The following is a 72,089-nucleotide window of genomic DNA, read 5'->3' as shown; positions in this document are numbered from 1 at the left end:
GTCATAGGGTTTTTATCCCTTTTTCATTGTACAGTCCCCTAAAATTTAATTGGTTGGGGTTGGCACCCCACTATCTCCCTCCAACAGGGTTTCAATGACTTCATTAAAATTGTCACCCCATAACAGTTCTCATGTAGTTTATTGGTCCTTATGATTGATGTCTCCAGTGGGTAGAATGTCCGGTATGATTTCATACTCTCATGGTCCTCTTTGCATCTTTAGTCAGTGGTTCCATTGTCTGTACCGGTTCAGGCGACCTTGTACCTGCGAGTGGTCTACACTGTTGCATTCAGCAAGAATGTTTCACTAAGCAAGTCGAATTTCATGAGAACGGATCTACTACAGTTACATTAATCTTCTAGCTTTGGAAAAATACGAGTTCATGTCCTTCAGCAAGTCATTACACTGTACGTTAGAAAAACACATTTAATATGAAACCGGGCAGCTAGGCCTCGACTCATGTTAACTAAGGCCTAATGATTTATTAGCAGAGCTTTAGCATACAACCTTTTAATATTAGTGCAAAATCATATTTTAACATAACATTTCATCATTATTAGTCAATTTCATTAGTCCCCGTATATATTGGTGGCCACTCCCCGTGGTCACATTTCAAGCGCACGTTTAGCAAAAATATATGAATACATTTTCTATGCAGCATTATTACGCATTAGTTCACATACATTTCAGGTTAATTTCTAAGTATGTAAGCTCCGCTCTCTCAGTCCCTCCTCTGATGACACTTGTCATCACACAAAACCTTTCCCTTCACAACCTTTCATTTTTCTTAATATGTGCATTTCGACTTCTTCCCCCCGTGAGATCTTTCCCAAATTTCTTTAAACATTTTCTCCTTTTCCTTTTTTTCTTTTCTTTTCTTGCGTTTTGCCAAATCTCTTTTAATTCTTTTATTAATTTTGCATGATAACCATAGTCCGAATAGACAAGTTAGAACAATCAATATACCTCCTAATATTTTTGCAAGCACCCCATTCCAAATACTACTAAACCAATTCCCTACTTTAGTAATTCCTCTTCCAACCTTTTCTCAGACTCCAGGTTCCTTCAGCTCCTTCAAATCCGCACTCGTGTTAGGTTATTAAGCATACCTCTAATCTTTTTACTATTATCAGGAATGAATGCACAACAATGGCGCTCATTAAGCCTCTTACAGACTCTGCCACTCTTTGCTAAAAGAATGTCTAAAGCAAGCCGGTTTTGAAGAGTCATAGCTCTTTCCGCCGCAAGTTCAGTATCCATCAGGAGTATAGCCCCTGTGAAGTTTGTCAGCATGTTATCCACAATAGTAGACAACTTTCGAATCTTGATGGAGTTTAAGATAACCCCTACTGAAGGAATTATGGCTCCAAATATGTCACCTACGACAGCAGCCGCTGCCTCTCTCTTTTGTCTAGTAAGATGTAATTCAGACATTTTAGCAATTTGCTTTAAGTCATCAATTTGATAGATCTTTGGGAAAATTATTCCCAAATAGCATGTCCCATACCATCCCTTTGGAAGACGGTAATAAGCATTAAGCCCACATATATATTAGATCCCAGGGATCGCTGGATCCTGTCCATTTAACATGAATGTCCACTTACTCTGAAACAAAAACACATGCCTGCATTCACTCGTTCCCACAAATAAAGTGTCATGCTCAGATTTCGGCCTATATATACAAAGCCTTCCTACGTGTAATGCATCTATAGCTAATTTGCCCTGTGCCTTTATTGCAGTGTAAGCATAATCATTTGCAAGCGTGCGTTTTTCTAATCCCTTTTCTAGCCTTTCCTTTAATGCCTTTTGTCTATCATCACCGTGATCTAAGAAGCTCTTCTCTACAGGCGTTAGTAAGCAGGTTAGATTATTGCGGTGTGCATAAGCTGTTCCAAATGTCAGGTCGGTTCAAAGAAACCCCTAACTAATTTTATGCTGTGTTATTTAGCTAATTTGTTTAGAAACTCAATCACAGGCACAAAGAAAACACTACATCTAAGTTAGAATAGAAGTATTGAACATGTTCTTGATCATAAAATCTTGTTAACAGCAAACTACAGCTTATCCCGTAGGTAAGTGCAGACTATGGTAAGTAATCCCTTCTTGTACCGATGAAGGAATCTTTGTGCACACATAGCAATTCTTCGCATCCATTGTGTCAACATACTCATTCAACAAGCGATAGAAGACATTATTAGTAGATAGTTCCCCTTTTGAATTAGTTCCCTCATGCAAGTATTTTGTATCCTGCTCAAACTTCTCCCATGGTGTTAGTGTAGCAGTCTCAGGATTTGAAGCATTATTAGTCGCATTTTAATCCACCAATGGCATTCCCACAATCACACCTATAATTATTATTGCACACACAATACCCAGAATAGCACTCAACCAACCACACATCCTACCCCTATCATTATCTCTAGTGTTACCCATGATCTATAATGAATCAGAGAGCAGAATAGGATAAAACAACAATCGACTTTGAAGTAGACAAAAAGCTTTTTTTTTTTTCTCTGTGCAAAGTCTCTCTCTGCGAGTATTTACAGCGTTTCACTCACTCCAGGACCCCTTTGTCAAATCAGGTTAGCAGCTTGTCATAATCGGTTTAACAGAGTCAATTCAGGTTATCAGTGTCACATCCAGTAATTTATCAGTCTCTTTCTCAGCTTTTCAGCTTTCAATTTCAATTTCAATTTAACACAGTCTCTTTCTAAAGTTTAATTCAGGTGCTGTAGTATTGACCTGGAACCTCTCGATCAAAACAGAATGCCAAGAATTCTTGTTGCCATTCAGCTGATGTTGCATGCGCCCATTCAGGACCTGCGTACCTTCTGTTTGCGACTCTCTTTCTTTTCAGTTTGCGATCACCCTGCAACTCTCCTTCACTAAGATCTTCTTTCCTGGTTGTATCAACTTCTTCCTCTATTGTTTCATTAGGGATCACTTTCTCTCCTGCAGCTTGTGGCTCCGGCCAGTTATCTCCTTTACGTGTTTTCTTTCTGCTTGGCTTTTCAGGACGTTGAACAGCGCCCTCCTCTTGTGCTATGGTGTTTTCTCTTGATGGCTCTGCAAGAGGCTCAGGAGGAGTCAGAACACTTTGACCCCCTGCCACCTCACCTTCTTCGCCTTCAGGGTCTGTTATGGGCTCAACTTCAAACCTGTATCCGTCTGCTTCTGGGAGAACCTCTCTTTGTGTCGGTTCCCCTGTTACCTCAGCTGAGATAGGCTCACCGTCACCCCTCTGGAACTCGTTTTGAGTGACTAAGCCGTCCTCAGCGGGCTCTCCTTCAGTCTCAGTTCCCCTTTGAATACTCTCCGGCCCTGAGACTTCCTTCTCTGCAGCTGTTGTTTTGGACACTTCAAGTTCCTCATCAGTTGGACACGTCACCTTCTTTGTGTGACTGGCATGTATCCAATTTGGAAGACTTGCACATTTCACAACAGTAGTGGTTGTCAGTATTACTTGATATGGCCCCTTCCAACGTGGCTCCAAACACGACTTCCTCACGTGTTTCTTGACAACAACCCAGTCACCGGCTTTCAGGGTGTGACCTGGATCACTTATTGGTGGCAATGTGGTAGCCTCCTCCTGGTGAAAGAAAGAGCGGACCACGTCAGCCAGACACTTGCAGTAGTCCAACACCATATCATCCGTGATATTCACAAGAGCATTTGCAGGCACTGCGGCAATCTCATAGCTCGGCCCATTAGAATTTCATGAGGAGACAGTCCTGTTTTCTTGTCAGGTGTGTTTCTCATTGACATCAGCACTAAGGGCAATGCATCTGGCCACTTCAAATTGGTAGCTGCGCACATCTTTGCCATTCTCGACTTCAAGGTACCATTCATCTGTTCCACTAGTCCTGATGCTTCAGGGCAATAACTACAATGCAACTTCTGCTCAATGTTTAATGCAGCACACAAGAGCTTAATCACCTCATTGTCGAAGTGTCTTCCCGTATCTGATTCTAAAGAGATCGGAAACCTGAAACGTGGTATCAACTCCCTAAGCAGCAGCTTTGCTTCTGTGAGACTGTAATTTCTATGTGTAGGGTAAGCTTCAATCCAATGACTGAAAATGCACACAATCACCAACACGCATCTCAGACCTCCACACACAGGCATCTCAATGAAATCCATCTGCATCCGGCTAAATGGACCTCCTGCTCTCCCAACGTGGCTCAAATTCACCACTGTCCCTTTTCCTACAGCTTGCCTGAATTTCGGATTGAACCAATCGATTTTGAACAACTTGATCATTGCGTCTCTGCCAACATGTGCTTGACCATGGTAAAACCTTGCAAACTGTGACAAAAGACTGTTTTGCAAAACCATTTTCCCCTCCTCTGAGACCCATAAGTCATCAGATCTCTGTACGCATTGCATTCTCTGCCAGGAACTTTTCTCCTCTTTGCTAGCACATCCCGGCAAGGATTTTAGCTTATCTAATGTCTCAACCACCCTTAATGCATACCCTGTGCATGTTTCATTTTTAGTTCAGGTAACAATTCCCACTGATCTCAAAACGACATACAGTTCATGCACAAAACCTTGTGACTTGATCTGCATATCCATTTCCCATTGACACAAAATCTTGTGACTTAACATGAGCATTGCATTTTACCACGGCAATTTCAAGAGGTAACTGAATCGCGCGCAACAATCCTTAATCTTTTCGCCATTTTTCACTGGAGAACCAGAAGAGGTCATGAAACCCCTCTGTGACCATAGTTGGCCAAAATCATGTACAATTCCAAATCCGTATCTGCTGTCAGTATAAATAGTGACTTTTTTCAGCTGCGTGGCATGCCCTAGTAGGAGCAATCAATTCAGCCACTTGAGCAAAGTATACTCTTTCGAGCCAGGAAGCTCCTAGACTACCAGTGATTGTACACACGGCATATCCAGCTCTCAGTACTCCTACTGCGTCTCTCAAGCATGAACCATCAACAAAAATAATGTAATCATTTTCTTCCAGTTGGGTATCTTTAATATCGGGTCTTGGTGTGGTGCACAGATCTGTTACCTCAAGACAATCATGTTCTACCTCCTCGGCATCATCAATGTCTGCATTTTCAATAGGAAGTAACGTTGCCGGGTTCAATACAGTACATCTTTTAAGGGATACATTAGGTGACCCCAGTATAATTGTTTCATATTTTGTTAATCTCACATTTGTCATGTGCTGCGTTTTGGTTCAGGTCAACAGGATTTCAACTGAATGTGGGACCATTACTGTTAAAGGATGTCCCATCACTATACCTTCACACTGTGTGAGGCTTTGACCAACTGCTGCAACTGCACGCAAACAACCCGGGAAGGCTGCTGCGACTGGGTCCAAAGTAGCTGAAAAATATGCTACTGTGCAGTTTGCACCTCCATGGACCTGTGTCAGGACAGACAAAGAACAAGCATCACGTTCATGACAAAACAGTACAAAAGGCTTCGTGTAATCAGGCGTACCTAAAGCTGGTGCCCTGCACATTCTTTCCTACAATTCCATGAATGCCTTCATCTCTTTCTCGGACATGGTTATGGCACCCGGGCCATCCTGAACTTCTTTAACAGTCAATCTCACCAAAGGTTTAGAGATAATCGAGAAGTTGGGAATCCACTGGCGACAGTAGCCCACCATTCACAAAAACATCCTGACATCTCTCTTTGTTGTTGGGGATTCATCTGCAGTATGGCTGTCACTCTTTCCTTGGATATTTTTCTCGACCCTTTCTCAATCAGGTGACCTAAGTATTTCACCTCTTTCTGACAATATTTCAGCTTCTTTGGGGACACTTTGGCCCTCATTCTGACCTTGGCGGGCGGCGGAGGCCGCCCGCCAAAGTCCCGCCGTCAGGTTACCGTTCGGCGGTCGAAAGACCGCGGCGGTAATTCTGACTTTCCCGCTGGGCTGGCGGGCGGTCGCCTTCAGGCCGCCCGCCAGCCCAGCGGGAAAGAGGCTTCCACGATGAAGCCGGCTCGGAATCGAGCCGGCGGAGTGGAAGCTGTGCGACGGGTGCAGTTGCACCCGTCGCGTATTTCACTGTCTGCGCAGCAGACAGTGAAATACATTTAGGGGCCCTCTTACGGGGGCCCCTGCAATGCCCATGCCAGTGGCATGGGCACTGCAGGGGCCCCCAGGGGCCCGCGACCCCCCCTACCGCCATCCGGATCCCGGCGGTCGGACCGCCGGGATCTGGATGGCGGTAGGGGGGGTCGGAATCCCCTCGGCGGCGCAGCAAGCTGCGCCGCCTTGGAGGATTCAATGGGGCGGCGGTACACTGGCGGGAGCCCGCCAGTGTTGCCGGTCCGACCGCGGCTTTACCGCCGCGGTCGGAATCCCCATTGGAGCACCGCCGGCCTGTCGGCAGAGCTCCCGCGGTCCTCCGCCCTGGCGGTCTTTGACCGCCAGGGTCAGAATGACCGCCTTTATGTCCATTCTTTCCCAAATGGTTCAGTAAGGCAATTGTGTCATACCTGCAGTCATCTTTTGTTCTAGACGCAATTAACAAATCATTAATGTACTGTACTAAAGTAGAACTGAAAGGCAGTTCTTATGACTCCAAGTCCTTTTTCAATATCTGATTGAAGATGGAAGGTGACTCAGAAAACCCTTGAGGAATTCTGCACCAACTGTAAACCTTATCCAGGAATTTGAAACTGAAGAGAAATTGGCTATCCTCATGAAGAGGCACGGAAAAGAATGCTTGAGACAGTTCCACAACTGTGAACCACTCTGCATCACACGGAACTTGAAACATAATCACAGCTGGATTTGGCACTATGGGGCAGCATTTTACCACAATCTCATTTAGTTTCCTCAAGTCTTGAACAATTCGAGCCTTCCCAAAAGGCTTTTTCAGACCCATTATCGGTGAATTACACGGGCTACTTAGCACTTCTTTCAAAACCCCTTCCTTCACAAAGTCCGCAATTATCTGTGCCACCTGTATGAGGACATCTTGTGCCATGTGGTACTGCGGTACCTGGGGAAACACTGCATTCGGTTTTACCTCTACTTTAACTGGTTCTACTCCTTTTATTAGTCCCACTTCTTTTCCTGTCAGGCCCCACACTTTCTCTGTCACTGTTCCCTGCAACTCAGTTGGTAAGTCACTCACTGTAAGCATCGGGAATAGGGTTATCAAAGGGTATTCCTCATTTGCAGTCTCCGTCTCTAACTCTGGAAACTGACCATCATCCCCCTCATCATCACTGTTTGTCTGCACCTCAACCCCTTCATTGGAACAGGTAATTGAACACCTCGTTTTGCACAATAAGTCTCTTCCCAGTAGGGATACGGGACTTGAGTCACAGACTACAAATTTATGTAATCCCTGGAAGTTACCAATCTCAACTTGGACCGGATCTGTAATCGGATTTGTCAGGAACTATTTTGCTACTCCAACCACCCTTATGGTACGCCCCGAAAGTGGTAATTTCGGAACGTCTGCACTTCTGACTGTAGAGCGTGGAGCTCCTGTATCAACTAGGAACGATACCTTATGACCCATCACCTTTCCCTCTACATAGGGTCCCCTCTGGTCTACTTCTAGGGATGCTGCAAGCCTACACTCCTCACTATCTGAACAATCATCCGACCATTCATCGTTTATTCCATCCTCACCACGCAATGGGAACTGCTGTACTGTGTTATTTTGACTCATTGCTTGACCTGTGACCTGTTGAGGAAGCATCACCTGTTGCTGTCCCATTGGAGCTAATGGTATTTGCATTTGCTGTCTAGGTACCATGGGAATCTGCTGTTGTGCCTGCTGCATTTGTGCTGGTTGAACACGTGGCATTTGCATCTGTTGCATAGGTTGGAGACCCTGCATCTGAACCATGTTATTCTGGAAATTCAGATTTTGGCCCCTCACTTTTGGACCCCTCACATTTTGAAATGTACCAACATCATTGCTTTGCTGAACAACACCATCCTGCACCACCATTGGGCATTCCCGCTTCCAATGCCCCACGCTCCCGCACGCGTAACATGGCGACACCTTTTTCATCCCCTGCACATCATTTTGAACCACAACAGTATTCAAGTCTGGACCACGGTTCGCAAAACCTCCTCATCCTCGACCTCTTGGTTGTGCCTGAAACATTCCATTCCCCTGCGGTTGCTGTTGTACCACCTGCTGTATTCCGTTCCCCTGCATCCCTGCTTGCGCTACCATCTCGTCACTACAATATTTCGCATTCTGCAACACCTCATCAATCGGCTTCGCTTGCCAACAGATCAAATGATTCTTAATCATCTGGCTAATTTCTGGTCTCAGCTCTTCAACAAACCTAAACACAAGATGATTCATGTCTTTCGGCTCAATGACCTCAGTGCCACTGTAGTGTTTGAATGCTTTCAACAATCTCTCATAGTAAGCATGTATCGACTCTTTGGCCTCCTGTGATGTTCGATCAATTTTCTGCCAATCAGTTCCTTTCGGCGACACTTTCTGCTTCAAAAACTCAATCACTTTGTGATAATACCTCATCACTTCTGCAGACGGTGCTCCAGTAACCTTATCCCTTGCCGGCTCCTCTGTCGGCCAATCTACGCCCCTCTTGCACTCAAGCCATAAGTCAGGTGGAACTCTAATTTCAAACAGGGTATTCAAGTCCTCCCAGAGACATTTCGCAAGCTTCACAAATCTGTCTGTCTGCTGGTACCATTCTATTGGCTTTTCCCTCAACCTGGGATAATCATTTGTGAATGACAGAATGTCACCCCTAGACCACGGTACATGGACTAAAACTCCTCCGGCTGTTTCTCTCATTAGTGACATTTTTATTGTCCCTGTGTCCGGTGCAGCTTTAGCCTGCTTTGGTTCCGGACCATCACCTTTCTCTTTATCTCTCTTCTTTGCCCATCTGCCTTCCCATTTCTTTAAGGCTCCCCAAATTTGAGCACTCTGCAGTATTTCTTTAAGATGTGCTTTCATTCCTGTAGATCTCATGTGATCAAAATCTTTAGGCACAAAGGGGGTTATTCTAACTTTGGAGGAGGTGTTAATCCGTCCCAAAAGTGACGGAAAAGTGACGGATTTACCATCAGCCGTATTACGAGTCCATTATATCCTATGGAACTCGTAATACGGCTGGTGGTATATCCGTCACTTTACCGTCACTTTTGGGACGGATTAACACTCCTCCAAAGTTAGAATAACCCCCAAAGTCTAATCTGTAGCTTCTCTTCAAATGTTTAGTACTTTCAATGTCTATGCTGTATTTATCCGCCAGGTTTGCCAACCTCTGATGCACCTTGCTCACCTCTTTAGTTATTTTGGGGCACAATTACCTCAATTCTGCTTCCGTGTATGACTCTAGTCTGTTCACCCCCATTGTTCCTTCCACTAGTTCCATGGCTTCTACACCCAGTCTCACAAAATTCAGGTATTCTTCCCTTTCTGACCTCTCTGCGGTCACTGTATTAGTCTGCGGAGTGTTGAGCTTATCTAACCACTCATTCAATTGTTGCGCTGTTAAGCCTTACAACTAAATATTTCCAGACTACACCATTGGTGTCTGTGTCGTATTTGTACTCATTACCTGTGGGGTTAGTGTTCCCAACCCTGCTTGCCTCATTGTCTCCTAAGGAACCCCAATCGGACTAAAGTCTAACAAGGATCTAGACCTTTCGGCTGCCTGTTCTCCCTGCAAGTGTCCTGTAGAACCTCCTCTTATTGCCTCTTGGGTCATTACTCCCTGATCACATATGCCAGGCTTACCTTGCGCATACAGCGGTACTGGTGGACCAACAGTAATTGGCAATGATATAGCAGCTGGTGACTGTCCAGTTCCCAAACCCTATGGAGCATTAACTCCCATAGCTTGATTCATCATTGGTGCTGTAGCTACTGACTGCGGCCCTGCAACTGAATTGTAACTCGGAACCAGCTGTTGCTGCGGCTGGGGCAGCAATTGCGGAGTTGGCTCAATCTGCACTAACTTTTATCTTGTGTATACCAGATCAGGCGGCACCATCAGACTCGTAGTCGTCTCTAACACTGGAACATCAGGATAAAGCCTCTGAATCTGTGGTGGCTGCAACTGTATCTGCGTGTCTGGCGCAGTGGGTACCCTGACACCATTCTGTATCAAAACTGTATCACTTGTCTACACTGTATTTGAGATTCCCTTATTTTGTGCTGGGTCTTCAGAACTCACACTAGTGCTCTGTACGTTATCATTTATGGCATATGGTGGCGGGCTATCATGTAACAACTGATTAAGAAACTCTTCATCATCTGAATCATCTGCATCTACCCAAGACCTCTGAGTCTCCTTTGGCTTACTAGAGCCGTTGTCTGTCTTACAAGTGGCTTTCTTTCCCTGTGTTTCATCTTCGTGTGTTATTGCCGGAAACATCTTAAGTTCGTCAACTATTCCCCTTCTCCACATCTTGCTCTCATTATCCCATCTAGCCTCAGCTAAAGTCTTTTATGCTCTTTTCATTCTCCTTTCAAATTTTTGCTGTCTCTGTCATATGGCCATCAAATCCCACATTGATAATGCCTCATACTGAGCTGGTCTCGGAGGCGGTTTTTGCCCACTTAGCATCATTCGCAAATTTTCCAAAATTCTTACATTAAACGTTCTGTATTCCGGAAACGCTAAACACCCCTCCTTCTCTGTCAGTTTGCATCACTGCTTTAACCAAAGACATGGCGCGACTCCCTTCTCCTCGATTACAATATAGGCTGGAGTACCCTCAGGCAGTGTAGGCTCCCCCACACTCGCTGTAATGTATGTATCTCCCCTCAAAGCACTCTTCAGAGCCTTGAAAAACTTTGTTTTTGCATCTTTTATTTTGTTTAGAATCTATTCAGGAAGTGATTTTAATTCCCAGAACACTCTTCACCCACCTTTCTCAACCAATTGCCTCTCACGGGCGGCTGCCAATCCGTGCGCGACCCCTCTCAGCAACTGACCAATCCCAGTGCGGCACCACTGACATCACACTCACACACACTCTGTGCTGACAAAGTCTTGCGGCTTGTCTTCCTCACACAAAATGAATGCAATATACTGCGAGCACCTTTAACTCAAAAACCCAAAATTTGCCGGTTTACTACAGGAAGGGTAACACAATCGCTTCAGAACGTTTCAGAGATTTCACTTGAAGCCTCGCCCGCTACTCTCTCCTTCGCAGCTCCCGCGCTCGAAAGCAGAATTCAACCCCTAAATCCTACTCTCGACTTGTCAATGGTTCGTTCTAGCGCACTTTAGAACTTGCCAAATCTCCATCAAAGGTTTCACTCACACAATTTGACTTAAACTCGACTTGTCAACCACGCCCGATTGACCTATTAAACCGCACAAATTACAACATAAACCCAAGTGTATCCTAAACTTGTCAATATACTCCGGAGTCTTAGACCACAATGGGTCCGTACATCACCAAGAACCACGTGGACAATTTCTGAGCACAAAGCGCCACACTCACATGAAGTTCGCCGACTTCCCTACTCTCATACTGCAGAGTACGCCCACTCCTACTAAAATAACATTACCTGACCTAAATCCACACATTCTTCACAAGTCACCTGCAATATGCATAGGCTGAGCAAGCGCAAATTCTTCACCACACATACTAGAATGCCGAGAACATACCCAACTCACTTAAGAAAGCTCTGAGATCCCGGGAAAAGTCATGGGGAATTTAGAAACGCATCATACCTTCAATTTGCATTATCTCAAAAGAACAATGGTCCTTCGTCCTAGGACCCCAAAGGGCCTAAACCGTCGCTCTCCTACCAGAACTGTTAACTCGTCCCTTTATGACTAATTTACTCACTCTGGGACTCGTTTTAGGCCAATGAATCTTTTGACCCTGATTGAAGACACCTTAGGACGAGATAACTAATCAACGTCAATCAGTATGTCAATATCGTTATCAATATTTACCATAATAAGACAATTCTGATAAGTCAAAGACATTAATAAGACTCAGAAACCACCATGACCTTTCAGTCATGAATAACCACACCAGTTCAGTGCGAGTTTGTGATATTTATTTCCTATTGATTACAATTCTACTAGTAAGTTTATTAATCTCAAAACCAAGAAACACATTAGCATAGTCACAATATGGCAACTCTGGTAAGATTTCATCAAAGCAAGAATCACGAATATTAGAACATAGTACGACGTCAACATAGGTTATCCTTAGCAGAGTATCATTATCACATTATTCAACAAAGCATAGATTCAGTCATTTGTCTATTTGCATCTGTTTAGTGAACCCCTCATCTAACCTTGAATTACCATTGGCATGTTGGGCTTCATGCAAAACAATTTAGTAATACCAATTTGGAAAACATCTAACTATGGTCTCTGTCAAAAGAAGAAGTTGGTACCTAGAAAGGAAAAGCAAACAGACAATTACAATTTCATGGTCATATAGTTACCCTCCGTATTAGGTCAGCATACAGGTATAGTCTTTGTCCTCAGGACATCAGTTGATTTGCCATCAGCCAGGAATTCAGCAACGTTCGGTTGGGCAGGGTAAAAGGTACTCCCCTCATAAGGAGGTAAAGTAAAACGGGCAAGGTAAGGACAAAGTTGATTTGACGAACCAAACAGCAAAGTCTCTATGCAGAGTGACAAAGTGTCTGGGTCATAGCAAAAGTTTGCAGCGGCATCTCCCCCTCCTCTATCTCCCTGGCTCCCCGTGTCATAGGGTTTTTATCCCTTTTTCATTGTACAGTCCCCTAATATTTAATTGGTTGGGGTTGGCACCCCACTATCTCCCTCCAATAGGGTTTCAATGACTTCATTAAAATTGTTACCCCATAACAGTTCTCATGTAGTTTATTGGTCCTTATGATTGACGTCTCCAGGGGGTAGAATGTCCGGTATGATTTCATACTCTCGTGGTCCTCTTTGCATCTTTAGTCAGTGGTTCCATTGTCTGTACCGGTTCAGGCGACCTTGTACCTGCGAGTAGTCTACACTGTGGAAGAATGTTTCACTAACAAGTCGAATTTCATGAGAACGGATCTACTACAGTTACATTCATCGTCTAGCTTTGGAAAAATACGAGTTCATGTCCTTCAGCAAGTCAGCACACTGTACGTTAGAAAAACACATTTAATATGAAACCGGGCAGCTAGGCCTCGACTCATGCTAACTAAGGCCTAATGATTTATTAGCAGAGCTTTAGCATACAACCTTTTAATATTAGTGCAAAATCATATTTTAACATAACATTTCATCATTATTAGTCAATTTCATTAGTCCCCGTATATATTGACGGCCACTCCCTGTGGGCACATTTCAAGCGCACGTTTAGCAAAAATATATTAATACATTTTCTTTGCAGCATTATTACGCATTAGTTCATATACATTTCAGGTTAATTTCTAAGTATGTAAGCTACGCTCTCTCATTATAATGTTTTACTTAATGCAGACTCCAGCATTCCTGAACAAGATGCATGCAAATGCCTTCATGCTACCTTGTTGTGACGATCCATAGAAGTATATCAGAATGCTGACAAGCTCCTCTAGTTATTTAAAAAAAACATTGATGCTAGTAATAATGTCACAAGGATTGCTAGTCATAAAAATAAATAGGCGGCACTTAGCATTTCCAGTTTTGATGAGGATGCATTTTAATAATCTAGAATTGTCTTGAATAAGGTATTGGGTGTACAAGGGTGGTTTTGCTCTCCCTGAAGCCAGGAACTAGTACTGGGCCTCAAAGCTAATATCAGTTACTGGCTGGGTGTTCTCTCCTCAGGAGGAGCCATTGGTCAGAAATGAGAGATATTAGATTGGCCCTAGGTTATACCCAGCAGCAGTAAATGGAAGACGGTGTAAAGGAAGCTAGCCGACATACATGTGTGTCACTGCAGATGTGGGAGAGGGTGATCATGTGTTTGGGGTGGCACAGTGAGTTAACAAAAAGACTCTGCTATGGAATTCAGTATGCCTGGGTGAAACAATCAAAATATCCGGCTTTGGCAGGTGTGATCCAATTGGCATAATAAAGTTTGGGGATGTGTGGGCCAAAGACACTATGAAGACCTTTCAAGTTCTCAAAGAAGACTATGGGATACTTGAGGGGGAGGTTTTTCGCTACTTTAGACTCAGACATGTCCTATGGGCAGATATCTCTAAGAAATCCTCACTGGAGGATAGCAATCCCCTTGAGGATAGGATTCTCAGAACATCTAATACCAAATGCAATACAACTTATTTAACAAAATAGTGAATAACTGGCCTTATACATCAGTGGAATTCTGTCAAAACTGAGAGCAAGACCTGAGGGGAGGGGGTTATCAGATGGCAACTGGAGTGAATCCGTGCAGGGACCTGGGAAAACTGCAATTAAGGCTGGCTTCTTGGGTTGGGTTGGGGGGGCGCTATTGAGCCAGGCCGCAAGATGGCTGTCGCATAGCAAGGCTCTGCCAAATCTGGCATGTATCAGACACATCAGGCAGTATCAGGACTGCACCAGCCTGCATTGGGTTCCTCACGGTGCACTGCACACTCTACACCCACAAGAGGGGGAACTGAGGAACATGGCTTGTAGTGTCAGGTGTAGTGCAGCCTGCCATCCCCCCGCAGATTACTGTGACTGCTCTCATTGGAGCCTCAGCACTGGGATGCTGGTGAGCGATCACTGGCAAAGGTGCCCGATCATGGGCTGAGTCTCGCCTGAGGGAGCTTCAGAGAAGTGGCCATTGTGCCTGGGACGGCCTGATAGGTGAGGTTGGATGTGCGTGCCACTGGGCCTCATGGAGGAAATTCATTTTGAGACATCCAGGCCTACTACCTGGGTCAGGGCCTCGAGGTGTGAGCCACCTGGATTCTATGGCCCTCTTCCCCACTCTTGGACTCACCTGCTGCACTTAGGGTCTGCTTGTGTCCCCCGCCCCTGTATTTTGCCCTAACTGCATGGGCCCAGAGTTGGGAACGCATTGGTGGGGACAGGCTGGTGTTGGTGGAGGCCACGCCGCTCTTGGTGGGGTGAGGGACATGGGACTAGGAGAGTTGGCATGCAGCAGCAGGCGCCACCGCCCAACTAAGATGCCCAGCCTGGGAAGGCAGTAGAGGACTGCTTAGCAGGGCCTGCTGCAACCCGAGGGCTTCACTTGTGTGCATAAATCTCCTAGCCTCACAGACACACCGTTTTGGGAGTCAAGGCCTCTCCCCTGGGGCGTCAGCTGCTTATATTGGGAGTATGGATCTCTGGCTTCTGGGCTAGATGAGGCTCCCTGGGCCTGCCTGTGGTCCTCCCGATTCCCCCACAATAGGACCCTAGGGTGTGGTGGGGCCCTAGGGTGGTGGCCTGAGTGAGAAGTGCCACCGGGTGCCTGAAGTCCAAGACACTGGTTACCTGGATTTGGATGTGAGCCCCTGCTTGCTTTGGTATCTTGAAGTAGTGCTGGTCAGTTGGTTCTGCTCTTGCTCCCCATAATTGGAGGTTCCAGGGAAGTGGTGGGACCCAGCTGGGACACACACGCTTTGTTTCCTAGATCTGGGGGGGGCCCTGGGGGAGCAGTGGGGCCCTGCTGAGATTAGCCTGCATCCCCATCAGTTATTATGAAGAAATCTGATACTAAGCAGTCCAAGCTGCATTTTGAGTCATACAGAACTACACACACTACTGATCAAAGTGTGCTAGGTCTCTTGGACACCCCCTGGGATTATTCCCTGCTTGACTTCTTTGACTGAATGCGGGATTCGGTCTGGTGCATGGGACAGGAGTTTATTAAGGCCAATTGGGATGCCAAAGTGGTAGGCGGGATGGGTTCTGTTTTCCTGTTGTTGTTTTATTTCTGTTTGATTCCCTGCAACTCTGTGCCTTTTGCTCCCTACATTGGTCGCCACTGCCTGATTGCTTGGGTGGCTTACTCCCTCCGGTGAAATGCATGACTTGGAATATTAGGGGGCTTGATGATAGGTGGAAAGGGAGATGTGCTTAGGCGCACTTGCAGAGGGATAACATTGACATCTGCCTGTTGCAGGAGCTGCATCTGACGGAGGCGACCCAAGCATGCCTGCGGTTGTGCTGGATCATGCAGTGTCATGTGGCATATTACTCTATTCCCAGGGGTTGCAGTGGTGATTCTAAAGAGCATTCAATGGCATATGCAGCATGTGCTATGTGACAGACAGAGTTGATATGTCATACTAGCAGGTACATTCCTAGGCCACTCTGTGGTATTCTATTGGAATCTTGGAGAGATTCCATGAAGAAACGTGAGGTGTTAAAGACGGGGGAGTTGAGAGGCGAGAACGACGTTGCTGTGAGTGCTGGTGGCTGGGGTCTTTTGCCGATTTTACCTGAATAAACATGTCGTTTGTCAATAGGATTACAGCCTTCTTGAAGCTTTATTAACCCCAATTACTACATATTGGCGACGAGTGATTCAAGAACCTTTCTAGTGACCAACACGTATTAAACCTGGACCCTAACACCAAAAGAAAATCTTCAACTTCATCTACAACGCTGTGAGTGACAACCTGTTAAGCCTTTTATTATTTTCAACTGGGAAGGAAAAGCAATCTCGCTCGTACCTCGGTAACGGCCGTTTTTCTCCTCGCGCTCACATTTCAAAGTGAGAAGCGGCACGAGGGAGCCTTGCGACATTCTTTTCTCGAGCCTTTCTCTTTCGAACCTGTGCTTTGTGCCGTCTGCAAAGGACTGTGGATTCCTGCCTAATGGAATAGAAATCGACAAAGGACTATTCCTTATTTCTCATTGTCTAGACCGCTAACTCTCTGATTAACAGGAACAATGTGGCTGCCATTATTTTTTTTTAAATAATCTTCAGAGAGGATTCATTCATCAACTATATCACCTTTAGAAAGGTTATACTGAGGCTATGAAAATCTAAATAATCTTACTGCTAGTTTCATTTTACATCACAAAAAAAAAAAAAAATCATTTCATTTTTGGGTTATTCTTCAAGATTTCACTATTTTTACTATTTTGGCACAGATACCTAGACTGCGTAATTCACATATAAAATGCAGAATGTACCTGCACCGGCGTTCTTTTTATCCTCTCCAGGTGATCCACCAATTTCATGGGTGAAATGGAAAAAGGTGTTCTCGCATTATGCAAGAGTGTGTGGAACATCTTTAAGTGCCGAAAGGAAAACCTCTCTTCTAATGCATTGTTTGGGGTCAGAGGGTCAGGAAATTTTTGAACATCTTCCAGACCTTCCAGATCTAGAAGCAACAGACCTTAATGAATTTGAAATTTGTATCAAGAAATTGGATTTACACTTTTTGCCAAAAGTTAGCACAGTTCTGGAGAGATTTCATTTTTGACGACGTATTCAACGCTCAGGGGAAACTGTTGAAAAGTACATTACTGAATTGCGTAAATTGGCCTCTACATGTAATTTTGGTCCGTCTTTAGAAGAAAGATTGAGAGATCAGTTGATGCTTGGTAGTAGTTCTGAAAAGGCCTGGGAAGGCATGTGGTATAAAGACAACCCATCTCTTCGAGAGGTGTTGACCACTGCAAAGAATTTCAAACATTCTAAAGCATGTACTGAATTTAAAAAAAAAGAAATGCCTTCAGTGTCTAATAATTTTGAGAATAGTAAAGGAGACTTTGTTCACACCATACAAAAGTCTAAATCCACTAACAAATACGCTGAGGCTAGTAAAGTTATTGGTGGTTCCCAGCAAGGAAAATGTTTCAGATGTGGCAATGAAGGCCATTTCGCAAACAATAAAGGATGTCCTGGATGGAAGGCTACATGTAGATCCTGCGGGAAGAAAGGACATTTTACCAGATGTTGCAGATCTGGAAAAGACAGGAAGAAAGTACAAGAAGTACAGTTAGGTGAAGATGAAGCGGATGAAGAATACAACATTTTTCAAGTCAAAGGATTTTCTCCTAATGGTCCAATGGAACATGTCAAAGTCAATGGATGTGTAGTTAAAATGCTGTTTGATTCAGGCGCCAAGATAACGTTAATTCCAAAGACATTTTATCAACAGGAATTGGCGGGACCAGTTAAAATGTTTAAACCAGACATCAAACCTAAAGGTTATGGTGGTGTTCCAATACGTCTTTTAGGTTATTTCTGGGGAACTATTGAATTTGGTGACATGATCATACCTGGAAAGATATATGTCTCTATGAAGGGTGATTCCTTGATAAGCTGGATACATCAACGTGATCTTAGCGTATACTTAGATCCAAATGCTGATTTCCCTGTGTGCATAAAGAAGAGAGTGGCTGAGTCTGTGTGTGTGGATTCTGTTAATGTACAGGAAGAAAACATATTGATGGTGGGACTAGAAAATGGTGTGAAGTGGACGAAAGAGTTTCCAGAAGTATTTTAAAAAACAATGGGCTGTCTTAAAAATGATTTACACTTAATAAAACTTAAACCTAATGCCAACCGAGAGTAGCTAAAGTTAGATGGGTACCGTTATCAGTAAGGGACAGCATGATAATGGAATTGGATAGGTTAGTGAGTGAAGAAATTATACAGGAGGTGGAAGCTACGGAATGGTTGTCCCCTTTGGTTTTGGCCCGTAAGGCCAATGGGGAGGTGAGATTGTGTGTAGATTTGAGGGAGTTGAACAAAATGGTAGTGGTAGATCACTATCCCCTCCCTAATATATCTGAATTGTTGTGTTTCCTGGATAATGCTAAACATTTCTCATCCCTAGATTTGATCTCTGCATACCATCAAATAAGACTACATCTGGATTGCCAAGATTTAACTGCATTTGTTATGCCATTTGGTACATTCAAGTATGTAAGAATGCCGTTTGGTCTGGTCTCCGCCGCTGCGATGTTTCAAAGAATCATGGAACATGTGCTCAGTGGTCTTGAAGGTGTAAGAGTATATCAAGATGACGTGTTGATTGTAGGTTTGAGTGTGAAAGAGCATGATGGTGGGTGAGAGAGGTATTATTGAGACTGAGAGACGGAGGATTAACCTTGAAGGTAGGAAAATGTAAGTTTAATGTAGAAGAAATAGAGTATTTGGGTCATGTAATAAGCAACACAGGTATTCGGCCAAAAGAAGATCTGGTTAACACTATTATTAGTCTGAGATCTCCACAGAGTAAGGAGGAAGTGTTGAAATTCCTGGGAATGATTGAGTTTTATAGCAAATTTATTTCCAATATGGCTCTAAGAACCACATCCATGAGAGAACTATTACGAAAGGGGAAGGAATTTCTCTGGACGGAAAAATGTGAAGAAGAATTTTGTTTTCTGAAAATAAGTTTGAATTCTGCTCCAAATTTGGGTAGTTTTGATAGTAAGGATGAGACCTGGGTAATTTCTGATGCAAGTTCAAAAGGTTTGGGAGCAGTTTTAATGCAAAAAAAGAATGGGGTGGAAAGGACAATTTTGCTCATCTCGCGTGCATTGAGAGGAGCAGAGTGTAACTATTCAGTTGTAGAAAAGGAGGCCCTCGCTGTTTATTGGTCAGTACGCAAATTGCGAAAACTTTTGTGGGGAAGACAATTTTTAGTTAAGACAGATCACAAACCACTGAAAGAAGTGTTCGGAAATAAAGGGATTGATTTAGTATCACATAGAATACGAAAATGGGTTGTGGCGTTACAGGAATACAATTTCAAGGTGGTGTACATTCCAGGTGTTAATAATATCTTGGCTGATTGTCTTTCGAGGATGGTGGAGTTTGATAGCAAATTGGGAGAGGATGGTGAGGACTCCGAAGATGAGATAAAAGTGTGTGAAATTTTGGAAGGAATTGTATCCGAAGAACAGTGGAAAGATGAAGTAAAAAAAGATGAGGTGTTGATGAAAGTCATTCACAATGTAGGAAATGTGTGGTGTGAGAAGAGCAAGCACGAAGATGGTATGAAAGGATTTTGGCAAGTCAGAGATGAATTATCAGTGATAGACGGAGTACTCATGAGAGGCACGAAATTGGTTCCACCTGTTGGTGTAAGGGACACTTTGATGAAGCACGCTCATGCTATTCATATGGACATAGCTAAAACTAAGGAGAGAGTGAGAGATGGTTATTGGTGGCCTGCTATGGACATAGAAATTGAAAGGTTAGTCAGGAACTGTTTCGAATGCTCACAGAGTGATAAGTCTTTGAAGTGTAGAACTCAACCGATGGTCTTAAGAGAGCAACCTATTGGTCCGTGGTCTGATGTAGCGGTTGATATCTTGGGACCCATAAAAATTAATTCCCTTGACAAATATGTGTTAGTTTGTGTCGACATGTACTCAAGGTGGCCAGAAGTAAAAATAGTTAATTCAGTGGAATCAAGAGTATTTATTAAATTTTTGGAAGGTCTGTTTGAAAAGGAAGGCTTTCCCACCTCAATTTTATCAGACAATGGAGTGCAATTTGTTTCAAGGGAAATGGAAACATTTCTTCAAGACAGGGGGATTAGACATAAAAGAGCTGCTTTATACCATCCCGAGAGTAATGGTGTTGTGGAGAGATTCATTAAGGTCTTGAAGGAAAGTATACAGTTGGCAGTGTCTTCAGGTACTGATTGGGAAATTGGCATAACTAAAAAGGTGAAAGAATATCGCTTCACTCCACATTCGTCTACTGGAGTTTCTCCATTTCAATTGTTTAGGGGTAGAAGACCCAATACCCATGTTATGCCCTCATGGGTTATTGAGAAAAGATTGGTAGTCGACAAACGGGTTGATGATACTGGGGAATGGAAAGAGAGAGAAAAAGAGAGGATGACACACAGGAAGGTGTTGTTTGATAAGAGAAATGCTGTCAAAGAGACAATAGTGAGGGTGGGAGACTGGGTGAAGATAAAATCACCTAAGAAGCTTGGTCCGTCCAAATTTAGTCATCCATTTAAGGTGGTCAAGGTTTTTAAGAATGCAGTGAAATTGGACAATCACAAGCTGTGGAACCTGAATAGAGTGGCAAAACTTATTTCAATGAATGAGAGTAATTTTTAAGGAAGAATGCCAAGCAGTAAGTGTTCGGAAGACAACTCTATTCCGGTGTGCAGGCCTCAACGTGTTCGCAAAAGACCTTCTTACATGAAGGATTATGTTTTGTAAAGATTATGGGCCTCATTCTGACCCTGGCGGTTGAAAACCGCCAGGGCAGAGTGCCGCGGAAGCACCGCCAACAGGCTGGCGGTGCTTCATGGGCAATTCTGACCGCGGCGGTAAAGCCGTGGTCAGAAAAGGGCAACCGGCGGTTTCCTGCCGGTTTACCCCTGCCCCAAAGAATCCTCCATGGCGGCGCTGCTCGCAGCACCGCCATGGGGATTCCGACCCCCTTCCCGCCATCCTGGTCCTGGCGGTAAAAACCGCCAGAAACAGGATGGCTGGAACGGGTGTCGTGGGGCCCCTGGGGGCCCCTGCACTGCCCATGCCTGTGCAGGGCCCCCTAACAGGGCCCCATAATGATTTTCAGTGTCTGCCTAGCAGACACTGAAAATCGCGACGGGTGCCACTGCACCCGTCGCACCCCTTCAACTCCGCCGGCTCCATTCGGAGCCGGCTTCATTGTTGAAGGGGCTTTCCCGCTGGGCCGGCGGGCGGCCTTCTGGCGGTCGCCCGCCGGCCCAGCGGGAAAGTCAGAATGACCGCCGCGGTCATTTGACCGCGGTACGGTCTTCTGGCGGTTCCCGCCAGGCGGGCGGCTTCCGCCGCCCGCCGGAGTCCGAATGAGGCCCTTAGTGTATTATGTGAAACTGTCTTCCTTTCTGTGTTTTCTTTCTTTTCTGAGTTTTGTTATTTTACAAGTTTTACAAGTTAGAATGGAAGTGTAAAAAAAAAAAAAAAAAACATGTAAATTCAAGTTATGTTATTGTGAAGGTAGGGAGGTGGTGTGGTATTCTATTGGAATCTTGGAGAGATTCCATGAAGGAACGTGAGGTGTTAAAGACGGGGGAGTTGAGAGGCGAGAGCGACGTTGCTGTGAGCGCTGGTGGCTGGGGTCTTTTGCCCATTTTACCTGAATAAACATGTTGTTTGTCAATTGGATTACAGCCTTCTTGAAGCTTTATTAACCCCAATTACTACACACTCCTTAATACCGATTTTGGTTTAAGGCCCCAATGTCAATTACCTCTCTTTTTATTTTTGCAGAGGTTTGGAGATCAGCTGAAACAGTGGGTGATCTTGTGGGGTCGAGATTTTAACGTGGTACTTGATGCGAGCACGAACAAGTAAAGTGACTCCCGATGATCGCACCCAAATCCTGCCACACAATTGTGCATCTTAATGACAAACAATAACCTCACTGATATTTTGCAATCCTGTCATACTAACAGGATGAAGGGCACATGCACAGCATCTACACATGATAACATGGTTGAGAATTGACTATTGGCTGGCCACTAGAGATGTGGATACATGGACAGCTAATGTCATGGACCTCCTGCGGACATTGTCCGGTCATGCCCCGGTCCTGCTGGAAATGTACCCCCCCCATCCAAGTGCATATCACACACCTTCTCCTGACGCTTACCATCTGGTGCTGTCCGGTGCCATGTGTTCCAAAGAGAGGTGCAGTCGGCCATACTGGAGTATTTTGAGCACAACACGCAATCAGTCTCCACCCTATTGATCATATAGGAGACTTTCAACTTAGTGATCCGTGGCGACTGTATAGCTAAGTAGGCTGGGGTACTTAGGCTGCTGTGGGGGTAAGCTGACACAACTAGAGGTGGAGATTCAAGACTTAGAAGTCCAATATTACGACACCTGCAGTGAATCCATCCTGGCATCTATCCGCAGCAAGCTCTCAAAATATGATGAAGTGCACATAGAGAGACTCATTATCTGGAGAGGGAGGCCCAGATGTGGCTTTACAGAGAGGGGACAGGGTAACCCGCTGTACAAACCCTGGGGGAGTGATTATACAGAATTACTAGCCGATCAGCAGATTACACATGCTGGGATGGAATCTATACAGCATGTAATGATTTTTTTTTCTGATTTATACACGTCCTCGCAGCCTCTGCTTCCTCCCGACTTCGTGTTATATTTGGACTCCATACAGCTTCTTTGGCTATAAAAGGGCCACTGGTGCTTCCTTGAGGAACCCTTCACAGTAGAAGAAGTTATCCAGGTCATTGATGTTCTGTCTGGTGATACGGTCCCAGGACTGGACGGCTTCACCACTGCCTTTCATAAAGAGTACGCCCAAATCCTATCCCTGCTTCTTCTAAATATGTATGAGAAATTCTTATCAAGTGGGGTACTCCCTCCTTCCCTTAGGGAGGCCCCGATTGGCATCATCTTAAAACTGGATAAATACCTCCCCAGAGATGTGAATCCTACAGACCCCTCTCCATGATAAACACAGATAATAAAATACTGGCAACATTGATTGCCTCATGGCTCCACCCTCTCAAGCTGAGCATAGCACTCCCCAACCAATCTGCCTTTTTTGCTCTCCTGCATACTATTGACCCCAGCCTCAGTTTTTTTTTGACACCACAAAGGTCTTCGATTCACTTGAATGCCCCTACCTTTTCAAGTTACTGACATGCCTTGGAATGAGCACCATGTTTACACGGCTGATTGTCCTTTTCTATGCCTAGACCGTTGTTCGCCTGGGAGTCAATGAAGCAATAACTCCCCCTTCAAGATATCTTGAGGAACCTGTCAGGGATGCCCCCTATCGCCTATGTGATTTGCAATTGCAATGGAACCTCTGCCTGCTAGACTGCAGCAGCATCACTCCCACCGCAGGCTGGCATTCACTTCCTGTAGAGTCCTGGTTTCCATCTATGCAGATGATGTCACCTTGTATATCAGAGACCCTCATGACAATTAGATCCACTCTTTAGGGAGCATGCTCAATTTGGTAGCATTGCGGGCATAAACATCAATTGGGCCAAATCTGTCATGTTCCCACTAACAGCTGCGAGCAGGTGTTCTGAGTCTGAGTTCCCCTTGACTTGGGCATGGAAATCAGTTTACTCTCTGGGGATCTGGCTCAGTCGGGACCTAGATGAGCTCTAGTGGGCTAATTATGGCAGAGCGATGACATGGCTTGAGGACCACGTGGAGGGGTGTATGAAGCTCCCGTTGTCCCTCACTGGTAGACTGCCTACTGCTAAAATGGTGGTCCTTCCCAAATTCTTGTATCTGTTCACTAATTTGCTGATTCCCCTTGTGGCATATTTCTGGAAGCGGCTCAGGTCTCTCCTCATAACACTGATGTGGGCAGGTAAACAATCCCAGGTGGCATGGAAAATATTGGCACTCCCCTTTGAGCAGGGTTGGCTGGGGGACAGATATGGACCTATACTTATTTAGTCCACAAGCGTAGTTTGTCCATTACTGGCTCTACCTTACACAGTTTCAACCACACACGGCACCTGTACGTGATCATGCTGCCCCTTGCCCGCTGCAGACTATATCTCCCTCCTAGGCAACCACAGACACTGATAGACATGGTGGCATCCACAGTCTGGGTGTGGGGCAAGTTGAGACAGAGGGCATGACTTGATTCTTTATTTTTCCCGTCTGTGCCGATTATTGGCCTTCCTTTAATACCTGTAACCAAGGACGCTGGCAATCGGCTTAGTTGACTGCATCTGACGTCCTTCGGGCAGTGTACCCAGAGGGAACCTTTGCCACCCCCACAGCGTGTGCTCTGAGATCCTGCAGTTTTGCTCCTAGGCACCTTCACCTACTACCAGCTGGGAGCGGCCCTGAAAGCAATTTATGGTACCTTTCCAGAGGCCCCTCCAACATTCAAAATGCTGGAAGCTACCCTCACAAACCCATTCCCATGCAGGCTTACCACACACCTCTATGCTAGAAAACAGGAAACTGCACTGCTCCATACACCCACAGCCCGCCAAACATAGTCCTCTGACACAAGCATTCTCATCAGCGATGAGCAACAGAAGTATTGCTGCAGTCAATCTAGAGCTCTCTCCCCCAAAATACAGGCTGTGGTTGGTCCATTTTAAATACCTACATAGAATACTTCGCACACCTAAGATAATGCACAGGATGGGTCTGGTGGCTGATGTGAGCTGTGCGCACTGTGCTGCAACTACTGGTGACTTCCTGCATTTAGCATAGGACTGTCCCAGAGTACGGCATTTCTGGTCATTAGTCTTTGATCACCGGATATGCACCTGGGTGCTCACTGAGATTTGCTTTACTTGGTTATGTTAAGGAGGTCCCACCAGAGATACGCAAGCTGACCATGAGTTTGATGCTGCTGGCCATGTGCAGGGTGGCGATTCACTGGGGTAGGTCCCAGTGCCCTGTAGGGACTGGTGGCTTTGGGATGTTGATTTTTGTCAAGAGCAGCTGAACGCTTACTGGAAGCCAACCATGGTCAGCTACCAGCCAAAGACATATGGTCCCCCCCTTGCGGCATTCCTTGGTACAGAAGAGGATACTAACAATGCCGCAGCAGCTCCTCGATCAGTGGATCTGGTTGAACATGAACTGAGGGCTCCCTCCCTGGCACAGAACCCTCTCTTCTAGCCCTTTCCGTGCAGTGAGACTACTTCTAAGATTGTTGCACAGAGAGATGTTGCAACAGTGGATGGCACCATATCTACAGGTTACAAACCCTGCTGAGTGGTTGGTTTGATTTCCCATTCCCTATTCCCCTTCTAATTTCCGGCTGCATGAAGCACATTATGACTGTGTATAATGTTGAAATCATTGAAATTCGCTTTCAGTCATTTCAGTTTCACCTGGTAGAATGTTTCTCATAGGGTGTATTATACCAGCGTAATATTAGCAATAATTGGAAGGACAAACTTGATGAGTGTCTCAGAGGTTTTACTTCGACTGGAACTTTCATACACATGGCTAGTGCAGCAGATTCTGGGGCGATTCTGGGATAAAAACACAGAACGCATCTCTAAGATAATTAGGACGCAGTAGATTTCCACAAAAAAAGTTATGTGTTCTGGGAATATTGGTGGATGAAGCGTGTATTATTATTTTTTAAGATGTGTCTTGCAGCGGCCTGTAGAAATACAGGTCCACAATGGGGAGAACAAACTGCCCTCACTTCCCCATTAAAAAAAATGGAATGAGGATCTGGATTGATGTATCGGTGCAGGAAAAACCAAAACATCCATTTTTTTTAATGGGGAAGTGAGGGCAGTTTGTTCTCCCCATTGTTGACCTGTATTTCTACAGGCCGCTGCAAGATGCGTTCTGTGTTTTTATCCCAGAAACATTCTACCAGGTGAAACTGAAATGACTGAAAGCGAATTTCAATGATTTCAACATTATACATAGTCATAATGTGCTTCATGCAGCCGGAAAGTAGAAGGGGAATGAGGGAATGGGAAATCAAACCAACCACTCAGCAGGGTTTGTAACCTGTAGATATGGTGCCATCCACTGTTGCAACATCTCTCTGTGCAACAATCTTAGAAGTAGTCTCACTGCACGGAAAGGGCTAGAAGAGTGGGTTCTGTGCCAGGGAGGGAGCCCCCAGTTCATGTTCAACCAGATCCACTGATCGAGGAGCTGCTGCGGCATTGTTAGTATTCTCTTCTGTACCAAGGAATGCCACAAGGGGGGGACCATAAGTCTTTGGGCTGGTAGCTGACCATGGTTGGCTTCCAGTAAGCGTTCAGCTGCTCTTGACAAAAATCAACATCCCAAAGCCACCAGTCCCTCCAGGGCACTGGGACCTACCCCAGTGAATCGCCATCCTGCACATGGCCAGCAGCATCAAACTCATGGTCAGCTTGCGTATCTCTGGTGGGACCTCCTTAACATAACCAAGTAAAGCAAATCTCAGTGAGCACCCAGGTGCATATCCGGTGATCAAAGACTAATGACCAGAAATGCCGTACTCTGGGACAGTCCCATGCTAAATGCAGGAAGTCACCAGTAGTTGCAGCACAGTGCGCACAGCTCACATCAGCCACCAGACCCATCCTGTGCATTATCTTAGGTGTGCGAAGTATTCTATGTAGGTATTTAAAACGGACCAACCACAGCCTGTATTTTGGGGGAGAGAGCTCTAGATTGACTGCAGCAATACTTCTGTTGCTCATCGCTGATGAGAATGCTTGTGTCAGAGGACCATGTTTGGCGGGCTGTGGGTGTATGGAGCAGTGCAGTTTCCTGCTTTCTAGCACAGAGGTGTGTGGTAAGCCTGCATGGGAATGGGTTTGTGAGGGTATCGTTTAAGTATTATAAACTAGCACACTATCCAATTTTGTTGCATAATCTGGGAGTGAAATCCAAGGCATATGATCCTTCAATACACAAAATTCTTTCTTAGACAAGTGTGGTGACAAAGTTTGTGAACTACTAGAACATCCTAAAATAGACAGCATTCATACTTACTGAAGCCAAACTCTGCATGGATCCGGAGTGTTTATTGAGTAATCCGCTATTTGCGCTTAAAGACTGAGATCCCCTCTCTTTGACTGAACTCAAAGAAAGTGTCAAATTTTGTCTGCTACTGGAACAACTAGAACCTACAGTAAACAAAAAAAGAAATTTCTGAAGATGGATGTTAGTGCATCAAATTCAGGTGTGGACAGACTGTTTTCTACATGCAGCGTGTGGTTTGTGATGTTTGTATATTTTTGCCGCAGGAAAGATACCAAGCTATCTGTGAAATCAAAAGCACTGCTGATGCTGTCAGTAGCTTATGCAAGTGTTGCAGAGGCTGCTACAATAGTAATTATCCCTTTTAACATTGTTAACATGCAAGATGATCAGTACACTAAAATAAATACACAAGATTCTAAAGATTATTGCCCTACCAGGACACAAGCATTTGTACGCAAGAACACATTGATCCTAGGCAATCGAAATTCAAATAGACTTTATTTTTAAATTCTTTATTAGTTTATATAGTAGTAACGTAGCAAGCACAAACCACACATTATGTAAAAGAGTATACAAAAGTATTCTCACATGTGCACATTTGTGGCGTGAAGCAAAAGATAAACAGTTAACACAATTAGCAATGCTTAAGTTACTGTCTATTTCTTTGGAAGTGTGTATTCAAGAGCTTGCGACCATAATAATCTACAATGAATTTAACCGAACTGTGGTATGTAGTCCCTCGTACTCGGCCGGGTGTCAGGTGGGGGAATAACAGAGGTGCAGAGAAGGAGAGAGAATCGCCGGTTGTTAGCCAATGAGGGTCCAGTGTCAATATGGAATTAAACGTGGGCAGCAGCCAGGGTGTTGCAGATAGCAATATTACAGCATCCATTTTAGGACATCCTCATTCCTCACTCCTCATCCCTACTTCTCATCCCTGCTTCTCATCCATCATCCCTACTTCTCTTCCATCATCCCTACTTCTCATCCATCATATATTATCCCTACTTCTCATCCATCATCCCTATTTCTCTTCCATCATCCCTACTTCTCATCCCTGCGTCTCATCCCTGCTTCTTATCCATCATCCCTACTTCTTATCCATCATCCCTACTTCTCTTCCATCATCCCCATTTCTCTTCCATCACCCCTACTTCTCATCCATCATCCCTACTTCTCATCCATCATATATCATCCTTACTTCTCATCCATCATCCCTACTTCTCATCCATCATACATCATCCCTACTTCTCATCCATCACCCCTACTTCTCATCCATCATCCCTGCTTCTCTTCCATCATCCCTACTTTTCATCCATCATATATCATCCCTACTTCACAGCCAGCTTTCACCCAGGCAAGTTGTGTATTGTATACTACAGCAATCCATTTAAGGAATTGGAGACCAACCCTAAATCTTGCAACAACTTCTTTCAGATACTCCGACTCCAGGGTGTCGATCGCCTTCTCTATGTTCAGAGATGCAACACAGGAGGCTACGCCAGATGACCGTGTCCAGTCCATAAGCATGACTAGGGGACAGGTGCAGAAACGTTTTCCTGTCAGATGTAAACCCGTTCTGATATGGGTGTACTACATGTTGTGCTATGGGGATCAGCCGGTTGGCCAGCACCTTACTGAGGATCTTATAGTCCGAATTTAATAAGGAGATGGGCAGATAAGACCCCATTAATAGGGTGTACCTATCAGGCTTAGGCAGGACAACCAGTACCACCTCCCAAAGTGAGGCTGGGAGTATTCCTGTGGAATAGGCAGACTTAAATACTTTCAACAAGTGGGGTTGAGTTGGGATTTAAACGCAGAGTAAAATTCAGCTGGCAAGCCGTCTGCTGTGGGAGTCTTGCCATTCGCCATTTGTTTGATTGCGTCTGAAATTTCAGTTTCTGATAGGGGTGCCGCAAGATCCACCCACTGGGATTTCTGTAGTTGTGATAAGGAACTAACCAATGAAGTTTGCATCTACCAGCCTCAAGGCTGTATACGGCTTGGCATAATAAGAATGAAAAGCGCAATTAATGGCCTCTTGAGTATTGAGCATTAGGCCCATCTTGCCACAAATAGCAGCAATTGGAACCCGGGGAGAGTGGAAGAGCCAGACCAAAAGCCTACCTGTCATGTCGCCCTCCGAGTGTTTTCTCATCAGGTAGCCACTGTGGTCCAATTTTCCCAACTGCTCTAGTGTCATCATGTGAGCAAGACCTGCTCGTGCAAGTGGGGTGGCTGCTGTCTGGTCCTCAGACACCATCCGTTCATATCTCCAGATGTTAATTTCCAAAGAATCGAGCTCCTTATGTAGCACTAATTTAGCACCTTATACCATCTTGATTGAGTGTCCACAAAGCACCACTGTAGGAAGCTGGCCTGGTGTGTGGTGGGTACCTATGGTACTTACATGTTATACCAGCTCCAGGGTTCCCCTATCAGTGAAATGTAGGCAGTGTCAAGAAGCCAGGCTCTCTAGAAGTAGCTGTGGATGAGCAGCCAAGGCTTATCTAGGAGACATGCAAAGCTCATGCAATACCACTGTATTCACACATCACTTACACACATGAAAGAAAACACTCAGTGTACCAAAAAGTACTAGAGAGGCAACTCTCCAATAGAATGTAAGTAACACACTAGCTATGTACACTAGTAATCAGAAATAGGCATCAAAATCAATAGAAAACAGTGCAAATAGCAATAGTGACCATAGGGTGAGCCCAAACCATATACTAAAAAATGGAATGCGAATGCAGGACCCCCACCTGGGTAAGTGGATTGCGTAGAGGGGAGCTGAGGTTACTGGGAAATACCAAAGGTAAGTACCACAGTGCCCCCCAGTGACCAGGAAGAAAGGAGTAAGTTACTGGATTATCCCAAAACCACCCACAAGGAAGGAAAAGAAGAAAATGCAACACCCAGACAAGACTGGAAGAAATCAGCAGTGGATTCATGAAGAGGAAGACCTGTGGAAGAAGGGGACCAAGTCCAGAAGTCACAGAGGAGTCCAGAGGAAGCAGGAGCTACTACCCACCCATCTGTGGTTGCAGGAGTTGGTCGACGGTAGGACGAAGACGGTCAGGAATGCAGCCCTAAAGCGGGTGAAGAGTTCCTGGAGTATGCAGTCCACGTCCCACGCTGGATGGATCATTGCAGTTGGTCAGTGGTCTGGAAAAGCCACCAACAAGTCTTTGCAAAGGCAGAAGTTGCAGTGAAGCACAAGTAAAGCTGGAGACCAGCAAGGTCCAGGAGGACACAACCCACAGGGGCAGTCCTAGATGGACCCTCAACAAGGCAGAAAGTCCACAGAAGAAAAGACAGCCCCGACAGGAGACTCACTGGAAGAGGAACTAGAAGTTGCAGAGAAGCCCACGCAGCACACCTCGATAAGGGTCCCACACCGCAGGAGAAGCACACAGAGGGCTGTGCATCACAGGAAGGAGTGCTAAGAGCTAGGGCTACATGGAGCCTGAAGATCCCTTTGAGGAGATGCCAACAGGCCTTGGTAGCTGCAAAAAACTCGGTGCATCGGGGTACTGTCCTGCATAGAAAGGCAAGGGCTTACCAAAGTTGGACAGCTGGCAGAGATGACCAAGAGGACTACTCCAGACCACCACCCATGAAGCAGGATCCACACAGCTCAGGATGAGTGGCGATCCAAACAGCCGTTCATCGTTGCAGTCAGTGTCTGCGGATGCAGGAGAGTGACTCTTTCACTCCAAGTGAGATTCCTTCTTTCTTGTCATGCAGACTGAAGACTTGCCGCCCCCAGAGGACGCACAGCCAGGGAACTATTTCAGAAGCTGGAAGGAGCCATGAACACAATGTTGTCTTCATTGTGAATGCAGATTGTCGGTTCCTGGAAGGTCCAGTTGCAGTTCCAGTGGCTAGAACGCACAGTAGAGGTTGCAGAGGAGCCCTGCTGGAACCTTGCAAGCCTAATCAGAGGACCCACCCAAAAGACAGACCCTAAATAGCCATGAAAGGGGGACTGGTCATCTAGCCAGGTGCCCACCTATCAGGAGGGGGCTCCTGGCCACTCAGATGCTCCCAGAGGCCCCTGCCAACCTTGGAATCAAGATGGCAGAACCCAGGGACCCTCTGGAGGAGCTCTGGGCACAACTCCTGGGGTGGTGATGGACAGGGGAGTAGTCACTGGGCTGCCCAGAAATCCCCAGAATACTGGTAGGAGCAATGCTGGGGGTGCTCTAAGGAGCCCCCAGAGTGCATGGAATCATACGTCCAATACTGGTGACAGTATTGGGGTATGATTCTGACATGTTTGATACCAAACATGTCTCGGGTTCGGAGTTACCATTATGTAGCTGGACATAAGTAGTGACCTATGTCCAGGACACGCATAAAATGGCGTTCCCACACTCACGAAGTCCAGGAAAATGGAACTGGAGTTCGTAGGGGCACCGCTGCTAGCGCAGGGGTGCCTGCACACACAGGTACTTGCACCCTGCCCTCTGGGCTAGGAGGGCTTGCCATAGTTGACCTGGTGCAGTGACCTGTAGTGAAAAGGGTGCATGCACCTTTTCACGCAGGCTGCAATGACAGGCCTGCAGGTACACTTTGTATTGGCTCCCCGTGGGTGGCATACTACATGCTGCAGCCCATGGTGATCCTCTGGCAACCAAATGCCCTGGGTACCATATACTAGGGACTTACATTGGGGCACCAGTATGACAATTGTGGGGTGTAAGTGGTTCAAGTAACCATGTTTGAAGGGAGAGAGCATAATCACTGGGGTCCTGGTTAGCAGGATCCCAGTGAACACAGTCAAACACACTGACAACAGGCAGAAAATGGTGGTAAACATGCCAAGAAAGGGGGTACTTTCCTGCAACCACTTTGAATGCATCCCATTCTATTCTGGAGTCAGAGGCTGTGCCTTTGTTATCTTTGAAGTACGAGGTAATGTGGTTTGATATGAGTTTGCGAAATGCCCTGTCTTGCAGGGTGTCTAAGGGGAGTCACCATGTAGGTGACATGAGCATCCACGGCCCCATGATAGTTGGAGTTGCAAGGGGCAGTGGTCTGAGGAGGTCTGAGGAGGTGCATCCAAGATATTCAGCATGGGTAACCCTCAATAGTGCCTCTGGGCTGCCGAAAAATAGGTCAATTCTGGTGTGTAGGGCATGTAACCCCCGAATAAGGGGAGTATTCTTGAGATGTGGGATTTTGCTGTTCCTAGAGTCTAATATCGGAATATGTGGGAAACCCAGCTAATAAAGTGATGGGTAAGAGCAGTAGATTGAGCCCCTGGTATTGGTGAGTTACAGTAGTCTTGGTCTAAATCCGGAATGCAGTTAAAATCCTTGCCCTCAGTAGCAAGGCGCTAATGCATTGTGTACCAGAGCCGGGGTGAGAGATCACAAGAAAAGAGCTGGATTAGTGTTGGGAACATATAAAGAAACAAATGACACAGGGGGCATCTAGGATCCCTTCCAGTACTGCATATCTCCTCTCCAGATCTACCTTAGTGTGTGACACCTCCAGCAGTAACCTTGGCACCTCCCATATGAAGGCACCTTTAGCATATCGGGAATAGGTGATCTCCACCAATGTGCCTTGCCAGCACCTGCCCGCAAGCTCCAGGGCAGTAACATGGGTCTCCTGTAGAAGTGCAACATGTGTCTTGCACCTATGCAAATATTGATGCACACAATATAGTTTCACGTAACTATCTAGCCCTCTAACATTCCAGGTCAGAAACAAGTATTGTGTCACAGTCCTACCACACATGAAAGCAGCATTTCCACTACAGCCCCACAGACTTCTAGCGCCCTCAGACCCATCCAACCCCCGCAGCCCAGTGGACCACATCCCTGTTAAAACATGCGACAAAAAAGTAACACTTAACAATTAAAACAAGCACACAATTGTCAATGAACACACCCTTCCAGGCTAGTACACCAACGGGTGTCTGGCCAATAAGATTGTAATTCAACAAAGAACAAAGTAATACACCAGTCAATTTATGCATCACTGTCTAAAGTTGGGGTGGTGGCAATATACCTGTAACAATATCCATGGCTGTGGCACTCGCGACCCTCACCCACCACACAAGTATGACACCCCCCACCCTTTCAGCACTGTGTGATACTCACAAAAATGTAGTGTGGGCCATTTCAAACCAGATGAGTATATGCACCTTTATCACATCCTCAGCAGTTTGAGAAGTTACCACAGGACCCCCGCCCTAAGCAATGCATCCAACAGTGTTAAGGCATTGTCTGATGTCTCATCCTTGAACCTTTCCATCACTGATCCAGCAGGGGATGGGGTTGCTGCGTGCTGTTCCACTTCTGCAACTGCCCTTTCTTTGGTAGCCTGTTCCTTTGTTAGCCCAACCAGAGGGTGTTTATTGTGAGGTCTCCGACATATTTGCACCTCCACATGGTGGAGGAGCCCGAGTTCTCCGCAGGTGAGGCTGCAATGCTTCTGTATCCAAGCCAAGTCCAAGACTCCACAGAAGGTGGCACTGTCTCCATGCATTATCTGGAGTGTAGCAGGAAACTGTAGGGCATATCGGATATCTTGTTCACAGAAGCACTTTTTTAGAGCCAGAAAGGAAGACCTCCGGTGCTGGACCTCCATGGTATCGTCAGGGAAAATGTTAACTTGAGAGTTCTCTACCTTCCACGGGCCTCTTGTTCGGGTAGCTTGTAGTATGTGATCTCTGTTTCTATGGTTGAATAGAGGGGTGACCACTGAATGCATGGGGGTACTCGGGGGGGAGTAAGGCAGTCTGCTCAGTGCCCAGTGGGCATGCTCCACAGAGAAGAAGGTTGCATGCTTGCCTTGCAGGATAGTTGTTGAAAACCATCCCTTAAGGTACAGTTCCATACTGGGGCCCTCAACATGCTCTGGAAGGCCAACAATCCTCACGCTATTGCGCCAGGACCTTCCTTGTTGGTCATCCACTCTCATCCTGAGATATGTTACCTTGTCTTGCAGAGCCTTAATGTGTGCGCTAGAGTCAAAGATCATCGGTCTGAGGGAGGCTAGTGCAGATTTTGTGGTCTCGAAGTGCTTCTTTAACTTCTTGTAATCTTGTCTCATTAGAACCATATCAAGCGTCAATCTTTGGTTCTAAGGTGGGTTTTTGGTCCAACATGGCTGACAAGATCTCATCGAATCTGCGTGAGTGAGCAGCTAGTGTATTCTCAAGAGACCCTTCCACGGGGTACAGCTTGTATCCTTCTGCATCGCCATTCAGGGCGACAGGCGCCACCTGTCTTGTTTTGGGTGAACCATGAGGGGGAAATCATAGTGCCATTGAGTAATTCTGCAATGCAGTCCCTGGGGTCCTGTATTCACCAGGCGTGGGAGGTCTACACTTGTGTAGGACATGGAGTATGATAAAGCGTGGAGTTCAAAGGAACCATGGGGGACACTCAGGTACCCAGAACCCACAAGGTAGTTCAGAGCAATCACATCCTCCTCTCAGGTCAGCAATGGTGTCCTAAACAGTCAAGCAAGCAAGCGCAGTATGTAGAGTTAGAGGCGAATGGGGAAGGAATGCGCACAGGTTCACCTTGGCACTGGGTCCCCACCTCAAGATGTTATCTGTAACTGGTAATAACGACGCAGGGAGTTGGGGCCAGAAGTAGCAAAGGTTTTTACCCATTCTGTGTCTAGGGAAAAAGTGTTCGTACATATGGGCCTTGGTCCCTTTATAATCACTCTGATGCGCAAGGCTGTGTCACAGAGGCCTGGGCACCAGTGTGGGCCACTGTCATCAGCAGCCGGGGCAGCCAGCAGAACTGCTCCGGTCCTGGTAAGAAGAAGGCCCGCTGGGTGGGGCAACATTATGGTGGCCACCTAAATCTCTTCAGAGGGGGAGGTCTGTGAGTAGGCTTATGGGGCCCCATGTGGAACACTCGCCCGGGTTACTGCTGGGGGGACCAGTGTGTCAGTGTTCCAACAGCAACTTCTCACAGTGCTGAGGGGTAGTGGCATCCGCAGTGGCGCTTCTTCACACATTGCATGGCCGGGTGCAGCGCAAATTGTACTGTCTTGCTCCAGGGAGCTCCGGATTGAAGGGCTTCCCTTCTACATCCTCCCGAGTAGAAAGCCTGCAGTGTGGATGCAACAAATTTTATTCTGGGTGGTCTGTGCTCCTCGGGCTGATGCAATCCCGCAGGAGGTCACCTCGTCAGGCCGTCGGGCCTCCGGACTTCAGAGGCCTTAGCAATGGAGATAAGGGCTCATGTGACATGCTGTCAGTCGTCAGGGATAGCCTTCACATTACAGGTGTTGGGGAGCCTTGTGGTAGTTCAGGATGCTGTGTTTATGGCAAAAGGCAGCAGAGCTCCGCACTTTGCAACTTGCACAGTCATCATCTTGGCCATGCCCCCCAGTTCAAATAGACTTAACAAAAGACAGCAGAGGCGTGCAATTTCTATTTTTCAGTCATGAGGAATAAGTTATTTCCATTTATGAGGACGTATTGCCTTACCACGGGCAGCACAATAGTGAGTTCATTTGGATCACACATTTACAAGATTAATAAATGGAAGGGTCTCCGAGGCTAATTTACTTCTAATTGGGGGAGCATTTTGAACAATAATTTTCTAATCACTAACACCTAGGTTGGAGTGACTATCCCATTGAGAAACAATATAGGATTTATTAACCCGGTGCCCAGTGGCTACTGGCTCAGAAATAGTATCCTATTCAGACATGGCATGCTGCATGTGTAGCATGGCAAATATTGAGAAAACTTGGGCTAGACTGAACGTGAACAACTCAAACTGATATTTCCTTGTTTGCTTCATGTCAGGATTTATATGCTTATGGTGGGTTTTGTTCATAAAACACAAAGATGGAAGACACTCCCCTTCAAGCAAGAGTTCCCTCTCAGGTATTACAACTGAAGTAAGAAGGCAACACTGAATGCTCCATTGCTTTTTCTATAAGATTCAGAAGCAAGCAAGTTGGCCTGTGTAGAAGAGTCAAAATGAAATTAGGAAGCCTGGGTGATTAAGAACCTGTTTAAGTTTAAGATACCATCCATCTTCCTGAAAAATGTGTTACATGCTGAAATAGTTATGATGGAGGGATACAATTCATTGGACATTAGTCGCATAAATTAGAATTTTGGATTGCTATTTTACTTCACTGAGAATCTCAAGACATCAACTGCTTTGATCTCAGTTTATCCAACACAACACTTAGAGCCGATGCAAGATGGTGGGTTGACATTCTTTTGTTATAGTTTGCATTCTTTTCTTGTTTAACTGCTCTGCCAAAACACTGGAAGGAATATTTTTAATCCCACTTAAAAGTTGATTGGTCACACCTTTGAAAAGCAATGCAGATATACTGGCTTTGCTTATACTTTTTTACAGATGCTGTTCCACATCAGCAAAAAGAAAACTCAAGCTGACAGGGGTCCATCTGGTAATGTTGAGCCAATAGACCATTCTGCAGGTTCTCTAGAGGATCAAAAAGAAGATGGCTGGAGGGCGGAGCCAAGATGGCGCCGAGGATGGATGCGCCTTAACTAAGTGTCAGAACCCCCGAGGAGGCCGCAACAGTGGAAGTGGCCGTGCTGAGGCCCCCCCACCTGCCTGGTGATTGGCTGCCCGACGAGGCCTACACCGCCCTGATCGTGGGGGCCGGACAAAGGGTGCCAAATTGAGGCCCGGGAGATGCCAGACGGACCTCCCGGGCAGCGAGGGCTTGGGTGTGCCCCTCAGCCCTTCTCTTTGCCCGCCCTGCCCCTCCTGCCTATAAAGAGAAAAAGGGGATGAGAGACTTGGGGGTCCTGGTACAGGCTGTGCGGAGTACCGGTAGGCAGTGAGTGCGGCGGGCGGGGCCCAAGGTCTCACTTGGTTGATCCGCATTGCAGTGGGGCCTCCCCCCAACTCCCTCTCCACCTGATGATGTGTGAGAGGGGGGCTGGATGCCCGAGGTGGGGTGCGGGGGTCGGTGGTGCTACCAAATAGCGAGGGGGGGTGTGGTGGTGCCTGGTACGCGCCTTGTGCCTCACACTGCCCGAGGGGGCCTGATCTTCCCCCATCCCAATTGAGAAGTTGAAGCAGCGGGTCACAGACTGGCGCCAACGGACTGACGTATCATAACGGCTTTGGCTCCCATGATCTGAGACTGGTGAGTGGAGAAGTGGCAGACCTGAGGGGACAGCTAGTAGCAGGCGACTGACCTCAGTAGTGGCTGAGTTTCGGTGGGGGATTGGAAGGAGGGGTGGCGGTGGGGGTGGAAGCTGGCTCTGTTTGGGGTTGTTGTTTGCCTGTTTTTGTTGATGTTAGATACACCACAGACACGTAGGCATGTTAGGCCTCGTCTTATGTATTGTTGGCATCTAAATGTTCCGCCCATAAGACAGAACGTGAGGTCCCCCTGCTTAATCCAGTCCCTATTTGAGTACAGTGACTCCCACAAGTGACATGCCCCCGAGTACATTTCCAGGCCTTTTCTGTGCTCTCATGGAATGTAAATGGATTAGGGGACAGCATAAAACGAGGTCTGGTGTCTCAGTACATAAAGAGAAAGCAGCCAGATGTTGTGTTTTTACATGAGACACATCTCAAGGGCCACAAGGTGTAAACTTTTGGGTAGAGGGCCCTATGTTACGTTGGCACCCGCAGGTTACACCTTTGGCTCCAGGGTAGTGGTGATTTTAATCCATAAATCCCCCCTTCCATATCTCAAGACAGTGGGCAGACCCTTCGGGAAGGTACGTGGGGGTACAGGGGCTTTTGGGTAGACATAAAGTACTGTTTGTAAGTGTTTATGCCCCATCCAGACATCAGGCTCCTGTTTTGGACAAGCTTGCAGACAATCTATTGGCAGCAGACTCCACGACCCACGTGGTGAGAGGTGATTTTAATGATGTAATGGATAGGGAGCTGGATCACTCAGGGGTGTCTGGGGGAATGGGCCCACATTTTCCACTGTATCACTTTGCAGCAACACTGGAACTGTCAGATCTTTGGAGACGTGCCCACCCCACGAATAGGAAATACGCCTACTTTTCTGGGGCCCATAAAGTCTTTTCTAGACTTTATTACATTTTTGCCCTCGCTGGGAAGCGGGGGTTGCCCGCAAGGCAGACTATTTGGCCCGGGTTTGTCGGACCTTTCCCCCTGATGGTATGAATTGGGAAGCCAGATGGGCGACCCCAAAGATGGAAGCTTGGGGCTTGGGACTTGCAGGACCATGAGGTGGTGCATGGGCTTTGTGTAGACACTGAACTATACTTCTGGGAAAATCTGGGGATGGTTGAGTCCTCAGTGATACTCTGGGAGGCATACAAGGCAGTGATATGGGACAGTGCGCAAAACTTAGTGGCATGGAAGAGGAAAAAGACGTCTGAAACGCTGGAAAAATACGAGCAGCAACTCCTAGAGACGGAGGGGGGCCTGGCACAGGTTCCGGCTCCTCCTGCTCTTTGTCCCTTGGAGTTAGTTAGAGCAGAATATAGAGAAGCAGCGGAGTCAGAAAGTTGAGCTCGATTGCACCCTGCCCAACACAGGCTCTATGAAATGGGAAATAAGGCAGGGAAACTCCTGGCTTGGCTGGGTAGGAAAGAAAAGGAAGTTCAGTGGGTAGATGAGGAGGAGACCCAGGAGGGTGTTCGGGTTTCCTCGAATACAGAAATTGCAGGAGCCTTCATCGACTATTATCAGGCCTTGCGCCAGGCCCGCCAGTTACAAGAGTTACACCACGTAAGGGAACACTTACAAGGCAATGTGGTCCCCATCTTAGATGCCGAGTCCCGAGAGACCTTGGAAGGGGATATTTCCTTAGAAGAGGTTAAAACGGCCATGACAGGGATGCGCTCAGGGAAAGCCCCAGGCCCTAATGGGTTCCCAGTGGAGCATTTCAAAAGGTTGGGTGGTCTGTTAGCCCCCCATCTCCTGGCTATGTTCCTGGAGGCAAGAAGCTAGGCCACACTTCCCCCCGGATCTAAGAAATAGTGGTCATTCAAAGGGAGAGCCAACCTAGAACATCCTGTGCATACTGTAGGTTGATTTCCCACCTTAATGTAGAGGAGAAAGTGCTGGCCACAGTACTAGCGACCCGCCTTCAGGGAGTTATCACCCCTTTAGTTCACAGGGACCAATCTGGCTTCATGTCAGGACGGTCCACGAGATATAATCTGAGGCGCACACATAACTGGATACAGCATCCTGTGCCGCTCGGACCCACACAATTTTTTGGCTCTAGATGCTGAAAAAGCATTCAACGCTGTGCATTGGCCCTTTCTAGAATGTACTTTGGAGAGATTTGGGGTGGGCCCCAGATACCGGGAATGGGTGCGGCTGCTCTACCGTAATCTGGTGGCAGCGGTCAGGGTTAATGGGACCCTCTCGTCCGAGTTTTCAATCGCAAGAGGCACCAGACAGGGATGTCCCTTGTACCCCTTGCTATTTTCCCTCACTATAGAATCCCTAGTGTCTAAGATCCGTACCCACCCTCAGCTATATGGGTTCAGGCTGACGGAAGGAAAGGGAGGAAGAACGCATCTCCTTATATGCAGATGATATACTTCTCTATGTGGCGAAACCCCTAGATTCTTTGCCGAGACTCTTCCAGATTTTTGCAGAATACAGGAGTTATTCTGAGTACCAGATTAACTGGGATATATCGGTGTTATATGCCCCACAGGAGGACACGGTTCTCCACTCCCTTCCAGGTCAACTAAAATACCCAAGTGAGGGAATCAAGTACCTTGGCATATTTATGACACATATGGCGGACCTCTCTCATGCCCGTAATTTGGGGTGACTGAAATGTGGCATGCTAATATATATATATGTATATATATATATATATATATATATATATATATATATACATATATATATGTGTATATATATATATATACATATACATATATATATGTGTGTATATATATATATATATATATATATATATATATATATAAATTCTAAAAAACGAATAAACCATTAAAAAAAAAAAAACTTACCTTACTTCTTCAAGGCTGCAAGGAACATCAAAAAGCAAAAACTGTACATAATTTTACAAACAAAAGTAAATAAATACATAAAGATTCAACGGTCAACTATATAGTGACAGTACACCACAAAAAGGAAAGATGTATATAGTTATGAGAACCCCATTTCATATAATAAATTAAAAAACTTCATCACATAATATAAAGTGATTATAAAATAATTTGAAAAAGGGTCTTTTGTTTGTAAAATTATGTACAGTTTTTGCTTTTTGATGTTCCTTGCAGCCTTGAAGAAGTCGCAGGGAGTATTAACTCCCATGACGAAACACGTGTTGGCTGGATGGTTGTGTGATATTAAAGATTAACTTTTTACTTCATGGATTTCCTCTGAACTTTGTTCACGTGGGCATACCATTTGAATCGGATCATTGAGTTATGAATTCAAGGAATACTAATTACGGACTTTACAATTATACTTTATTTTACGAGTGCCTTGGTCTCTGTATTAATATTTGCTTAACTTTTGGAGGAATGGGAGAATCCTCCTAGGCCAGGAGCACCGTACCTGTAATTGATTACTGCCTGTATTATAATAGGGAATTGTTGTGAGCACTTTTCTTCCCTTAATTTTTCTTCCCACTTAGCTTACTATATGTGTGCCTGAGGGTTAGCGGCTCAACACACCTTTATTTTTCCATTATTTTTCTACTATTTTTAACTCAATATGGACCGTGCCAAGTTGGCGGCAGATCTATTTGGTGATCCTACGCCAGGTAATGATGCCAAGACTTCCAACCCTTCAGGCATTAGAGTAGAGAGGGTTGGACTTAGGGATAGATTTGTGAAACTTGAGAGGTTAAAAAAACAAGAGGATTCGAAATGGTGGGATGGGGCCACGTTAAAGCATTATGTCAAACTAAACAGGATTCCTAGAGGTCTGAGATCTCATATATTCCCCACTTTTGATGATTTAGACCCAAATTTACTTGACAGTTGGGAACAGGAACTGATTTCTAGCTCTATGAAATTTATGAATATCTTAATAGAGAATTCCGAGAGAAAGGTGACGAAACTTCAAGCAGACATTTCCTGTCTAGAGACTGAAATTAAGAACATGAATATGGAGGAGGCGACCAAGAAGAACTATGCAATCTTAAATGAGATTATTAGTCAGCATCAGATTGAAGTTACACGCAGAAAGTCACGTAAACTGAAACGGGATGAATTAGACTATATGAGAGGAAGGGTCTTTACATTTTCACGCAAGTATGATCACTTAATCAAGGTAGCTGACTGTCCATTGTCTCGACAAACTGGCTCTCAGTCATCACTTAGCAATATCTCAGTCAGCAATAGTGAATCTAGCGATGTGTCCAATACTTCAGGACAGGATGTTGCCAATATACAAGGCACAGTATATTTTTTAGTCGAGGTCTAGAGGATCAGACAAGGACAATGGAAGACAAACAGACGTACAGAAGATCCCGTAAAACCAGGAGGAGCAAGAGGGGGATCACATGGTAGCAAAGTCAGGAATGCAAACCAGGTCATGGCACAAGCGGAAATGAGGGGGAGCAGTGGTGAAGCGATTTCTATCATCAACCTATCTGACCTTCAACTGTCAACGCATGATAACACACTATTGAGCAAGGGCCTGGGCTTTTGCCTGGGGGAATTTGGTGACTTTCAGAAAACTAAGATTTATTTCTTTAAATATATTAGGAGACTGAAACTCAAAAAATTCTTCAGTGGAAACTCAGACATTAAGAATAGGGATATTCTCTCTAAATGTAGCAAGGATTATCATCCCCTTTCCATTAAAGACATACTTGATTCAGCTATGCTACTCTCTATAACTGATTATGAACAGATCCCACCTCTACTTCTCAAATTCTGGAAGATCTGGATATTGCTTCTGATACTATGGCCAGTGGTCTCAAATCCAAATCTAAATGGACACCTACTCTTAGTGGGGGAAACTGCATAGATACCTTCTTCAAACTGGTGTGGCATGACCTAATAAAGATAGAAAATAGAAATAAGGCCCATCGTCAGACTCGGTGTGGCAACTTGAATCAGGGTGAATTAGAATGCCTGAAGAATTTACGCGCATGTAATGAGATCACCATTAGAGAGGCTGATAAGGGTGGCAATACTATAGTAATGAACACCAAGGACTATGAATTTGAGATCGCTAGACAGTTAGAGGATCCAGACTGCTATGAGAGAATAGGATCTAATCCAATTCCAGGTCTTTCCAATAGAATCGATAAATTCTTAAAACTCTGCTTTGATCAACAACTATTGAGGGAGGATGAATACATGTATTTACGGGTATTTAGACCTAGATACCCATGCCTCTATACTCTACCCAAGATTCAGAAAGATTCACGCTCACCGCCTGGGAGACCTATAGTCTCAGGAATGGGTGGTCCAACTGAAAGGTTATCTGAGTACGTTGACATTTTCCTACAGCCGTTTGTGACTAACATTCCCTCTTTTATTATGGATACTAAGCATATTCTTAGTATCCTGACTGATATCAACTGGGAGCAGGGTATGATGTTGGTGACTCTTGATGTTACCTCACTGTATACGAGCATTGAACATGATTTGGGCATGATTGCTCTACGTCATTTCTTGTACAGTCAATCGGCTAGTCTTTATGGACATACTAATATGATTTTGGATATGTTTAGATTGATCTTGGATAACAACTTCTTGTTCTTCAAAAGAGATTGGTATTGCCAAAAGAGGGGGGTTGCTATGGGTTCTCACTTCTCGCCATCATATGCGAATCTCTTTATGGGGTTCCTGGAACATAAATTGATTTGGGGGAAGGAGGCTAACACTTGGAACTCAAATATTCTCTTTTGGGGTCGATACATCGACGATTGCATCATGATTTGGACAGGTGACGTGATAAAATTGCACAAATTTTTTAACTACTTGAATTCCAATGATTTCAATATAAGGTTCACCTGGGAACACAGTGAGACCAGTATCACTTTTTTGGATGTGGAACTCTTTATTCATCAGGATAGGATCGAGAGTCGCCTTTTGAGGAAAAGTACAGTGTGCAATTCAATTTTGCACGCAAATAGCTCACATCCATGACACCAAATTCATTCTATTCCTTATGGTGAAATGGTTCGTGCCAGGAGAAATTGTAGTTTGGAAGTGGACTTCAAGAATAATATAGAAGACATGATGGCCAGGTTTAGGTTACGTGGCTATCCCACAGCTATCCTTGATAAAGCATGCAGTAAGATTGTGCGCCTATCTAGGGACGATACCCTCAGACACAGAGACAAAACGACTGATAACAACTTACGATGTGTAGTCGACTATACATCCGCCTCGGCGGCCCTACAAAGATGCATGAGGAAACATTGGCACATACTTAGGGCGGATACAACCCTGAAGGGACAAATATCAGATTCACCCACTTTCTCTTATCGTAGGGGTAGAACCCTTAAGAACATCTTATGCCCTAGCTACTCACTGACAGCTCAGCAGGATAACTGGCTCACAATCCGTAACAGGTTTTTTTAAAAATGTGGCCGATGCGGGATGTGTAAATGGAGTAGATCAGGGATCTCCACTTTTAACAGCCAAATGGGAGACAATTTTCGCATCACCTCTAATATTACATGTGACAGTAAATTTGTCATATACATGATTGTATGTAGATGTGGTTCATATTATGTTGGCAGTACTATTAGATCTCTCAGAGTGATGATCAGTGAACATTACAGAGCTCTGATACAACAAGATGAACGTTATCCCATAGTCACACACATGTACCAATGCCCGAAACAGGATCACACTCAGGTTTTTGAATTCTTTGGTTTTGAAGTGGTGCACTCTAATCCCTGTGGTGGAAACAGAGAGCTGTCATTGAGGAAGAGGGAATGCTACTGGATCCTCAAATTAAGAGCGGTGGAAATGGGGCTTAATACCAATTATGAGATGGAATATTTCTTGGATTAATACTGATGTTGTGTTTTATTATGCACTGATGTTATATTCATAATAAGGTCTAGTACTATTTATGTATGTGCCTTGGATCTTTGGGATTGAGTGGGGATATGTTACTTGGTGCTAATTTCAACTTTGGTCCAGTAATAATATTGTGGCCAATTGGAATAGGTTGATTGTAGACTCTTCTTTTTTCGCTTTGGATAGCATGACAACTATGGGCTATATGTTCAGTGTACCATTCTTATTGTATAATATTCCTTTTTCCTATTTTGTAAATATTGTGACCTTCTTGATGTCTTGTTCCCAACCTCTCTTTGTTTTGGATCTCTATAACGAATTTTGTTTTTTCTATTACCTAAATATGTAGCCATCTGGTTTGGCTTGGAGTGGGAGAGTCGTGGCTTGGACGAGAGTGGAGTGTGGTTACATAATTATGAAAATACGTTGGCATAGTGAATCGTTTCTAAAATAGGATTTTCTCTCGGGGCCAGACGTACTATTCTTTTTGTTTTTTGTGTGGGAATAATCAACATATAACTCTGCTTATGAATTGAGTCGAGCGTTCCAGCTAAAGATGGCGCCCGCGTTGTTCTTGTAGGTACATTTTACACGCATTTGAGGCTTAGAACACACGAAGCTCTTATCTCTTCATGCGAGAAGAGATCAAGTTCTCGCTGTCTTTTCCTTTAAATAAAGATGGCGGACATACTTTCGGTTCGCCATTCACATGTTTCGGAGCCTTTATTTTGGCTCCGAGGTACATAGATTACCTAGCATGGTATTGCAGGTGAGCAGGGGTTTGGGGTCCTGTATGTAATGTTAGCGCTTAATCTCTGAGGGTGGTTACCTCATATATATGTAATCGACGCTGAAACTTTTGCAAATTTTGTGTGGTTTCATGTGGGATCGCCACAATATCGTGACTTAAGGACCCTTATAGTTGGGATAGATTTTCTGGTAGCTGTTTATGTTTAACGTAGGGGGACGAGGTATTCGGGTTGTTGTCTAACCTTTATGGTCACTGTCTATATATACATACAATTTTTTGACCTCTTGCCCTTCGGATTTTGTTCTCTTCTGTAATTAATTTTATATTGACTTTATTGCAATATTAGAGTGGAGTAATCTATTTGGTCAAGAATTCTGAGGCAACTATTATTTCCTATGTCGCACTTGATTGAGGTTTGTTGTAGAATTTTGTGCTCTATTGCTATTTTATTCTGGTGTTTTCACAATCATTGCGGGTGCATGGTAATTCACTTCCGATATATGAAGTGCACTATGTTAATTTGTTTATATGGTTTCACATAGGTTCTAGTGTGGTTTTTGCATTTGATTTTGTGGTATCTTTGCACACATTATGGACTCACTCAGCACTCTCCTTGCAGTTCAGGCCTCTTCTTCTCCCGCCTTTGCCAAGCCAGATGGTGTGAAGTTGGGGTCTTTTTCAAATATTTTTATTATCACCTTATATTATGTGATGAATTTTTTTAATTTATTATATGAAATGGGGTTCTCATAATTATATACATCTTTCCTTTTTATGGTGTTCTGTCACTATTTAGTTGACCTTTGAACATTATGGGGGTCATTCTGACCTCGGCGGTAAAAGGCGCTTACCGCCGGTCAGAAGACCGCCATAACACCGCCGCGGCCGCGGAAAGCCGCCATGGTCATTCTGACCCACAACGGCCAAACCTCCAAAAATCCGACCTCCACTGCAGGCCGCCACATCAGCGGGCAGCGATAAACTGGAGATGACCAAACCTCCACCGTCACGCCAACAGAAATACGCCCATGCCATTTCGACCCACGAATCAAGGCGGCGGGCTTTCCAACGCGGTATTCCATTGGCGGTACACACCGCCGCGGTCAAAATACACACACAGCACCAAAACACAGGCACATTGGACAATTACAAATACACACACCTGATACACATACACAACCCACTCCCACACAATCAATCAACTATAAAACACACCCCCACATCACCCACAAACCCGTACGACCACAATTACTGAGAGAAGGAGAGAGAGACACAGCAGACAATCCATAGCAATACACACTGAGGCACACTACACTATCACACACACCACATAGTAGCACAAAGCACCACACACCAACATACTCATCATCACATACACCACCCCACACCTCACCCACACCACCCCATGGCACCCCAAAGGCACCCACGCTTTTCGGACCAAGAACTCCGGGTCATGGTGGAGGAAATCCTAAGAGTGGAACCCCAGCTCTTCGGCTCACAGGTGCAGCACACCAGTATAGCTAGGAAGGCGGAGCTATGACAGCGGATCGTGGACAGGGTCAACGCGGTGGGACAGCATCCCAGGAATAGGGAGGACATCCGCAAACGATGGAACAACCTACGGGGGAAGGTCCGATCGATGGTCTCCAGGCACAACATCGCGGTCCAGAAGACTGGCGGCGGACCCCCACCCACCCCTCCCGAATTTACATCATGGGAGCAAGAGGTCTTCAACATCCTGCATCCTCAGGGCCTCGCAGGAGTAGCTGGAGGAATGGACTCTGGTAAGTCCAATCTCAACTACTATATCCCCCCCACCCCACCAGCATGCCAACCCACACCCCCACCCTCACCCCCAACCCCCCAGCACACATCCTCCCTGACAATGTCTCACCAGCACAACCCACCCATCCCAACACCAACTCCTGCATGCCAACACAATCCATGGACACCCATCACCCAAGCATGACCACTGCACTTACCCCCCCCCCACTAACTACCCTCACAACACCTCCCTCAAGGGAATGCCTGCACTGGGGGACGAGGGCACCCATAACACGCACGCCATTGCACACACAGAAACAATAACCAAACTCTCTTACCCCATGCAGGACCCGAACGCCAACACACCAGCCAGGAGGGTCCAGAAATGTCCATCCCACCCCCGGAACAGGCCCACAGTGAGGACAGCAGCTCTGTCGACACTGAACCTGATGACCAGCCCGGACCATCGGGGACCTCTGGGCAGTCGGTTCCCCTCACCCAGACACAGGCCACACCAGACCCGACCCCCTCTGCCAACACCAGCACAGCTCCCACCCAGCGGGCCCATGCCTCTGTCTCTAGGACACGTCAATCAGCGGTGTGTCTGCCACTACAGGGCACCCAGGCTAACCCAACACCCCAACAACAACAGGGACCTGGGGGCAGTGGGGGCGGGCACACCGTCCAGGAGACAGAGGCCGGGGGAAACCTGGCAGCTCGGAGGGCTGCTGTGCGACAGGGGGGGGAGGAGAGGCCCAGGGAACCCACTCTCCAAGAGGCCCTCACCACCATCATGGGGGCCTACCACCACTCCCAAGAGACGATGGCGACGGTACTGGCCAGGTTCACGGACATCCAGGCACAGCAGGAGGAACGCAACATGGGGTTCAGGGAGGAGCTGAGAATCATCGGGACCGCAATGGGGACCATCGTCCTGGCCCTCAACAGGATAGAAGACGCGTTGCGGGACCATGTGGCACCACACAGGGCCCCTGTCACTAGCCCGGACCAGGAACAGCCTACCACCTCCGCCGGCGCTAGTGGACAGGAGGCCCCAACACCACGACAGGCCACCAGAACCCCACCTCCTGCTGAAGAACAACCACCCCGTAAGAGGAGCCTGAGATCCAAAAAAAAGACAGAGTAGGATGTCAAGACCCCCGCCAGCAGGACATACCCCCTGAACTCTTCCCACTGTCCCACATTGCCACCCTGTCCAACCATGAACTGCCTCTGCTCCATCCTTCCACAGGCAAAAGGACAATGCACCTGTGAGACTGAGAACTGGACTCTGCCATGGACATTACTCCACCCCCACCCATCACCCTTATAATCACATGTACCAATATCTAGCACTGTAAATAAATCACATATTGCACACAAATCAGTTTGGAGTCATGCTGTATTATTAGCAAATGTATTACATATTACTGTTCAATATCTGTTCTGTCAATTAGTGATGACAACATACCAATGTCAATACGCTGTAGTTCATGGGCAAACCAAGCAGAAGTCAGGCACTGAGTCATACAGCACTGAGAAGGGAAGGGAAAAACAAAAATTACCCAAAAAGATCTGGTGGGAACTACAGAAAGTACAGATGCAGGAGGCTATAAGCAATTGTGAAATGGCGTGGGTGATTCTTACCTGGGTGTTACTGGAAATACTGTTGTATCACTCTGTCCCTATTGTCTGTGTCGTCCTCTGAGTCTTCCTCCTCTTCACTCTCCACAGGCTCCACGGCTTCTACAACACCACCATCTGGACCATCCTCCTGCAGGAAAGGCACCTGGCGTCGCAAAGCCAGGTTGTGAAGCATACAGCACGCCACGATGATATGGCATACCTTCTTTGGTGAGTACATTAGGGATCCACCGGTCATATGCAGGCACCTAAACCTGGCCTTCAGGAGGCCAAAGGTTCGCTCAATCACCCTCCTAGTACGCCCATGGGCCTCATTGTAGCGTTCCTCTGCCCTTGTCCGGGGATTCCTCACTGGGGTCAGTAGCCACGGCAGGTTGGGGTAACCAGAGTCACCTATTAGCCACACACGTTGTCTCTGTAGCTGCTCCATCACATAGGGGATGCTGCTATTTCGCATCACATACGCGTCATGCACTGACCCTGGGAACTTGGCATTTACATGGGAGATGTACTGGTCAGCCAAACAGACCACCTGGACATTCATCGAATGATAACTTTTTCTGTTTTGGTACACCTGCTCATCGTCTTTTGGGGGTACCAAAGCCACATGGGTCCCATCAATGGCACCAATGATGTTGGGGATATGTCCAAGGGCATAGAAATCACCCTTCACTGTAGGCAAGTCACCCTCCTCTGGGAAAATTATGTAGCTCCGCATGAGTTTCATCAGGGCAGACAACACTCTGCTCAAAATCTTAGAAAACATAGGCTGAGACATTCCAGATGACATGGCCACTGTTGTCTGGAATGACCCACTTGCCAAAAAATGGAGGACTGACAAAACCTGCACCAGAGGGGGAATCCCTGTGGGTTGGCGGATGGGGGACATCAGGTCTGGCTCCAGCTGGGCACACAGTTCATGGATAGTGGCACGGTCAAGTCTGTATCGAAGTATTATATGGCGTTCTTCCATTGTCGACAGGTCCACCAGCGGTCGGTACACGCAAGGATTCCTCCTTCTCATCGCAAGTCCCAGCGGACGGTGCCTAGGAAGGACAACATGGAGCACAGAGTCAGCCAAACCACAGGTACGTACAGACAGCTTGCACAGTTAAAGAATGGCAATGGGTTGAAAGGCGTGTATGTGTGGCAATGCAAGGCCTAGGCCTGTGTGTCGCAGTCAAAATTAAGCCATGTAGGCCCTTGAAATGGCGGCTGCCTGACCTGTGAAGTGGGACAATGGGATGTGAGGTCAATGCGCTGGCGGGGCACACCGTGGCGGTAGGCGGTCGAAGACCGCGGCGCAAAGCCGCATTGGTTAACATTGAAGCCTATGGGTTTCAGGAGCCAATGACGAAGTGCGCCGGCGGTCGCGGTACGCACCGCCGCGGTACGCACCGCCGCGGGCGTGACCGCCATTTTCTATCTGCTTAATCACTCGAGACCTGATCATCCACAGGAGAGGACCTATACTGCAAGTGCTGCTGTGACCTCGGTCTGGAAGATACAATGGCTGCTGCGACTGGGGAAAGGGCCCCTGCCTTCACGTCTGAAGAGTTGGAGAAGCTCGTGGATGGGGTCCTCCCCCAGTATGCGCTACTCTACGGTCCTCCAGACCAACAAGTGAGTACACCGGGTGCACATGGAATGGGCTATGCCTGTGTGGATTGGGGTGGATGTAAGTTGGTGGGGTGGGGGGCGAATGAGGAGTGCAACGCCCGACAGATGAGAGCATGTGCCATATGGCAAAGTTGGTGGGGGGGGCCAATTACATCTAACATGCAGGTCATTGATGATTTCCTCCTTTCCACCCTGTACATGTCAAATAGGTCAGCGCCCATCAGAAGATCGAGATTTGGCGTGCCATCGCCAAGGAAGTCCGGAACTTGGGGGTCCACAACAGACGGGGCACCCACTGCCGCAAGAGGTGGGAGGACATCCGCCGCGGAACAAGGAAGACCGCAGAAACACTGCTGGGGATGGCCTCCCAACCTAGGAGGGGTGCCAGTCGCACCATGACCCCCCTGATGTCCCGGATCCTGGCGGTGGCCTACCCTGAATTGGATGGGCGCTTTAAGACATCACAGCAGACACAAGGGGGTGAGTATCAGCACATTCTCCTATCTTTCTGCACAGTGGAGGCGTCTGGGTGGGGGAGGAGGGCTGTGGGTGACATTAGGCCAGGGCGCTTTCTGTAGTGTAGTCCTCTCCCTTAGGCATGGCCCTGTGCCCCCGGCCCCCACCTCGGTAGGGTGACAAGTACAGCCATTGAAGGTCCAGCATCTCCCATGTGCGCGTTTGACGTCTCTTGGCCTGTTGTCTTAGTCAGTAGTACTGAGTAGTGTACCCCGAATGCGCGGCTTAGTGCATTAGGCACCTGTGTCTGTCCTCTCCGCCAACGGTGTTGACATTGCATGCACTCAACCTGGTCTTCTTTTTTCTCCCCCCACCCTTTCTCTTCATCTTCTTGTGCATGTGTGCATTAGCATCATCAGGCGGAGGAGATTTGGCATCGGAGCACGAGGGAGCTGCAGGACACAAGGCCCCGGTGGGCCCAGGAACAGACACCGAGGGCACCAGTGATCCGGAGGGCGAGGGGAGCACCACGACGGGGACCGATTGTGAGAGCAGCGAAAGCGACACGTCCTCGGATGGGAGCTCCCTAGGGGTGGCGGCAACATCCGTGCCCCCCGCCTCTACAGGTACAGCCGCCACCCAGCGCACCAGCCCCGCCCTCCCAGCAGCCCCTCAGTCTTCGCTCCGTGCCGGTTCGCCCAGGAAGGCGCGCGTCTCCTTCGCCCCAGACACCTCAGCCCCTGCCCCTGTTGCCCCTGCTGCCCTCAGTGCGGAGCTCATTGACCTGGTAAGGACGCTCATTGTTGGGCAGACGACCCTTTTGAATGCCATCCAGGGTGTGCAAAGGGAGGTGCAACAGAGCAATGCGTACCTGGAGGGCATTCATTCGGGTCAGGCTGCCCATCAACGAGCGTTCACTGCTCTGGCCTCAGCACTGACGGCAGCCATTGTCCCTGTTTCCAGCCTCCCTCTTCTTACTGCCTCCAGCCTTTCTCTGTCTCCTGTTCCTCAGCCTATCCCATCCACACCATCAGACCAGCCTGCACACACCTCAACACCCAAGAGCAGCTCATCCAAACACAAGCACCACAGATCCCACAAACACTCACCCAAGCAACACCCAGATGCAGACATGCCAACAGCCACTGCCACCCCTGTGTCCCCCTCCTCCTCGTCTCCCTCCTCCCTCCCTGTGACGTCTACACTCACACCTGCATGCACCCCAACATCAGCCAGTGCTTCCATCACCACCTCACCCTCCAGTACAGTCCACACTCGTGCAGTCACCACCCCCACTGCCATTTACACGTCCCCTGTGTCCTCTCCCACTGTGTCTGTCACCCCCTCTTCCAAGACACACAAACGCAGGCAGCCACCCACCCAACAGCCATCCACCTCACGACAGCCTACAGCACCAGCACCTTCACCCAATGACAGCACACCTGACTCTCCTACAACCACCTCCTCTACCTCCACTTCCATCTCCACTTCTCCTACCCTTTACCTTGGCCCTAAAAAACTTTTCATGGCTAACCTTGACCTCTTTCCCCCCGATGAGCTCCCCCATCCATCTTCAAAGAGTCCCAAGAGCACCGCAGCCACCACCAGCCCAGCTTCGGGTGTCACTGTTGTGCATGGGTACTGGAGCCCACCCTTTGCCAGCAGTGACACCTCCATCAGCAGCAAGGACACGTCCAGCCCCCCCCCCGGCAAGAGGACCCGCAAAAACAAGGGCCGCCGTGCGAGGACCGACAGGGCTGCCCCCAAGGAGCAATGTGCGGCCACTTCACCACCCACACCATCTAGGGGTGGCAAGGGCCCGAGAGCCCCATCAAAGGAGCGGAAAGGCAGCAGGAGCGCGGAGAAGGTGGACCCCACATGCCACATCCCAGCTGGGAAGGAGGACACTAAGGAGGCCAGGAGTCCGTCCCCGAAGGGTCTAGAAACGTCACGGTCTGAGGGCGACTGAGCAGGGAGTCCAGGCCAGGTCTGGCTCCCTTGACCTGCTGGATGAGCACCGCTGAACAGGGCCCGCCGTGGAGAAGAGCACTGCTGAACAGGGCCCGCGGTGAAGAAGAGCACCGCTGAACAGGGCCCGCGGTGAAGAAGAGCACCGCTGAACCGGGCCCCGCCGTGGAGAAGAGCACCGCTGAACAGGGCCCGCGGTGAAGAAGAGCACCGCTGAACAGGGCCCGCCGTGGAGAAGAGCACCGCTGAACAGGGCCCGCGGTGGAGAAGAGCACCGCTGAACAGGCCCCGCCGTGGAGAAGAGCACTGCTGAACAGGGCCCGCCGTGGAGAAGAGCACCGCTGAACAGGGCCCGCCGTGGAGAAGAGCACCGCTGAACAGGGCCCCGCCGTGGAGAAGAGCACCGCTGAACAGGGCCCGCGGTGAAGAAGAGCACCGCTGAACAGGGCCCGCGGTGAAGAAGAGCACCGCTGAACAGGGCCCGCGGTGAAGAAGAGCACCGCTGAACAGGCCCCGCCGTGGAGAAGAGCACCGCTGAACAGGGCCCGCGGTGAAGAAGAGCACCGCTGAACAGGGCCCGCCGTGGAGAAGAGCACCGCTGAACAGGGCCCTTCTTCTCAAGCACCGCTCTGCTGGGCACCGCCGTCTCAAGCACCGCTCCGCTGGGCCCCGCCGTCTCAAGCACCGCTCCGCTGGGCACCGCCGTCTCAAGCACCGCTCCGCTGGGCACCGCCGTCTCAAGCACCGCTCCGCTGGGCCCTTCATCTCAAGCACCGCTCCGCTGGGCACCGCCGTCTCAAGCACCGCTCCGCTGGGCCCTTCCTCTCAAGCACCGCTCCGCTGGGCCCTTCATCTCAAGCACCGCTCCGCTGGGCACCGCCGTCTCAAGCACCGCTCCGCTGGGCCCTTCCTCTCAAGCACCGCTCCGCTGGGCCCTTCATCTCAAGCACCGCCCCGCTGGGCCCTTCATCTCAAGCACCGCTCCGCTGGGCCCTTCCTCTCAAGCACCGCTCCGCTGGGCCCTTCATCTCAAGCACCGCTCCGCTGGGCCCTTCATCTCAAGCACCGCTCCGCTGGGCCCTTCCTCTCAGGCACCGCTCCGCTGGGCCCCGCCGTCTCAAGCACCGCTCCGCTGGGCCCTTCTTCTCAAGCACTGCTCCGCTGGGCCCTTCATCTCAAGCACCGCTCCGCTGGGCCCTTCATCTCAAGCACCGCTCCGCTGGGCCCTTCCTCTCAGGCACCGCTCCGCTGGGCACCGCCGTCTCAATCACAGTTTATGGTTCACTGTGCCCACCATGCCTCCTCCTTGACCAGTGGAGACTGTCATCCACCTGATGGACTGTGGCTTTGCACTCCCCAGGATGGTCCAGTGGGCAGCCCACCCACTGTAGAGACATTGAGAGACTGTGGCTTTGCACTCCCCAGGATGCTACAGTGGGCAGCCCACCCACTGTAGAGACATTGAGAGACTGTGGCTTTGCACTCCCCAGGATGGTACAGTGGGCAGCCCACCCACTGTAGAGACATTGAGAGACTGTGGCTTTGCACTCCCCAGGATGGTACAGTGGGCAGCCCACCCACTGTAGAGACATTGAGAGACTGTGGCTTTGCACTCCCCAGGATGGTACAGTGGGCATGGTGGCTCCTTGTGGATCTGGCGTCGTGGACTCATGTGGCTGTGGTGCCCCCCCCTTCCCTTCCCCCTGAGGTGCCTGTAGTTTTTACATCTGATCCCCCTGCAGTGTTCTCTCCAAAGGACTCAGGTCTCCTGTGTGGGCTTTGCCCTTGTTTCTCAAAACTTTGGCCCACGGACATGATGAATTCGTAGGATGTGCAGGACTTGTTACTTCAGTTATACACTGATGTGTATATCATTTGTTTTCTTGTAAATATCTTTCATGGTTGTACGATAATTGCCAGGACCTTTTTGGTACATAAATATTTATTCCAAATTTGATTATGTCCTAGCATTTTTCTGGGGTGTTTGGGTGGTGTCACTGTGACTTGTTGCTCTGCATTGGTGTGTACATAGTTGGGGGGGTGGGGGTCGCATATGTGTGTGCCCGTAACCTTTCGTCCTCCCCCCTCCCGTGTGTCGTAGGTGCAGTACTCACCGTTGTCGTCTGCGCCGGACTTCGTACTCGTGGTAGATGAGAAGGTAGACGAGAGCAGGTAGGATGTTTAATTCGGGTTCCATGCTGTCCTCCTTCCTCCTGGAGTGCGTAGTGGTGAGCGTTTTCCCGTTCGTAGTCTGTTTCCGCCGTGTTTTAATCGGCGGTGCTCCCGCCCCGGAAATGGTGGCGGATTGGTGAGTTGTGATAGTGTGGGCGGTACATTGTCTGCCGCCTGGCTGTTGGCGGTGACCGCCGCGCTGTTTGTTTGTACCGCCGTGGCGGTCGGAGTGTTGAAGTGGCTGTCTGTGTTGGCGGTTCCCGCCAGGGTCAGAATTCCATATTTTTTACCGCCAGCCTGTTGGTGGGTTGGCCGCCGCTTTAACACCGACCGCCAGGGTTAGAATCACCCCCTATGTATTTATTGACTTTTGTTTGTAAAATTATGTACAGCTTTTGCTTTTTGATGTTCCTTGCAGCCTTGAAGAAGTCGCAGGGAGTATTAACTCCCATGACGAAACACGTGTTGGCTGGATGGTTGTGTGATATTAAAGATGAACTTTTTACTTCATGGATTTCCTCTGAACTTTGTTCACATGGGCATACCAATTGAATCGGATCATTGAGTTATGAATTCAAGGAATACTAATTACGGACTTTACAATTATACTTTATTTTACGAGTGTCTTGGTCTCTGTATTAATATTTGCTTAACTTTTGGAGGAATGGGAGGATCCTCCTAGGACGGGAGCACCGTACCTGTAATTGATTACTTCCTGTATTATAAGAGGGAATTGTTATGAGCGCTTTTCTTCCCTTAATTTTTCTTCCCACTTAGCTTACTATATGTTATTGTTTAACCTTTTGCATTGCAGAATTCAATCCAAAAGATTCATTTTTATGGTGCTTATAAATACTGTACATTTGCAATGTATTGCTGCAGGTTTTCAGAGTGAGTCAGGGTGTGGTCCCTTTCCAGGGCCTTCTAGAAGCTTTCCCTGCAGCATGCTTGGGTGTGGCTGTGGGCTGAGCCGAAACTCTATAAAAGGGAGTCAGCCCAGCTCCACGTGCTCACTATTCAGAGGTCCCGGCGCATGAACAGCAACAACTTCCTGAGCTCCTGTTCCGGTGGCCTACCTTGACCTCCCAGGCCTCTGTGCTTCATTCTTCAGTGGTGATTCCTAGTCAGGGCGGTAAGGCGGAGGTTGGGCTGGGCCCCGACTCCGTATTTGTTGACTCTCTAATTCTTGGGCCTAATTTTGGATGCTAATAACATTTTGCTCCTGCAAGTGTAACTGTGCATTTAAAACTTTTCATGGAATTTGTATGCACGCATTTGAATCGGCAAGATGCGCAATTCTTTTCTTGAGATTAATTTGTGTTATTCATTGTGCGCTACCATTCCTTGACAGTTTCCTGGTAACATTCGAATCCGCAACGCGCGCGATTCCCTCATGCTGTGTAATTCTTGATATTCACTGTACGCTCCCATTTTCTTGTCAGTTCCATGGTGACATCCGAATCGGCAACATGCGCGATTCAACTCTTCTGTGAAATTCTTGGTATTCATTGTGCGCTACCATTTCCGAGGCATTAAATGGTGGCATTCAAATCGGCAAGAAGCGTTATTCTTTTCTTGTGTGCCTTTCATGTTATTCATTGTGCGCTACCATTTCTTGGCAGTTTTCATGGTGGCATTCGAATCGGCAACACGCGCGATTCCTTCCTTGAGTGTGAATTCTGATATTCATTGTACGCTATCATTTCCGAGGCATTAAATGGTAGCATTCGAATCAGCAAGAAGCGTGATTCTTTTCATGTGTGCCTTTCATGTTATTCATTGTGCGCTACCATTTCTTGGCAGTTTCATGGTGGCATTCGAATCGGCAACACGCGTGATTCCTTCCTTGAGTGTGAATTCTGATATTCATTGTACTCTACCATTTCCGAGGCATTAAATGGTGGCGTTCGAATCGGCAAGAAGCGAGATTCTTTTCTTGTGTGCCTTTCATGTTATTCATTGTGCGCTACCATTTCTTGGCAGTTTCATGGTGGCATTTGAATCAGCAACACGTGCGATTCCTTCCTTGAGTGTGAATTTTGATATTCATTGTACGCTATCATTTCCGAGGCATTTTAATGGTGGCATTCGAATCGGCAAGACGGGCGGTTCTTTCCTTGTGTATCAAAGATGTCAATTACTGTGCGCTATCATCCTAAGACATTTCCTTGGTAGCATTTTGAGTTGACAAGTTGTGTGATTTATTTCCTTGAATATACTTTGTGTAATTTCATGGTGCACAATCCTTTATGGTGTTTAGTACACATATAAAAACCTGCAATGTGCGCAATTTATTTTTCCCATGCTAAAGAAAGTACTTGAATCTGAAAGTTCTATTTAACCTTTTCTTGTCTCCTTCCCAGGTATTGGGTCATCAAAAATCCTAGTCAGTTCTAGAATTATTCTAGAGTTGTTTCATGTTTTCAGAAATGACAAAGCTTAGAGTTATAGCATGGTACTAATTTCATGAGATGTAATTTTGATGTTGTGTTTTAACCTCTTGCTTCCTACAGGTCTCCTTCCCAGCTGTTCCCTTCCAAATCCCCTTTTCCCCGCTTGGACTCTCTTAGACTCTGGGATAAATCTAATCAGAGTATTGGAGCTGTCTAGTGGTGGAAGTGTTGGGAACGTGCACAGACCCAGAGGATCTGGTGACTCTGACAATATGCTGGAGAATTGAAACCACATCAAGAACTGTTTAAGGATATGTCAGAGTGTCTGTGGAGAGTTTGGGGCGATGGAGGGGTTCTCTGTTCTTTCTTTTCTCTACCTTTGGTGCCAAAGTACTGTGTTGTGCTGTATGTATTTGTTTTATTCAGTATGCACCAGTTGAAAAATTCAATAAAAAGAGTTTGCAGAATCACCTGAAACAGGTGAAATTATATTTTTGTCACAGCAGACATGAACCCAGGCTATTGCTTTTAAAGGCATAATAAATCAGGTCACGTCACACTAATGAGCCTTTTGGTGTCACTTCTGTTAACGTTCTATATTACTAATCATCCTTCTGGCATGTTGAACATCCACATCTCCACTCTAGCTGGGTGTTTTTTCTCTTTTGTAACGATCAGATGATAATCTTGGCTCATATTCAGATTGGTTTATTAAAAAGCTTAAGAGCTACAGAGAACTACGGTGTCCCTCAAGTACCCAAATGAACATACAAAAGATCTATGTGTTGGCATTTTGGAGCACATCTTGTAGGCTTGTACAGACACTTTGTGATCCTTGATGTTCCAGGGCCATGATCAGAGAAGTTACTCAATGCAGCTTTAGCTGGGTTGCTGTTGCTCTAGCACTCTCCTGTGGCACTATGCCACATGGGCTTCTCCATCCTTGTATTGTAGTTCTGATGCTGTTCCAGTTAACCACTCAGGCATCCTATTATCTGGGCCTCTGCTTTGTCTTGGTTCTTTGCTAACAGCAGTAAAGATTTAGATGGTGTTGGTTTGTATTTTTTGATACACAGCTCTGCCCAGTATTACAACTCTCTTATGGGGCATGTCTGCCAGTTTGTTCTCTTTTATATTTGATGAACAATGTGTCTGACTACCAACAGTGATTGTTACAGTTATAGTGCATATGAAGTGCAATCATCAAGTCAGAAAAACTGTTACGTAAGTGTTAGACATTAGGGTGGTCATTCCAACCTCGGCGGTAAAAGGCACTTACCGCCGTTCAGAAGACCGCCATAACACTGCTGTGGCCGCGGTAAACCGCCACGGTCATTCTGACCCACAACAGGCAAACCGCCAAAATACAGACATCCACAAAAGTCCGCCACACCAAAGGGCAGCGAGAAACTGGCGATGACCAAACCTCCACCGTCACGCCAACAGAAATACGCCCACACTATCACGACACACGAATCCACGCGGCGGTCTTTCAACCGCGGTATTCCATTGGCGGTACACACTGCCGCGCTCAAAATACACACACACTTACAAAATACAACCACATTGGACAATTCAAAATACACACACCTGAGACACATACACACACCACTCCCATACATCCAATTAAATATAAAATACACACCCACATCACCCACAAACCTCCACTCCTAGAGATTCGTGAACACGCACCGAGAAAAGACATCCGAGCGCCCAGACGCCCAATTCACTGTCACCCAGCAATATTTGCACGCACTTCACACAACACAACAATACACATCACCACACTTAGCACCACACAATCCACCCTACACATCACCCACACCACCCCATGGCACCGCAAAGACACCCCAGGTTCTATGATGATGAACTCAGGGTCATGGTGAAGGAAATTGTACGAGTAGAGCCACAGCTGTTCGGGGCACAGGTGCAGCACACCACCATTGCCAGGAAGATGGAGCTATGGAGCAGAATAGTGGACAGGGTCAACGCTGTGGGACAGCACCCAAGAAATCGGGACGACATCAGGAAGAGGTGGAAGGACCTACTGGGGAAGGTGCGTTCCATGGTATCCAGGCACAACATCGCGGGGCAGAAGACCGGCGGCGGACCCCCACCTCCTCCCCCAGAATTTACAACATGGGAGGAGCAAGTCTTGAACATCCTGCATCCTGAGGGCCTTGCAGGAGTAGGCGGAGGAATGGACTCTGGTAAGGCAAATCTTAACTACTTCTTCACCCCACCCCACCTGCATGCCAACTCATACCCCCACCCTCACCCCCATCACATCCTACTCCTTGCAACTGTCTCACCATCACAACCCACCCATCCCAACACCTAGCCCTGCATGCGTCCACAAAGCATGGACACCCATCACCTAAGCATGCCCACTGCACATACACATACAACCCCCCCCCAACCACCGTCACAACAGCCCCCACAAATGAATGCCAGCACTGGGGTACACGGGCACCCACCCATTGCACGCTATGACACACACAGAAGCAATAACCATACTTTTATACCCCTGCAGGACCCGAACGCCACGTCACCGCGCACGAGGGTCCACAAATGTCCACTCCACCCCCAGAAGAGGCCCACAGTGAGGACAGCAGCTCTGTCTCCCTGGATCTAGATGACCAGCCCGGTCCATCGGGGACCTCGGGACAGTCGGTTCCCCTCACACAGCCACAGGCCACAGTAAACCTTCCCCCCTCTGGGAACACCAGCACAGCACCCACCCAGCGGGCCCATACCTCTGTCCCCAGGACACGTCAATCAGCGGTGTGTCCACCACTACCGGGAACCCAGGCTAACCCACCACCCCAACAACAACAGGGACCTGGGGGCAGTGGTAGTGGGCACACGGTCCAGGGGACAGAGGCCCAGGGAAACAGGGGAACTGGGAGGGCTAATGTGCGACAGGGGGGGGACAGGCCCAGGGAACCCACTCTCCACGAGGCCTTCTCCTCCATCATGGGAGCATACCACCGCTCCCAGGAGATGATGGCGACGGTCCTGGCCAGGTTTCAGGAGATCCAGCTTCTGCAGGAGCAACGGTATATGGGGTTCAGGGAGGAACTAAGAAACATCAGTTCCGCCATGGGTACCATCGTAGTGGCCCTGAATGAGGTAGTCACGACATTGCGGGACACTGTGGCACCTCAAAGGGCCCCTGACACTAGCATGCACCAAGAACTGCCTACCACCTCCGCCGGCGCTAGTGGACAGGAGGCCCCGACACAAGACCAACAGGCCACCAGAACCCCACTCCCTGCAGAAGGAGAACCACCCCGCAAGCGTCCCTGAGATCCAGGAAGAAGACAGAGTAAGATGTCAAGACCCCCGCCAGCAAAGGATACCGCCCTGATTGTCATCCCACTGTCCCACATTGTCACCATGTCCAACCTTAAACTGCCCCTGCTCCACTTCCCACAGGCATTTGGACAATGCACCTGTGAAACTGATAGTCTGGACTCTGCCATGGACAATCCTCCACCATCACCCCTCACCGATTTGCAACCACCCATCCAATTTAGAGCACTTGAATAAAAACACTTATTGCACAAAACAATCTGGAGTCTGGCTGTGATTTAGAACAAATGTATTAGACATGACCGTGCCAAAATGTTCATTCACATTGTGATGCTAACAAACCGCTGTCACACAGCTGTAGTCCATGGGGAAACAAAGCAGATGTCACGCAGTGGGGCCCACATCTCTGAAAACGGAAGGGAAAGTCACAACACAGTTACCATACACTGGGGAAAAAGTCAGACAGTAGAGAGGTAGGAGTCATTAAGTAAATGTAATATGCCGATGTCTACTCTTACCTGTGTGTCACTGAAAATACTGCTGTATTACTGTGTTCCTGTTCTCTATGTTGTCCTCTTCGGCTTCCTCCTCTTCACTCTCCACAGGCTCCACAGCTGCTACAACACCACCATCTGGACCATCCTCCTGCAGAAAAGGCACCTGGCGGCACAAATCCAGGTTGTGAAGCATACAGCAGGCCACGATGATCTGGCACACCTTCTTTGGTGAGTACATTAGGGATCCACCTGTCATATGGAGGCACCTGAACCTGGCCTTCAGGAGGCCAAAGGTTCGCTCGATCACCCTCCTAGTCCGCCCATGGGCCTCATTGTACTGTTCCTCTGCCCTTGTCCTGGGATTCCTCACTGGGGTCAGTAGCCAGGACAGGTTGGGGTAACCAGAGTCCCCTAATAGCCACACCCGGTGCCTCTGCAGTTGACCCATCACATACGGGATGCTGCTATTCCGCAGGATGTAGGCGTCATGCACTGACCCAGGGAACTTGGCATTAACATGGGTGATGTACTGGTCAGCCAAACACACCATCTGTACATTCATGGAATGATAACTCTTCCGGTTCCTGTACACCTGTTCACTCCTGCTGGGGGGGACCAAAGCAACATGTGTCCCATCAATGGCACCTATGATGTTGGGGATATGTCCAAGGGCATAGAAATCACCCTTCACTGTAGGCAAATCCCCCACCTCAGGGAAAACGATGTAGCTCTGCATGTGTTTCAGCAGGGCAGACAACACTCTGGACAACACCTTGGAAAACATAGGCTGGGTCATCCCTGATGATATGGCCACTGTTGTTCGAAATGACCCACTTGCTAAGAAATGGAGTACTGACAGCACCTGCACTAGAGGGGGGATCCCTGTGGGTTGGCGGATGGGTGACATCAGGTCTGGCTCCAGCTGGGCACACAGTTCCTGTATAGTGGCTCGGTCAAGCCTGTATGTCAGTATGACATGTCGTTCCTCCATTGTCGACAGGTCCACCAGCGGTCTGTACACGGGAAGATTCCTCCATCTCCTCGCATGTCCCAGCGGACGGTGCCTATGAAGGACAACAGCGAGCACAGAGTCAAGCAACCCACAGGTACGTAACCACAGCTTGCACATAACACGATTCCCAATGCATTGAATGGCTTGTATGAGTGTTGGTGCATGGCCTAGGTATGTGTGACGCAGTTGGTAATTAGGCCATGTGGGCCCTTGAAATGGCGGCTGCCTGACCTGTGAAGTGCGACAGTGGGATGTGAGGTCAATGCGCTGGCATGGCACACCGCGGCGGTAGGCGGTTGAAGACCGCGGCGCTAAGCCGCATTGGTTAACATTGAACCCTATGGGTTTCAGGAGCCAATGACGATGTGCGCCGGCGGTCGCGGTACGCACCGCCGCGGTACGCACCGCCGCGGGCGTGACCGCCATTTTCTATCTGCTTAATCACTCGATACCTGATCTTCGACAGGAGAGGACCTACACTGCAAGTGCTGCTGTGACCTCGGTCTGGAAGAGACAATGGCTCATGCGACTGGGGAAAGGGCCCCTGCCTTCACTGCGGAGGAGTTGGAAAAACTTGTGGATGGGGTCCTCCCCCAGTATGCGCTACTCTTCGGTCCTCCAGACCAACAGGTAAGTACACTGGGACCATGCTTAGTGGGCAATGCCTGGGTTGAGTGGGGTGGATGAAAGATGGTGGGGAGGGGAGCGATTGAGGCATGCATCAAACGACAGATGAGAGCATGTGCCACATGGCAAGGGTGGGGATGGGGGGCCACTCACATCGAGCATGCAGAAGGTGATGAACATTTTTCTCTCCCTGTACATGTCACATAGGTCAGCGCCCACCAGAAAGTTGCGATTTGGCGTGCCATCGCCAAGGACGTCCGGACCCTGGGGGTCCACAACAGACGGGGCACCCACTGCCGGAAGAGGTGGGAGGACATCCGACGCTGGAGCAGGAAGACGGCGGAGGCTCAGCTGGGGATGGCCTCCCAACGTAGGAGGGGTGCCAGTCGTCATTTGACCCCCCTGATGTCCCGGATCCTGGCGGTGGCCTACCCCCATTTTGATGGGCGCGTGAGGACATCACAGCAGACACAAGGGGGTGAGTACAAATACATTCTGCTGACTTTGCGCGCAGTGGAGGTGTCTGGGTGGGGGAGGAGGGCTGTGGGTATCCCTAGGCCAGGGCGATTTCTGTAGGCTAGGCCCCTCCGTAAGGCATGGCCCTGTGCCCCCACCCCCCACCTCTGTAGGGTGCCAAGTACAGGTATCCATGGCCCTGTGTCATCTATGTGTGCAGTTGTCGTCCATAGGCTTGTAGGCCATGTCCCACAGATTGCGTAGTGGACCCCAAGTGCGCGGCGTAGTGCAGGGGCTTCTGTGTCTGTCTTGTCCGCCAACGGTAGCGGTAATCCATGCACTCAACATGTCTTTATTTCTCCTCCCCCCCTTTTTGTGGTCTTCCTGTTCATGTGTGCATTAGCATCATCAGGCGGAGGAGAAGTGGCATCGGAGCACGAGGGAGCTGCATCTCACATGGCCATGGTGGGCCATGCAACTGACTCGGATTTCACCAGTGAGACGGAGGGCGAGGGGAGCTCCAAAGCGGGGACTTGTGCTGATGTCAGTGATAGCGACTCGTCCTCTGAAGGGAGCTCCCTTGTGGTGGCGGCAACATCCGTGCCCCCCGCAACAACAGGTACAGCCGCCACCCAACGCACCAGCACCGCCCTCCCAGCAGCCCCTCAGCATTTGCCCCGTGCCCCCTCACCCAGGAAGGTGGGCATCTCCTTCGCCCCAGGCACCTCAGGCCCTGCCCCTGTCACCCCTGCTGCCCTCAGTGAGGAGGTCATTGACCTCCTAAGGACCATCATTGTTGGGCAGTCTACCCTTTTGAATGCCATCCAGGGTGTACAAAGAGAGGTGCACCAGAGTAATGCATACCTGGAGGGCATTCATTCGGGTCAGGCTGCCCATCAGCGATCGTTCAACGCTCTGGCCTCAGCACTGACGGCAGCAATTGTCCCTGTCTCTAGCCTCCCCCCTCCAACTTCCTCCACCCAGACCCAATCCCCTGTACCTCTGCCTATCCCAGACACACCTACAGACCAGCCTGCACACACCTCAACACCCAAGGGAAGCTCATCCAGACATAAGCACCACACATCACACAAGCATTCACACAAGCAACATCCACATGCAGACATACCAACAGCCACTGCCTCCACTGTGTCCCCCTCCTCCTCGTCTCCCTTCTCCCTCCCTGTGACGTCTCCACTCACACTTGCATGCACAACATCTTCAGCCACTACGTCCATCACCAGCACACCCACCAGAACACTCCGCACACGTGCAGTCACCACCCTCACTACCATTTACACGTCCCCTGTGTCCTCTCCAAGTGTGTCTGTCACCCCCTCCTCCAAACTACACAAACGCAGGCAGCCACCCACCCAACAGCCATCCACCTCACGACAGCCTCCAGCCCAAGCACCTGCACCCAAAGACACCAGACTTCACACTCCTAGAACCACATCCTCTTCCTCCACTCCCATACCCACTACACCTACCCGTCCCTCTCTTTCCAAATTGCTTTTCTTTTCCAATCTTTACCTCTCTCCTACAACTCCCCCACCCCGTCCATCTCATAAGACTCCAATCAGCACCTCAGCCACCACAAAACCAGGACCTGTGAAGACTGTTGTCCATGGACTGTGGAGTCCCCCACCCTCAAGGGCATCCAGTTCAGCTAGGAGCCAAGGCACGGCCAGCCCACCACCGGAAACGCATCCTAAGATTGCCAGTGCCCGGCGCGAGCGACCAAAGACCCCAGGGACAAAAATCCCTACATTGGCTCCGGCAGGAAGTCGGGTGCCACCTGGCACACCGCCAAAGGTGGGAAAGGGCCACAAGCGTGCAGGGAAGGGTGGGAAGGGCAGCACGCCCGACAAGTCCGGCAGCAGGCCAGCTGGCCAGGAGGGCCCCACCAGCCCCATCCCAGGTGTGCAGGAGGACACACACAGGCCCGGTACTGCAGCCCAGGAGGGCCCCGCAAACCACGTCCCAGGTGGGCAGGAGGACACCCACAGGCCGAGAACTGCAGCCCAGGAGGGCTCCGCAAGCCACCAGACATATGGGCAGGAAGGCCCCACCAGGCACATGTCAGGTGGCGAGTGACATCCATGCCTGGGCTGGATCCGCTGACCAGAACACTCATCTCAAGCACCGCTCCGCTGGGCACCGCCGTCTCAAGCACCGCTGAACAGGGCACCGCCGTCTCAAGCACCGCTGAACAGAGCACCGCCGTCTCAAGCACCGCTGAACTGGGCCCTTCATCTCAAGCACCGCTGAACAGGGCACCGCCGTCTCAGGTACCGCTGAACTGGGCCCTTCATCTCAAGCACCGCTGAACAGGGCACCGCCGTCTCAAGCACCGCTGAACAGGGCCCTTCATCTCAAGCACCGCTCTGCTGGGCACCGCCGTCTCAGGAACTGCTGAACTGGGCCCTTCATCTCAAGCACCGCTGAACTGGGCACCGCCGTCTCAAGCACCGCTGAACAGGGCACCGCCGTCTCAAGCACCGCTGAACTGGGCCCTTCATCTCAAGCACCGCTGAACAGGGCACCCCGCCGTCTCAAGCACCGCTGAACTGGGCCCTTCATCTCAAGCACCGCTGATCAGGTCACCGGCATCTCAAGCACCGCTGAACTGGGCCCTTCATCTCAAGCACCGCTGAACTGGGCCCTTCATCTCAAGCACTGCTCCGCTGGGCACCGCCGTCTCAAGCACCGCTGAACTGGGCCCTTCATCTCAAGCACCGCTGAACAGGGCACCGCCGTCTCAAGCACCGCTGAACAGGGCACCGCCGTCTCAAGCACCGCTGAACTGGGCCCTTCATCTCAAGCACCGCTGAACAGGGCACCGCCGTCTCAGCAACCGCTGAACTGGGCCCTTCATCTCAAGCACCGCTGAACAGGGCACCGCCGTCTCAGGAACCGCTAAACTGGGCCCTTCATCTCAAGCACTGTTCCGCTGGGCCCTTCATCTCAAGCACTGCTCCGCTGGGCACCGCCGTCTCAAGCACCGCTGAACTGGGCCCTTCATCTCAAGCACCGCTGAACAGGGCACTGCCGTCTCAAGCACCGCTGAAAAGGGCCCTTCATCTCAAGCACCGCTCCACCGGGCCCTTCATCTCAAGCACTGCTCCGCTGGGCACCGCCGTCTCAAGCACCGCTGAACTGGGCCCTTCATCTCAAGCACCGCTCCGCTGGGCACCGCCGTCTCAGGAACCGCTGAACTGGGCCCTTCATCTCAAGCACCGCTGAACTGGGCACCGCCGTCTCAAGCACCGCTGAACTGGGCCCTTCATCTCAAGCACCGCTGAACAGGGCCCTTCATCTCAAGCACCGCTGGCCCATTGGCAGAAGGGGCAGGCCCGCATCTGTGTCGGGCAGGGCTGCACGAAGCACTCTGGGCACTAGTCCCCCTCCAGTACCAGTGGAGACTGTTATCCACTTGAGAGACTGTGGCTTTGCACTCCCCAGGATGGCACAGTGGGCAACCCACCCACTGTAGAGACTTGAGAGACTGTGGCTTTGCACTCCCCAGGATATCGCAGTGGGCAAGCCACCCACTGTAGAGACTTGAGAGACTGTGGCTTTGCACTCCCCAGGATGGCACAGTGGGCACCCCACCCACTGTAGAGACTTGAGAGACTGTGGCTTTGCACTCCCCAGGATGGCACAGTGGGCAACCCACCCACTGTAGAGACTTGTGAGACTGTGGCTTTGCACTCCCCAGGATGGCACAATGGCCATGGAGGCCCCTCGTGGATCTGGCGTCGTGGACTCATCTGGCTGAGGTGCCCCCCTTCCCTTCCCCCTGAGGTGCCTGTAGTTTTCCTATCTGATGCCCCTGCAGTGTTCTCTCCGTTGGAGGCAGGTATCCTGTGTGGGCTTTGCCCATGTGTTTTGGCCCATTGGCCCACGAACAATGGCTGATAGACATATTGGACTGGACAATTTATGTATATAAAGTTATAGATGTGTGATATATTTTATACTCAGTCTTACAATATAATTCTATATTTATAATCATTTCCTTTTGCCTTTGCATTCTTCCGGGGAGTTTGGGGGTGTAACTGTGATGTGTTGCTATGCATTGATGTGTGTGTTGTAGTGGTTGAGGGTGAGGGTGGGTGTGTCGCATATGTGTGTCCCCGTAATTTTTTGCCTCCCCCTCCCCTGTGTCGTAGGTGCAGTATTCACCGTTGTCTTCTGCACCGGCGTTCGTGCTCCTGGTAGAGGAGCAAGAAGACAATGGCTGGTAGGATGTGTAGTTCGGGTTCCATGCTGTCCAGATTCCTAGTGGGGTGTATGGAGGTGAGCGTTTTCCGTTTGAAATGGCTGTTTCCGCTGTGTTTTTATCGGCGTGGCTACTGCCCCGGAAAAGGTGGCGGATTGGTGGGCTGTGATAGGGTGGGCGGTACATTGTCTCCCGCCTGTCTGTTGGCGGTGACCGCCGCGCTGTTTGTTTGTCCCGCCGTGGCGGGCGGTATGTTAAAGTGGCGGTCTCTGTTGGCGGTTTCCGCCAGGGTCGGAATTGCTTTTTTTTAACCGCCAGCCTGTTGGCGGTTTGACCGTCGCTTTAACACCGACCGCCAGGGTTGGAATGACCCCCTAGGTCTCTAGTTGGCAGAGTTTTGCACTCTGTCAAGTAGGGAGATGCTAAACCTTTACCTGTGTTCACCCACTGGTAGCTTGGAACAGAACAGTCAGGCTAAATTTTAGGCAATGTAAAAGGTTTTTGTGCACCAATACAGTAATACAGTGAAAACACCACAAAAGGACTCCACCCCAGTTTAGAAAAATAGCCAATTTTTATTGGAGTCAAACAAGACCAATTTTACAAATATCCAACATAAACAAGTCACAAATTTTCAAAGATTAAATCAAAATGCAGTGCTTAAAAGACAATAGCTCCAACTGGAATTACCTGGTCATGCTGGACCGGGGAAAATTCAAAAGTCCAGTCCAACTGCAATGGAGCACGGCCCGGGCACAGGGGTCTCACAGACCCACTGACAGCATTGTTGTTGCGGTGATGCTCGGTAATGATGCGTTGATCCAGAGGAGGGCATGCGTTGTGCTTGCAGGCGATGCATCCATTTCTGACCGGGCAACATCGTTGATGCGTCAACGTCCAGAAGTGATGAGTACTGGTTCCAATGCATCGGTGCTGTGTCAGCCAAGTTGGGGCTGCGCTGTAAGTCGGGGTAGTTTGTCGCACAGTCGGTACGCGGTGTCTGCGGCTTCAGTGCAGGCAGTGGCAAAGCAGTGTTTTTGCAGCAGGATGAGTTGGTTCAAAGTGGCCCGCCGGTGTCATTGAGTCAGTTCTTGTGTTGCAGCACCATGCTCACCCCGAAGTGCCTAGGACCAGACTGGGCACCACGTGGCAGAGCAGGACTCACAGCAGAGAAGCCCAATTGCTGGTAGCAAGATGCTGGTGTAGTCTTTGATATCTCTGTAACTTCAGAAAGAGGAGACAAGCTTAATCAGGCTCTTGGAGAAACCTTAGATTGCAGGATGTAGATAGATCTAACCTCTCACTCCCAGGCAAGAAGTAGCAGGCATCAGGTTAACACAGCAGAACATACAGCAAAATAGGAGTCCTTCCTGACAGCACAGTGGTCCTTCTTCCTGGTAGAATGTCCTCAGCCCTGAAGTGATCTCAGTATATGGCGTCAGAGGCACAGTACTTATACCCCAAAAGACCTTTTATGTACGGGTAACTTCAAAAGAATTCTCTGAAGAACACAAGAATCCCTTTCAGCCCAGCCCTGGCTCCAGACTACCAGTTGGGGGTAATCAGCCCTTTGTGTGAAATCAAGACACAGCATATTCAGATTTAAGTGAGAACTACTTCTCCCTGCCCAGTACGACTATCAGTATGCAGAGGAATAGAGATGTATTGCCTGTCAACCGAGCCCTTCTCATTAGTGGTTGTCTAATGAAAATGCACCATTGTAGCTGTCACCTAAACCAAGACGTGTATTCAGAGGCAAGCTAAGGCACAGAATGGTTAAAGTAAGAACATGACAACTTTCTAAAAGTGTCATTTTCAGACCTTCATTTTAAAAATCAACTTTACCAAAATAAAGATTTTTTAATTGTGATTCCAGACACCAAACAAAATTTTTCTATCTTTTACCAATTAGAAATTACACTTAAAAGATGTTTCAAGGTAGCCCCAAAGTTAGCCTAAGGGAGAAATAAGCCATGCAATAGTGAAAAATTAATTTAAATTTTTCACTATCTGGATATGCTAAACTCAAAATTACATGTCCAACATTTTAAATATTATTTAATGTAATAAAAAGGAAGGTTTGGGCCTGGCAAATGGGTATAGTTTTCAGGTCGAAGTGGCAGTTAAAACTGCACACACATGCTTTAAAACGGCAGGCGTGAGACATGTTTAGAGTGCTCCTGTAGTGGGTGGCACAACCAGTGCTGCAGGCCCACTAGTAGTATCTGACTTACAGGCCCTGGGCACACATAGTTCACTCTACTAGAACTCACCAGTAAATCAAATATGGTAATCATGGAGATGCCAATGTTACCATGTTTTACAGACTGAGCACATGCACTTTAGCACTGGATAGCAGTGGTAAAGTGCCCAGAGTCCTCAAACCAACAAAAACAGGGTCAGAAAAAGAGGAGGAGGAAGGCAAAAAGTCTGGGGATGACTGCAGAAAGGGCCAGTTCCAACAGCAGGTTTGGATGGTAGAGTTAACTGGATGTCTTCCTTTATATGCATGCCAAGTGGAAACTTTAACCATGCTGATATCAGTTATGGTATTAGTAGTGCACCCTCTCTTGCTGTATGTTATATTCTGACTTGTAGGCTAGTTAATAGTTCCTTGATTTTAAAATCAAACATTTTAGGATGTTTTGTAATTTGACAGTCACTGTCCTATGTAGCTTGAGGCACCTCAAAACTTTTTCCAGAACAACAGGGGGCTACTCATCCCATGGACTACATGGAAGCAAGAGTTCCTAACTTCTTTGGTAGCAATAGATGCTGACATAATCCGTCTTAAACATATGAGATGCATAATGTTGAATTTAAATTTTCAGAAGGCCAAGAAATATTTAGAATTTGGCCAAGGGCTCTCTTTGCGGCCTCTGGTTTATTTAATTAGGTTGAGGGTGTGTTGAAATGTTTTTGAATTACATTTTAATTTTGATCAAAGACACAATTTACTACATGCTTTCTGTAATGTGCTTCAGGTTTGCTAAAATGGTTTGGTTCTCAGGTATGAGAAACCTGTTCTGTTCCAGTCCTAAGTGACATGCTTCTGACGCCATCAGAAAGGAAAGGGTAGTACAAAAAGATTCCTAAGTAGAGCCAATCAAGAACACTTTTCCGCCATCAATGAAGGAATGTTCCGACCCTACAGCAAATGAACTTTCCAGAGATGATGGGCTGCTTCATCCATCTTTTAAACTTTCATTTGGAGAGCAACAAAATGCTTTTATGCTCATTAGAGACTGCATAATTTCTGCTCCTATCCTTAAATAGTTTTACTTTAATAATTTTTACATTATCACAGTCGATTAGCAGTAGCAGCTGGTAATCTTAGGAGGGAAGAGGGCAGGTGACATGCTCATGCACACTCATTCATTCAAACCTGCGTGCACACAACTATTCATTACACTCTATCAAATATTCAAACATACACAGACACGCACCAAACGTTCATTTAAAAAAAAAAAACACACACACACAAGCTCTGCCTCAGGGGTCCCAGGAGGGCTGGGACAGCTGCCTTCCCTCACTGGTCAACCAACGAGGGAAGGCAGCAGTCCCAACTTGTCACAGAGTGGGATGGGGTCAGTGAGACTGCCGACTCCATCTCACTCTGCGACAAAGTGTCATTGATGAACATTCGGCCCTGGGCACTTCAGGGCTTGAAATTGAAGCACCAGGTCTGAAGCAATCGGTGACGTTCCAACTCGTCATGAGGGGGAGGGCCTCAAGGCACCTATGTTAGGCTGAAGAGGTCACACCCACAGGGCTGTGACTTCTTTGTCCAAGCAAGTTCAACTCAGGCTGCCATGATAAACACTCTTCTTGAGAGGCAAAAGGTGGAGGGATGGACCCTCAGCCCCACAGGATGGTTTGCAGCTGTTGATGAGAGTGCCCTTGATCCGGGGGTGGTCCTTTCTCAAAAAGAGGGTAAACATGAATGGAATGTGGCTCTTGCCTCAAGGACTTTAAGTCAAACTGAACGCAGGTGCACAGCAATTGCACAGAAACATATAGCTTGTGTCTGAGCCATTAATTATTTTAGACATTTTGGCTGGGGCAACAGATCAATTTTAAGGAACCAAAAACCGCTGGTAAGCATTTCCTTTCTATGGGATGGGTTAAGCTCCACAGCTAGGAGTGTCCCTTAACCTCTAAACTGTCAGATTATTGTTGAAGGGTGGATGTTGTCAATATTAAATATATGACTGATTTTTCTCTTTTGTTAACCCTGCCAACAGTGTAATAAGTATGTTGCATGTAAAGAAGTGGAAGTGGGGACTTTCTGTTTAGGAAAGTTCCAATCATATACAGGTGTACCTGAATAAGATAAAGTGGTAACAGACCTTGGTTTCGATCAGCCTTCTGTTAAGAAATGTCTAACACAGGGTTGGCTTCAAGGAAGGTGTTTTGGATGGTCTTCTTAGGTTGTTTATTTATGATGCTCATGAATTGAGTGTGTCTGGAATACTTTTTAGGAATGACAAACATTTGTAAAAAAGAGGTACAACTAATTCAGTTACTTATTTTCTATTAGAAGTGTTCATTACTGAAGGCCTTCTTGAATGGATAGTCATTATTAAGAGTATCCAACTCACCTGGAGGAATGTTTCAAATTCTCTCATACACATTACCACAGCACTGTATGACCCCGTGATGCAACTAATTGGTAGAATGCTTTCATCAGGAGGTATTTGTTTGGTACGTCATAAGGCCTTGTGGGTACCTTGGTTTAGGAACAAGTTGTGCTCTCGTAGGACTACACACCATCCGGTTTCTTTGTGCTCCTTTACAACCTATATGATTAAAGCACATTCAGGGCTACATGTTGATGCATACTTTACATCACTATGGGGGTCATTCTGACCCTGGTGGTAAAATCCGCCAGGGCCAACGACCGCGGGAGCACCGCCAACAGGCTGGCGGTGCTCCCATGGGCATTCTGACCGCGGCGGTACAGCCGCGGTCAGAAACGGAAAACCGGCG

This window comes from Pleurodeles waltl, chromosome 4_2 (genome assembly GCF_031143425.1).
Source record: "Pleurodeles waltl isolate 20211129_DDA chromosome 4_2, aPleWal1.hap1.20221129, whole genome shotgun sequence".
Lineage (NCBI taxonomy): Eukaryota > Metazoa > Chordata > Amphibia > Caudata > Salamandridae > Pleurodeles > Pleurodeles waltl.
Note: the sequence above shows the minus strand (reverse complement) of the source record.